Below are 72,089 nucleotides of genomic sequence, written 5' to 3' on the forward strand. Positions count from 1 at the left end.
CGAGAGGGAGCCCCGGGGACGCGGCAGACAAGGTAAGTGTTTTAAAAAGCTTTTTATCCATTTATTTATGTATTTAGGGAGGGCGGGAGGGAGGCGGGTGGCGGCCGGCTACGCTCCGTCTGTGGAGCGCGCGTAGTGCCGCCTGGCTACGCCGCCTACGCAAAATGCGTAGGAGGCGGCACTCCGTGCACTCCGTGCACGGAGCGTAGCTGGCCGCCCAGGCTTACTCTCAACGCGGGGAGGTCAGGTTTCTCATTGCGAGTGGTCGTGCATGCTCGCGACCGCTCACGATGAGAAACTACCAGTTCGCGTTGAGAAAGCTGCCGCTCGAGTAAAAATCTACTCGAGCGCCAGAAAACTACAGCTCGCACTGTGCAAGATGCCGTTTTCAATGATTGCACAGTGCCGGATGCTTGTTCGCACTGTGCAATCATTGAAAATGCATCTTGCACAGTGCGAACATGCTAGTCCGCAGCTCGCGTAGTGCTACGTGAGGTTCGCTTAGTGCGAAATGCACTTTGCGTAGCTTCGCGTAGCGCTACTTCGCGAACTACGCCCACCAATAGTGAGGTCATGTTTAGGGAGTTATCAAAGGGTGGAGGAGGCAAAAATGAGGTCACGTTCAGGGAGTGATCAGAGGGTGGAGAAGGGGATAATGAGCTTAGATTTTAGTTCAATGGGTGGAGAAGGGGACAGTGGGGTCACCTTCAGCGGGTAATCAAAGGGGCGGAGTCAGCGGAGGGAAACCAATGGCTTTAGAAGAAGGAGGTTGTCATGGGCAGGGTGGGCAGGCGGTTGGTGCTGAAGAGGTGGTGAACAAAAAACATGGGAATAAAACAGACCCCTGGAAGAGAAGAGGTCAGGTGACTGAGAGCCTGTCCAGGACGAAGTCCAGCTCCCCGCTTAAATACTCCACTATTGGACCATAAGCAGGGCCACTGGAATTATGCGGCAGGGGAGGGTCACATTTTGTTGCAGGGTTGAGTAAATTATGCAGCAAGAAAAGGCAAATTATGCGGCAAAATTATGCAGATTTTGCGATAGTATTACTTCATTATTTTTAAGCTTGTTAACATTGTCTGGGCATTGTTAGTACCTGTTTGACCAAATATAGCAATATGGTACAGAAAGATGACCCGTCAACCTTTGCAGATTCCTTCCGCTGTGAGGCAACACCTGTTGCTGTGTTTTTACTAACTTTTGAACCTTTTGAGCTACAATTTTTGTTAAAATCTGCAGATTATGCGGCAGATGATGGATTATGTGGCAAATGCGACAAACCTACAATTATGCAAAAATCACTGCACAATCGCATAATTCCAGTGGCCCTGCCCATACGGTCTGATGTGGAGCTGGGTGGTGCAGAAAATCCACACTTTTCTGAAGGGAATGCTAAATCTGAAGGCGAATTAACCCACTGGTAGAGTCCACTTCCTCTTGTGATCCCTGTGGTGGAGGATGACAGAGATGCATGTTCTCAGACATTCTTCACTTCATCCTCTAAAAGGAACATTTCCCATTAATGCCCAACTCCAAATCAGGCCCCTTGTGTGTTAGCGAGGGATGTATGACGTTACAACGCATACTTTTACAACGCATACATTTACAACGCATTTTTTACAGCGCAACATCCATTACAACGCATTCCAAAACAACGTATGCCAATACAACAAATTTCGAAAAACTAACTTTACAACGCATTCCATTACAACGCATACTACATTTACAACGCATTCCATTACAACGCATAACATTACATTGCATGTATGGTAAGTATTGGATAGTGTAGGGGTAAAAATGACTATTCTAACTCCAGGGGGTGCAACAGTAGGGTAAGTGTTGGATAGTGTAGGGGTAAAAATTACTATTCTAACTCGAGGGGGGTGCAACAGTAGGGTAAGTGTAGGGGTAAAAATTACTATTCTAACTCCAGGGGGTGCAACAGTAGGGTAAGTGTTGGATAGTGTAGGGGTAAAAAATACTATTCTAACTCCAGAGGGTGCGACAGTAGGGTAAGTGTTGGATAGTGTAGGGGTAAAAATTACTATTCTAACTCCAGGGGGTGCAACAGTAGGGTAAATATTGGATAGTGTAGGGGTAAAAATTACTATTCTAACTCCAGGGGGTGCAACAGTAGGGTAAGTGTTGGATAGTGTAGGGGTAAAAATTACTATTCCCACTCCAGTGAGTGCAACAGTAGGGTAAGTGTTGGATAGTGTAGGGGTAAAAATTACTATTCTAACTCCAGGGGGTGCAACAGTAGGGTAAGTGTTGGATGGTAATGGTATGCGTTGTAATGGTATGCGTTGTAATGACTGCGTTGTAATGACATGCATTGTAGTGTCATGCGTTGTAATGATTGCGTTGTAATGGCATGCTATGTAATGGATGTTGCGTTGTAAAAGTTTTATTGTAATGGTAGTGCGTTGTAAAAGTTGCGTTGTAAAGGTTGTTTCCAGCCCTCTAGTACCCTGCTTTCCCTTACGTGTGCATGTGTGTAGTTTTATCGATGCAGATAATAGCTTTTGACCTACACATGCGAGATGAGCCGTGAAAGTAAAGAAGGGGGCGTGTTGCAATTTTGGGGTGTTGTGGGTATTGGCAACGCCCTGAGGACACATGTATGCACCTCTGGTCCCTGTATGTGGCGTGTAAGGGGGCTTTTTCTTTTTTTTTCAAATGGAGTTGGGTGCTTAGACTTTTTCCGGACCCTTCAGGCTATGTGGGCTACTTTTGGGCTCTTCCAGCAAATAATTGGGCATTTGTTTGCCTAAGGACTCATGCAGTGTTGTGTCTATTGGGGCCTACCGGAGGGACTGAGAAGCTGCTCCCTGGTAGGGTGACCAGACGTCCCCGTTTTCCCAGGACGGTCCCCGTTTTAGAGAAGTGTCCCCGTGTCCGACACTTGTCTCAAAGTGACTCAAATGTCCCTGTTTTCAAACAGTGTCCCGGTTAAACACAGAAATGTCCCTGTTCTTGGCTACCCTTTGGCAATTTAGCATTCCGCAGTTTACCTCCCATGCTTTTCTGTTAAGAGCACCTAAGCAACATTAGTGAGTTGTACATTACATGGTGCTGACGCGCAGCTATAGAAACGAGCATTGATAAAGCTAGTAAATCTGGCGTTTGCTAACCTGTGATGTTTTATTGATTTTTGGCAAATATATGCTATAGTCCTTAAAAGTGTAAATGTAATAAAAAGTACTAATGCTGCTGTGTTATGGAGAGGGGTGCCAATTAAAGACCTCACATTTGTTGTCTGTAATGCTTAATCTCGGTCTGTGGAAGGAGCTGTCAATATAGTCCTTTTTCAATGTCTACGACAGCTGTCAAATAGTCCTACTTTTATGTCGATGGTTACTGCAAACCGTAGTCCTACTTCTATGTCAATGACCTGTCCCCATTTTTTGTTTTGAGAATCTGGTCACCCTACTCCCTGGCCCTGTGTGATTCGGATGTAGGAACAACAGAGGTCAGGTCTGCTGTTCCCTATGAGGATGTCTGTGGGGCCCTGCGTTATTTGCGTCGACAAGCTGGGTATGATGGTGAACATTTCACTGCACCTTGTGTGGGGGCTGTGATGGTCATTTACAGAACCCCTTTCCCTCCAGCGCCCCCCTCTCCCTCAGATCCAGGGGGTTTTGGGTCTGTGGGAATCAGATATGCTACTCTCATGAGGGCATATTACCAACAACTAGCGATATTTATCGCTAAATGTGCTTAGCGACTTTTTTTTTGTATCCCTGGATATTTTAGCGGAGAAAACATGCTATTAGCAACGTTTTTCTCCATAGCGCTAAAATATCCAGCGATAGCGGCGTAATGCGAGAATATCGCTGAGAATATAGCGATATTCACGCATTAGCGACGAAATGCTCTTAGCCATGTTATCCACCTCCCGTTGGATAACATGGCTAAGAACTGGTCAGAGCAGGCGTTAGTTTTTGGCGTTAGCGGGAATATTTCCATCGCTACGCCAGCCTTGAGAATAGGCGACAGCGACGTTATCGACTGCTTTCAGTCGCTAACGGGTTGGGTACGCCCACTTTGCATGTCATTAGGGGTAAATATCGCTGACATGCAAAGCGGGCCCCAAACCGCTCGCTATCGCCTTCAAGCTGTTGCTAACCGCTGTTAGCGACAGCTTGATAATAGGGCGATATAATTTTCGCCGCTTAGCGTCCGATAACGGCCGCTAAACCGGCGAAAAGTGCCTATCGCCACCCTTGATAATATGCCCCATTGTTTTTAAGGGACATGATCAATTGAGAAAACTCTGGACGTTTGGGGAGAGCAGTAGGAAAAATGTATTGTCTACAACGGGGGTCAGGTGCGTGGTGGAGACTTGTTGCGCTGAGGGTAACGAATTGGGACAGCTGATTGTCCGGGTGAACTTCCCTTCTGACCTGGTGCCAATTTGTCATTTATTTGTGACGGGGCATCTCAACATCCCAAGTGCATGGAAAACCTGGTTTCTGGCACTGGACCGTCGCCTCTTTTTGGAGCTAAAAGCGGGCTCCACCAGCTGGAAGCCTAGAAATGTTGGAGAACGGGGTCATTTCGATCTGGGGTGACGTGGCTGAAAGGACCTGGTTGCCTGCGTTTATGATCCGGTCGGGCCACCGTGCCCCCTCGTTAGATTGACCCCCATCCCCTGGGGCGTGGCCAACCAACCCCGCACTGGGGGACCAGCTGCATAAGAATGCCTAGGCCTCTGCAAGCATCCAAAAAAGCACCCAGAAATGCGCATGCGCGGGCGGCCGCGAATGCGCATTTGGATGGAAGAAGTCGGCGCGAAAAAGAAGAGGGAGCCCCGGGACGCCGCGTCCCAGGTAAGTGCCTTTAATTTACTTTTAAAGTATTTTTTAAAACAAATTAGGTATGTAGAAGAGGGCGGGAGGGAGGCGGGTGGTGCGTAGTGGTGCTACGCGAAGTATGTGGGTGGGCGCAGCTTCCTGCCCACTTCACGAAGCTTCGCGTAGCCCCACTACGCATACTACGCCCACCCTTATTCTGAAGTTGGGGATTTTGCCTGGACTGGCCCAGCCCTATCAATCTTTGCTCCTGGGAGGCCTTCAGGTGACAATGTTCAAGTAGGTGGCCCAATCTGAGGTGGTAGAAATATTCTCTATGATCTGGCGGCCACCAGCCATCCTGACCTCTGCCATCATAACCTGGCTAGTACCCTCTGGGGTACTGCAGTGGAGCCCCTCTCAACACTGGTGCCATTGGCATGCTTGCAGCCAACGTGGCCCGCTTGGGGGTGGTTTTACTCAGTTTGTAGGAGCCTGGCTTAGTGGAGTTTCTGCGGACTTGATTCTGGTTTTGCCCTCGCCTAAAGGGCCCTCGTGTGGGGGAGCATGTGGTGGCCTGTCGCCCTCCGGCTCTAGGATGCTCTCCATGTAGCCAGTCGGGGCACTTCCTCTGGGTAGTGTGTCATTTGCTGCATGTGCCGAGTACCCTCCAAAGTCCACTCACTTGTGCACAATATTCTGCAGTAGGTAGGGGGCTTTGGGTGCAGGGGATGCTCCGCTTAGTGTCGGTCAACATGGTCTGTGCCACTTCCTCACCCAGGGAGGTGCCAGAGTGGCTACAGAGGCTGACCTTGGTAATCCCGGGGGGTGTGCGGTCTGTTTGTCACAGCCATTGCCCCTATGTGCCTTGGCCCGGTTCCCCACCTAGCTTCGGGGGACTCAGTAGGCATGCACAAGTTGAGGTCCTGGATCTCTTGCTCCTTGTGTACCTCACTGACTAACAAAGTTTTTGTCCATCTGGCGGTCTCCAATAAGTGACGGTGTGTTCAGCATTCCCACTGCAGGAGAAGTGTGGCTCACTGGTTAAAGGAGGCAGACCCTGAAGCAGAGGTCAGACCCGGGACCAGGGTTCAATTCGCGGCAGGGTCTTGAGCCCAAATGTCCACGGACTCGATAATTCTCGCTTCGGTGCCTACTCGAATCACGGGTTCACACTCTGCAACTCTGGGCAATAGCTTGTTTAATCTCCACTACGCCCCCCCTGCAGCAGGATGCCTGGCCTCCACCTTGGGGATGCCCAGTAAGGGGTTATCTCACAGGGAAAAGCCAGGACGGGTTCCCAAAGCAAGCGCCTTGACACCTTGCGGTGATAAGGCGCTATATAAGAACCTTTGACATTGACATTTGACATTTGACATTGGCATTGACTGCAGAGCTAACTCACATAGCTCAAAGAAATGTTCTGTATATTCCAGGACTGCCCCAGCGAAAGGGATCAGTCTGGCCGGAGCCACCCTGGCTGGCGTCCACTTGGAATGGGAGTGTCTCGCTGGTTGGGGCTCTGAGGAGGGAGCTCCAGGGAAGGAGCAGGCTATGATCCCATTCTCCGCAACCTGGATGGACATTTTCAGTTTGGTCATTAGGTCTCGTCCTAAGATATTAGTCGGGGATGAGGGAGAGTACAACTGTTCCTTCAATCTACTCACCTCTAGCTCGAGGGGTTGTATGACATTGCAACGCGGGCTTTTACCCCGCATGCCATTACAACGCGGGGATTACAACGAAAGTCGTTACAACAACTTTCGCTGGAGGGCGCTGGATAGTGGAATAGTTTAATTTTCTATTCCAACTCCAGCCCACGTTGACAGTAGGGAAGGTGTTGGATAGAACATTAAACTATTCCCTATCCAACAGCGCCCTCCAGTGAAAGTCGTTGTAACAACTTTCGTTGTAATCCCTGCGTTGTAATGGCAGTGCGGGGTAATCCCCACATTGTAATGGCTGTTCACCGCTCGAGGGGTTTGGTGAAGGGGATCCCGGCAACCGTGCCCCAGCCCCCTTTTAGGATTGCAGTGCTGTTTGATAGGGGACGGTTCTCTCCCATACGTATGGTGTCTCGGTTATTAGCATTGTGACAATGGGATCCTCCTCAGATCAGCCTGGATCACACAGCAGTATGTGTGTGTCTTTGGATGTCCTGTTGGCCACTGGAGTATGTTCCCTACTTCTCGTTTTAGTTTGTGGGACCGGTCCTGCCCTCTCAAGCATCGCTGTTAGATCCTGGGGCGCTGGAGTCCTCTCCCTCACTATCGCTAGTTGTATTCTCGTTTGGATCTGCTATGGAATTCTCTGTTGCCCTTCTCGCCAGGACAGGAGAGGATGTATGTTTTCTGCGTAACTGGGACTGATCGTGGAACGGAGGGTTGAGCTTCAGGGAACCTAGGGGCATATTACCAAGAATAAGCGATAATTATCGCTAAGCTTGGTTAGAGGCAATAATTTTATCGCCGTGCTTCGCCTATTTTTATCGCTTAGAAACCTTGCAATTATCAAGGTTTATCTCCTAAGCGATAAAAATCGGCCGAAATGCATGAATATCGCTGTAAAGTCAGCAATATTCATGCATTACCGAGCAAATGCTCTTAGCCATGTTATACACCTACCATTGGGTAACATGGCTAAGAACTGCTATGGGCAGGCATTAGCTTTTGGAGATAATCGCGCTTGGCGTGATTATTTCCAAAAGTAGGTAATAGGAGATAGCGATGTTAGCGACTGTTTCCAGTCGCTAACATCTTGGCACGCCCACTTTGCATGTCATTAGCGATAATTATCGCTGACATGCAAAGTGGGCCCTAGATGATCGCTATCTCCTACTAGCTGTCGCTAACTGGTGTTAGCGACAGCTAGGTAATAGGGCGATGAAATTATCGACGCTTTAGCGGGAAAAATTCCCGCTAAAGCGGCGATAAAGCCCTTGGTAATATGCCCCCTTGTGCCGAACTGGGATGGATATATATATAATATATATATATATATAAGATATCTCTTGCTCCTTGTGTACCTCACTGACTAACAAAGTTTTTGTCCATCTGGCGGTCTCCAATAAGTGACGGTGTGTTCAGCATTCCCACTGCAGGAGAAGTGTGGCTCACTGGTTAAAGTTTATTTTTATATATATATATATATATATATATATATAAATATATATAATATAACAAGCCTAGACCTAGTGGCTTTCTGCCGGGTAGGAAGACCTCCCGTATAGCCTGGTGCAGGAACGGCTGGGTTGGCTGACCTCCAAGAGAGCACCTCTGTGCCTGTGTATGGTGGGGTAGGGGTAAATGCCATGCTTACTGATTCTGGGACTAAATTGTTGGGTGGGGTTACCTCGAAGATGGCCCATAGTTCTAATAATGCCTCTTTTTAGTCCTTTTCTGTCCTACATTTTTGGTCTGAATGTGCGTCCTCGTGTGTTTGATTATATTGAGTCAAGGGTTCCACCCTCGGAACAGGGGAAAGCATGTCTCTTAGTGTGGGTGTGCCACTCACAGTAAAATGTATCTAGCTTGTGTGGGGAACCTAGTTTGCATTTGGTTTAAAGACAAATCCATGACAGGTTGGGAACTTTTTAAGGGCTCGAACACTTCTAACGTAACAAGTTTTTTAAACATACTTGAATACTACTCTGATCGTGGGGAAAATACGTACACCGGGTTATGCTGGATATAATTACTTTACAATGAGCTCAGCTTAGGACAAAGATGCATCAAACATCTATGGTTAATTAAAAACATTAGGAATTGTTTTTAGCAGCGGGACAGAAAAGATGAACAAATTACAACTTTTCCGCATGCACATAGAAACGTTAATGAGACATAACATTCAACATGAAAACACAGTTGCAATAATCCACAGGCACCACAACATCAAAAAAATTGCATCAATTGAAAACCACAATGAAAACAAAAGTAAAAGAGAAAGACGGCAGAAAAGAAAAATGCTGACTTTGCCAATAAGCATTAGCTCACTCCTAGCGCGTGTCGCTCAATGGAGAGGACAGGTTCTGCGTGGTACACGGAACTAAGTGAGCCCGATAGTCTCCCATATTGGAAAGTCCAATTGGTCGCACACTGCTTGTCCTACCAGCGTGTTACCCCAAAGCATTGTGGTGCATGAAGTAAGCATCAGCGGGTGCGCCTCTGCCGGAGTCTTGAGTAAAAATCACTGTCGCGTTGGCCATCCCTGGACACGTGTTTTGAGGTTGTTACCTCTCGTCAGCAGGGAATAGGCATGTATGTAGGGGTGCTGCGTAGGCTGCCAAAAAATATTCTCAGGTCCAGTACCGCTCGTGGCACACAGGTGCGAAACCCGGGCTCGTCAGCCCCACTAGCTCAAGAGAGCCTGAATATAAAAGAAAGTCCAATTGGTCGCAAACTGCTTGTCCTACCAGCGTGTTACCCCAAAGCATTGTGGTCCATGAAGTAAGCATCAGCGGGTGCGCGTCTGCCGGAGTCTTGAGTAAAAATCACTGTCGCGTTGGCCATCCCTGGACACGTGTTTCGAGGTTGTTACCTCTCGTCAGCAGGGAATAGGCATGTATGTAGGGGTGCTGCGTAGGGTGCCAAAAAATATTCTCAGGTCCAGTACCGCTCGTGGCACGCAGGTGCGTAACCCGGGCTCGTCAGCCCATATTGGCTCGGGGACAGACAGTGACAATTTACGTGGATAACAAGGAATAACTCGACCAATCCAGGCCCTCCTCGGCCAAGCACAGCTACACCTCATTCTCCAAGAAGACCAATTTTTGTTTTTCCTAATGTATGAATTGCACCCTGTTTCCCACCCAGATGCTTAGCGTACCCTCCGTGTCATGCCCAGCAGAACTAGCGTATAACACCTCTCACTACTTTCCGTTACCACTATTGTTTAAGAGACTGGAGATACTGAGGAAACATCTTTAGAATAAAAAATAAAATCGAGTTGTTGACTCTATATCACACCCCGAGCCTATGCGTCTCGCCCAGTGATCCAATCGGGCCATGCATCACACCCAGAGACAAGCGTACCCTCTGTGTCATGCCCATTGGTCCGAGTGACAAACAATCTTCACCTTTCCTTGCGTGCTGACTAAAGAAGAAAGGTGACCTCTGCTGGATTCTCTCCGAGGCCGCCTTGCGACCACTCAACTGGGACACACAAATTAGGCAATATTTCAGATTTCTGTTAGTGGCAGGGCACTCAGGTTAGATTTTTACGCTTCTTCCTAGTTTGCCATATGCCAAATGCTGGGACTGAGGCTCAGATGTAGTCTCTTACCCACTGACAGTGGCTTCAGGACGGGCCTCAGCCCCACGGATTCAGCAGAACTTTCCATCAATTGCGGCATCTGCTTACCGTTCTTGGTGCACAGATGCAAATCCGTACGGGCGGATCCTGTTCCTTCTGCTGCAGTTGGGCTCTAAGAACCAATCTATCCTATCTAGCTCACAAAACTGTTGCTTTAACGTGGATGTACCTTAAAAAATAAAAGACAAGAGATGTTTGGTGAAACAGGAACAGTTGGTTTAATTAGCCAGAAGCACAGGCAACAGAGTTGGGGTTTGAAGACACATCAGATTCAACCATCATTTTATAAATTAAATGAAGAATCATAAATTCATTTGTGCATTCCTTTGGAGATGTAAATCTGGGCATAGTCACAGAGCCAGTAATCCGTTTGTTTGATAAGCAGCGCAGGTGGGTCTCGACCTTGTGTGGACACAATGCGGGGCCAGTGGGTACGTGTCCAGAGGGAAACAACCTTCACAACGCCACTTTTACAACGCACTACCATTACAACAAAACTTTTACAACGCAACATCCATTACATCGCATGCCATTACAACGCAACCATTACAACGCATGACACTACAACGCATACCACTAGAATTAGAATAGTAATTTTTACTACTACACTATCCAACACTTAACATACATGCATTGTAATGTTACGCGTTGTAAAGGTAGTATGCATTGTAATGGAATGCGTTGTAAAGGTAGTTTTCAAAAACTCGTTGTAATGGCATGCGTTGTAATGGAATGCGTTGTAATGGATGTTGCGTTGTAAAGGTATGCATTATAAAAGTATGCGTTGTAACGTCATACATCCATGTCCAGGTGTCCGGCTTGGGAAGCATGTAATCGCTGCGTATAGTGTGCATGCTGTGTTCTGATTGCCCGAGTTTTCCTAACTTAGAGTGGCATCTAACTTTATGGTGTTCCGGGGAATGTGCGCCCCTCCAGCCAAACTTGTTTTATTGGGACCAGTCTCCTGAAACCATTATGATGTCGCTGCCTATCTGTGGGGTCGATCTGCGTGTTACTGTTTGCAAGTTTGTCTAAGGGTTACGTGTCCCCCCACCTGTGATCTGTCAATCAATCGACGTAGGTCTAGGGCCTGCCTGACCTCGTACATCTGACTCAGGGTTGAGGGGGAGGTCATATCGGGTGAATTCAACAGCAGTGATTTGAGTTTGTTACTATACGTACATGTATCATGGTGTACGTCACCATCGTAGTTTTCAATATTTACACCATGGTGCAAGGGTGCCTGCATTGGTGCTAGGCTGCTGAAATGGAGCCAATGCAGTGGCAACGGACAGGAATGCATCACATTACATAAATACGCCGCATTCCGCCCTTTCCCTGTGACGCAGAGCACCAAGGTTACTTGCTGCGCTGGCAGCTCCACTATTCTGGTCAATATGTCCCTGAATGTCTAAGTTGCATAATATTTAAAAATCTGGGGGCCTCATTTACGAGTTTTTAACGCAGGGCAAAATAGCAAGTCACCTTGCTGCGTTGTCCTATGTCAAAAAGAATGGGTACGAATGCACCGTATTAGTGAAATACAGTGCATCCCTGTCCTTTCAGCCGCCGCACAATAGAAAGGGGAAACTAGGAAAAAACGCGCACGAGCAGCGTGGAATTCCTAGGTACATTTTGAGAAGCCCTCAGAAAAGGACTCTGGGCTACGCCCACTGCTGACGCAGTGGCTAGGCCCAAGACCTAAAAACGAGGAGTAATAAATGTATTTCTCCTCGTTACGGCTGCTCTGGGGAGGCATAAGGTTTTGGCACTACTCCAGTTTTATATGATTTTGTCAATCTAGGGCAGTGCCAAAATAAATGGGTGTTGAGTGGGAACACTCATCGCAACGTCTATGGAATGCCTCCTTGGCACAGAGTCAGGCAACGCAGAACTTTGCGCTGCCTGGCCTTACTCTGTATCTATGTAGTCATTCCAAGCCATGCAGAGTAGCTTTGCATCACCTCATAGATTTGATTGAGAGGCCTACACCGCCAGAGCGTCAAAAAAGTGATGCTCCAGTGGCGCGGGCTGCATGTAAATAAGCCCCTGGGTCTTTATTAATCCAAATTTCATTTCCATGGGGAAACAACCTTTACAACGCAACTTTTACAACGGACTACCATTACAACGAAACTTTTACAACGCAACATCCATTACATCGCATGCCATTACAACGCATACCATTACAACACATACCATTACCATCCAACACTTACCCTACTGTTGCACCCCCTGGAGTTAGAATAGTAATTTTTACCCCTACACTATCCAACACTTACCCTACTGTTGCACCCCCTGGAGTCAGAATAGTAATTTTTACCCCTACACTATCCAATACTTACCATACATGCAATGTAATGGTATGCGTTGTAATGGAATGCGTTGTAATGGTCGTTTTTAAAAATTCGTTGTAATGGCATGCGTTGTAATGGAATGCATTGTAATGGATGTTGTGTTGTAAAAAATGCGTTGTAAAGGTATGCGTTGTAAAAGTATGCGTTGTAACATCATACAACCTTTCCTAGCCTTCGTTGGCCTTTGTATCTCAGTGAGCCCTTACGTGGCTCACCTTGCATATCCAAATTCTGTCCCATTAAAGTGATGAAAAGTTATTGGGCACTGGGACCGATGTCAAAGCTAAGATGTTATCAGGATCAGGTTGCATGGTAACCTAATAGAATATGTGGCCATGGAACTTGAGGGGGTGCCTTCTAAATTTGGAGTTCAACAGACTTCCACGTCAGGGTCATTATGCTCCACCCGACTCACCAAATAGCAGGATATAATATAATCCACATTTGTAAAGTGCGAGCAATCACCCGTAAGGGTCTCTAGGCACTGGGGGCCGTCGGGAAGATTAAGCAAGCTATTGCCCAGAGTCACATGGTGCTGGGCTAATTTGCCGCCGGTGCTGGGGATCGAACTGTGATCCCCAGATTCCAACGTCAGCCGCCCTGGCCGTGGCGCCACACCTCTCCCCTATCATCACTGTTATTTAGACCATTTGGTATGCTTTGGATGATGAGACAAACGTCTTCCTAACAAATTTGTCTTTTAGTGAGTTTACCAATGCCTTGAAATATCCTAGAAAACATATTTTCAACCTCTACTCCACCAGAGACATTTCCTCTGGCTATCAATTGACAGAGAAGTTGGGGGAAGGCCACAATTTTACTGCTGATCTGAAACTTAGAAGCCACCAAGTCTTGCTCACTGCTTTAACCACTTAAACATCAAATTCAGCTGACTTGGGGTCATGAGTAAGTACAGGTGGAAAACAGCCCAGGTACTTCAGAGGTTTCTTTCAACCATATTCCCAAATACATACATTCTCTGGAATCAGAGGTGGGCCATCACGTAGATTAAGGGGGGAACATCGTTTACCACGAAACTTTTACAACGTGGTACCATTACCACGCAGGTTTTACAACGAAAGTCGTTACAACGACTTTCGCTGGAGGGTGCTCTAGGATAGGGAGTAATTTCATTTACTATCCAACACCTTCCCTACTATCCACGGGGACTGGAGTTGGAAAAGTAAATTAAACTATTCACTATCCAGCGCCCCCCAACGCAAGTCGTTGTAACGACTTGCGTTGTAAAACCTGCGTTGTAACGGTACGCGTGGTAATACCACGCGGTGTAGCGTCATACATCCAGATTAGGGTTCTCCAAAGTCAATCCTGGAGGGCCAGATCCATGACAGATTTTTAGCATATCGCCATTTAGATAAATATAGTTACCTTAAGAATCGGGCATGGAAGTGGTCCGCCAAGACATACTTTGGAGAACCCTGAGGTTGATGCTTCAGTCATACCAATCATTAATGGTGGTGTTGGCCTCTACCAGGAAGAAACGTTTGCCCCTTTTACATCAATATTGAGTGGGACCTCTGAGAGTTGATCATCGTCATTGATACGTCCACGAATGGAGAAGACTTTTGCGTTTCTACACCTTGATCTCGAACTGACGAGTGCAACACAACTTTTTCATCACAGCAATCTCCAGGACCCGCTGTCGTGATCTTAGGGTGTGTTTGAACTTATCTGAGTGGCGGTTGGAAGGCGTGGATAGTGAGTAGGCCTTGAAGATGTTCATTCTAGCCACATCTGCAGCTCTTGCTTACAGCTGGTGGGCAGGTGCAGAGCGCGGAAGGCGGTATTCACAGCAGTAGCACATGTGCTTGAAGGTCTGGTCATCAATCTTCATCGCTTTGATGCAACATACACATTCATCGATTTCAGCTTGTCTCTGTCCTCGACTTCAGCCTCGAATGCTGCTGTGTAGGCGCCCACGCTACGGATGTCCGCCGGCTTGGTGGAAAGACCCGACTCGCGCAGAGGATGAGTTGGGAACTCAACGTCTCTTCATGGTTGTTATAATGATCAAACTCACAGTGCTGGAAAGTTCCTGCTGTGTTGTGACAAATTAACCAATAGTCTCATTTGGTTCTTGCACCCTAGAAGGAAAAATGGACCCTTCGTATTTAACGTACTTTTTGGCGAAAAGTAAGACATAACGGATTTCTTAAATTTTGATATATGTCCGCCTCGCCCTCCTCGAATTGATGATGTGTTTGCATGACACGCCCTACGCAGTGGATCAGTGAGGCAAATCAGACTCATTCTCACCTTCAAGCAAACCCATATACATAAATAAATATTTCTGAAATCCTTTGTCCGCGCACCCTGTGGCTCCTAGATTGATGGGATCACCCAGGCTGAAGTGCAGAGGTTCACCCAGGACCAAGAACTCAGCAGGTAAAGCAAGAGGGAGAAGGTTCATAGCAGACGTACAAACACCAACCTCAGGTTTTAATTCATGTTCATCCTTCAAAGTTGATCAATCAATTGATCAATCAATCAATCAGGGGTTTATAGAGCACGCTACTCACCCGTGAGGGTCTCAAGGCACTATTGACTATAAGTCAATGACTTGAGTCCGAGCCCTGAGTGAGGTGATGATGACGCAAGCGGTGACATGGGGAACATCCTTTACCACAAATCTTTTACAACGAGGTACCGTTACCACGCAGGTTTTACAACGAAAGTCGTTACAACGACTTGCACTGGAGGGCGCTGTAGGATAGGGAATAGTTTAACTTACTATCCAACACCTTCCCTACTATCCATGGGGACTGGAGTTGGAATAGTAAATTAAACTATTCCACTATCCAGCGCCCCCCAACGCATGTCGTTGTAACGACTTGCGTTGTAAAACCTGCGTTGAAACGGTACGCGTGGTAATGCCACAAGTTGTAACGACATACATCTGGTGACACACCAGCACGTTTGTTTCGGCCCAGGTCTCCTCACTGCCAGAGCAGAGCTGGAAGTATGAGGCATGCCCTGGAAGAGAAGGGTGTATTGTATGGGTAGACAGCGCCATGCCTACTGAGATGTACCTGGCTTTATCTAGAACATTTCAGAATATGGCAGTGAGAGAGCAGAATGTCGGACCAGGGTCACCTGGCCTTGATTCCATGAAGGCGGTGTTGGATGCGTCCTTCCTGTAATGGAGTCTCCTTTCCTCTCTCAGGGCACAGGCATTTTTCTTCCCTGGTCCATGAAACACACGGAGGAAGTATGTCACTTTCGAGCTGGGAGAAACACAGAGACGGGTTAGTGTCGGACCACGGGCCCCGCGCAGGACGAGCTGTATAAAGAACCATACGCCACCATGGTTTACGCACTGCACGTGCAACTGCTCCTCGCAGGCGTGCACCTGGGGCCTCATTTATGAGGCTGTGCGTCACTTTTACGCCACTGGTGCGTCACTTTTTGTGACGCACCAGTGGCATAAAAAATGCGCCTTGTTGCACCATATTTACAAAGTGACGCTTCTAGGTAGATGTGTCACTTTGCAAACCCCTGCGCCACATTATACCTGCGCCAGGTATAATGTATGCAAGGGGGGCGTTTTGACGCAAGAAAGGGTTGTAGAAGTGACGCAGTGAAATCTATGAGATTTCACTGCGCCACTTCTAGGACACAAATGCGTCAATTTCTTACGCCTGCCTCACAGCAGGTGTAAGACTGACGCAGGTCCTTAAGGATACATTGCTGGAGTTGCGTCAATTTTGTGACACACTCCAGCAATGTGCCACTTTTGCGCCATACAGATACGTCAGAAATACTGACGTATCTGTAACTCCTTGCGCAATGATGCGTCATACTGTAAATATGACGCATCATTGGTGTCGCAAGGAGGGCGCAGTGAAAAGTGACGCATCGCTGTTTTCACGCAGCGATGCGTCACTTTTCATAAATGAGGCCCCGTGTATTTATGCACAGGAATATACCATATGTGCGGGGGGAGAAGCATGGGCTATTCTAAAATATTGGAACCATAACATTCCTCTCACTCTGAGATGCCATACCCTAGCTGCCAAGCAACTGGTAAGCATGAAACCTCCCCAGAATAAACCAAAGGCTACTACAAATAAATTAAGATGGTCCAACTTGAATACAGTGATGACAGAGTCTTTTAACAACCATACTACAACAAGTCAATAAAGCACATGGGGCCACATGTACAAAGCTTTTTTCAGCTTGCAAATGGCCTGATTTTCTGCACCGGACCATGTGAGACCGGAAAAAAAGCCTTTTACTATGTACCAAACGGATGTATGACGGTACAACGCGTGCTTTTACAACGCGTACCGTTACGACGCAGGATTTACAACGCAAGTCGTTACAACGACTTGCGTTGGGGGGCGCTGGATAGTGAATAGTTTAATTTACTATTCCAACTCCAGTCCCCGTGGATAGTCGGGAAGGTGTTGGATAGTAAATTAAACTATTCCCTATCCTAGAGCGCCCTCCAGCGAAAGTCGTTGTAAAAGCTGTGTGGTAATGGTACCGCGTTGTAAAACTTTCTTTGTAAAGGATGTTTCCTGTACCAAACCCTATTATGCGATTCGGTAACCTATTACCGAATGTCAAAATGTGTTAATGATTCAGTATTAGGAAGGGTAGTGTTAAGAGTGTTCCGTTCCTTCCTAATAGCATCTCGGACGTGGTATGTGTGAATGTTTTGCAACCGAAATACAGTGGCAAAACATTCACATTTTACTACCAACTTCAAGTTGGTGGTAACCTAGTTGCAAACTGGAAGGGGTCCCCAAGAAGACCCCTTCAGCTTTGTGAATGTATGCAAAAGCCTTTTTTTAGACAGGGTAATTGTCCCACAGAACACTGCCTACTCTTAAAAAATGAAAAGAAAACTTCCAATTTTTTCTTTTTGATGTACATCCCGTTTTCCTTTAAGGCAAACAGGCTGCATTAAAAAAATTGCTTTATTTAAAAGCAAACAAAGACATGGTAGTCCGCTGTCCCCAGCAGACCACCATCCCTGTGCTTTTAGCGCTTACCAATGGGTCTCAATTTGCCAATTACCTCATGAATAATAATGAGGTAGGTCAATTGCGGCCCACTGGGATTCGCAAACAGTGTAAAATACACTGTTGTAAGTAGCTGTTTGCGATTTCCTGATAGCGAATCACAAACATTCCCACTGCTTTTCATAGATGGTCTGAGCAGCAACATTTCTGCTGTAGGGGTTCCTGATTGGGCATCGTTACAACCTCAGAAAAGTCTCTTCTTGAGGGGTGGGAGGCTCTCCGAAAGGTATGTGGGTGTGTGTAGTGGACTGGCCCCACGCATGCAGGAGGCACAAGTAGACGCTGTAGACGTGACCAGGTAGAAGTAGATGAAGTTGATTAAGTTCTATAAGTAGTTACAGCAAGCCCCACCGGGAGCAGCCTCCTAGCTGCTCAGCCCATCTCCCAGCTGACAACACTCACCAGGCACCCAAGCATTCCACTCACACTAACATTCTACACAGAAGACTCACACTGGCTGAGTAGCTAGGTACGGAGAACATAATGACGTGACCTGAGGATACTACATATCCTATGCCTTTTATACTGAAAAATAAAAAGAACCAAACTAAAATGAAAACAACTATACACAATAATGAACAAGAGATGAAAATAGTCCATAAACCAAGGGATGCGTGATGGACCACACAGCGAGAGGGAAAACAGACACACAAGGGAGAAAAGAAGGATGATAGGATAGAAAAACACACTAACACTATCCTCTTCCTTTAATAGTGAACAAAGAAAATGTAAGTAGTGAAAGAAGAGCTCACATACAACAAGTGAGCAAGACACACCTGACAGAAGTAAGGGGAAAACGTAACCCCAGACTAGAATACAATGAGTGGAGCAGCACCCAAGGAAGTACTCCTCATGTGAAGAGAAAGTGGCAAAGGAACAGAACGCCACCCCTCGTGTGAGGGACACTGACCTACGACAGAAACAGCGTATCACGTAATGCCGCAAGGGACTAACACCCAAGTGAAACAGGAAACATTGGATGGGACTGACACCCAAATGTACAGGTTATGTCGCATGGGACAAACTCCCAAGGACTTGTGCAGCATGATAATACAGGTGCAGTACAGTGTGGCACACACACACATAACATCAAGGTGAAGCACAGGGTGACTTACACACACAAGACGACGTAAGAGTATAAGGTGATGCGCGAGGCGGCTTACACACAAGACAACGTGATGCGCAGGGCGACTTACACACACACACACACACGAGAAATCGTGAGGCGCAGGGCGACTTACACATGACAAAGAAAAGTGAGGCGCAGTGCGGCTTACACACTACACACTACAGGGTGAAGCGCTGGGCGACTTACACACATATGACGTACAATGAAGTGGTGAGACTAACACCCAACACACCCCAAAAAAAATCACAGTGTCCACCCCACGTAGAAAGGGGAAATTCACCCCATGACCCAAGCATCAGGGTTAACAGCAAAGAAGCGTGGTGAAATGACCTTGAAATGGGGCTAACACCCATCCCAAACTTGACAAGGGAACAACCCTGTCGCAGGGTAGGGGGGTTGACTAGGCTGGGGTCGGTTTCCACCGGGATTGCTAAGGGGGAGGACGTCAAGTGAGAGGCCGAATCTTTCAGTAGAGATTTTAACGAAGGCTTCATTTTGATATAACAACGTCTTTGCCGACTGGTGATTCTTTCTCGGACAAACGCTGTGGGGGTCAAAGGGCGTCTTCCGCGATGAATCCAGCTTCCTTCAGGGTGGACTCCTTTCAGGGTTTGTCTCTGGTCCTCTCCGACTCCAGGGCGTTTTGAAAGAGGAAGAGAGAGAGACCGTGTCAGATCACAGAATGAGACCATACAAGTCGGCGGGACCGGGGGTGAGGGAAACCGGTGAAGTAGTGCAGTATGTACACGCCGTGAGGGAGGTGCTCGTGTAGGGAGGGGGTTTTAGGTTGGGAGCTGTACACAGGGCTATACAATCACTCAGGAGGCTGGACTCGGCGTCCCACCCAACCTGCCACTCGGCCCCGTTCCTGTTGGAGCCACGCCCCTCCTGTGGGAGCGTGGCGGGGCGAAGCGTGAAACCGGTGGCCTCCTGGCTTCGGGTCAGCTTCTCCTTCTCCGCTCTCCGTCTCTCTTCTCAGTTCTCCTTCTCCCGACTCCTCTCCGTACTCCGCGCTCACTTCACCTTTCTCCGCCTGGGAAACGCCGTCCGCTACTTCCGGGGCTGATCTCCCTTTTGAAGTTCCCTCCTGTCTGTAGATGGGCGGGGCTATGTCGGCCCATGCCTCATAGTTAAAGGGTCCGCCGCACACAGTCTCGCTCGGCCAGCATGGTTCCGGCTCCTCGTTCCAAGGGGGGTCAGGCGGCTGTTGGGAAGCAAAAGAAGTGGGTAACAGGGGAGTGGTGGACCACCAGTCAGTGTTTAGTTCTTCTCCAGGCATACTCGCCCCGTCACAAACCCCTTGACCCAAACTGTGAAAGAGAGGACATGGGACTAAGACCCACTCCCATCCTTTAGCAGTGGCGTCACTAGGGGGTTGCGGGGGGTGGGGACCGCACCGGGTGACACCCTCACATGGGGTGACACCATCTGGTTACGCTGTGTATGTAACACAGCTCTGCAGCTTAAATAATTCAATGTGTAATGATTGAGATTATTTTTCATATGCAAAATAGTCCCTTGTGCACGGCAATGCAAGCACTCATGGGAGGCAGAAGGATAAGCCAACCATTAGCATGATGAATAATTCCCTCAATGTATATCTTTAAGAATTGATAACAATATATTTGTATATGACTGCACTGTCAAGCCAGATCCAATATTCACCTCTCCTTCCTATCACACTTCCGTTGACAATCCAGATGGCTGTGCTTGCCTATTTCTTCTCTCGGACTTGCCTCTGCTCTGCCTTGCTTTATCATGGCCAGCCCCCCCCCCCCACCCTCCCCGTCCCTGCTGCGCTCCAAGGTGAGGGCGAGTGTGTCTTCTGTGTCTATTTAAATGTATCCTCAGTGGCGCACGCACAAATTCAAAGCACATTTCATGTGTTTATTCCAGTCACTTTGAGGAAAGCCGAGAACTGTAAGGACGAAACCATGGGGGGGAGATTGAGAAGGCGATGAAGAAAGGGTTAAAAGAGCAGCAGGCGGGTTGAGGGGGTGCAGGCAGAGGGGGAGGGATGGTGCAGGCAGAGAGGGAGATGGTGCAGGCAGAGGGTGAGATGGTGCAGGCGGAGGGGAGATGGTGCAGGCAGAGGGGAGATGGTGCAGGCAGAGAGGGAGATGGTGCAGGCGGAGGGGAGATGGTGCAGGCGGAGGGGAGATGGTGCAGGCGGAGGGGAGATGGTGCAGGCAGAGGGGAGATGGTGCAGGCGGAGGGGAGATGGTGCAGGCAGAGGGGAGATGGTGCAGGCAGAGGGGAGATGGTGCAGGCGGAGGGGAGATGGTGCAGGCGGAGGGGAGATGGTGCAGGCAGAGGGGAGATGGTGCAGGCAGAGGGGAGATGGTGCAGGCGGAGGGGAGATGGTGCAGGCGGAGGGGAGATGGTGCAGGCGGAGGGGAGATGGTGCAGGCAGAGGGGAGATGGTGCAGGCAGAGGGGAGATGGTGCAGGCGGAGGGGAGATGGTGCAGGCGGAGGTGAGATGGTGCAGGCATGGTGCAGGCAGAGGGGAGATGGTGCAGGCGGAGGGGAGATGGTGCAGGCAGAGGGGAGATGGTGCAGGCAGAGGGGAGATGGTGCAGGCGGAGGGGAGATGGTGCAGGCGGAGGGGAGATGGTGCAGGCAGAGGGGAGATGGTGCAGGCAGAGGGGAGATGGTGCAGGCAGAGGGGAGATGGTGCAGGCGGAGGGGAGATGGTGCAGGCGGAGGGGAGATGGTGCAGGCAGAGAGAATGATGGTGCAGGCGGAGGGGAGATGGTGCAGGCAGAGAGAATGATGGTGCAGGCAGAGGGGAGAGATGGTGCAAGCAGAGGGGAGATGGTGCAGGCAGAGGGGAGAGATGGTGCAGGCAGAGGGTGAGTTGGTCCATCCGGTAGGTCATGAGGGGGTGACACCATGAGTTACCCGCACCGGGTGACACCAACCCTAGTGACGCCACTGTCCTTTAGGCAGGGATACAACACATGAAAAGAGAACATGCGTGAAGAAGAGACATCGGACTAGGACCAACTCCCATCCCTTAGAAAGGGATAAAGTATCTGCAATGAGACATTTGGACACACACGTTATGGATGTAATCCACTCCGGTGAGCAAAGTCTCACCCTAGAGGACAACCAAGGAACATTGTGGTCAGAAAACCGCTAGATACGACGTCGGATGAAAATGTTCCTTTCCAGATAGGCAGCGCTTGAGCGCAAGAGTGACTCACCCATCTGTCGAAGATACAGTACATTGGAGAGTACCTGTACTCACCATCAACCGTTGTAGAGGGTCAGCAGGGAACGAAGACGCCATGAATGGCTTTGGAGCGGATCAGCGCGGCACAGTCACAAATGAGCCTTACTGACAACGGAAGCACTGCACTTCACATTGGAGGCAAAAACACAGATAGCCAGTGGTTACCTTAGTTCATGAGGCACTGTAGATATTTTCTGAGGCACTGTTGACGTTTGTAGGTGCAGCGTAGGCTTTTGTTGTGGCTTTGTAGACCTTAGTAGAGGCAAAGACGTAGGCAGCTTTGATGACTTATTACCAGGTGATGAAAGTACACGGATGTAAGCACAGCACGCCTGGGCTGGGGCTGTCCGGTGTAGTGGACACTGGTGCGGGCAGTCAGGCGTGCTTGACCAGTTTCTTATACTTGAGTTGCTTGTTACATGTTTCAAAGTCATTGCTTCTTGGTCCCATCAGCTTTATCTTAACTCCTGTTACTTGGCACGTTGAGTAGAAGAAAAATCCAATGAAGATCATGGCCAAAATGTAGTGGGCTGGCCCAACGCGTGCAGGAGGCACAAGTAGACGCTGGAGACGTGGCCAGGTAGAAGTAGATGAAGTTTATTAAGTTCTTACAAGTAGTTACAGCAAGCCCCACCAGGGGCAGCCTCCTAGCTGCTCATCCCATCTCCCAACTGACAACACTCACACCAGGCACCCAAGCCTTCCACTCACACTGACATTCTAACCGGAACACTCACACTGACTAAGCAGGTAGGTACAGAGAACAGAATGACGTGACCTGAGGATACTACAGTGTTGAGGTTCCGTAAAAATTATTACGGCGTTCTGGGCATTACCGAATATGGACGAGTTTGGTATCTACGAACCGTAAATGGCGAGCTCGGCAAGAGTGTGTATTTTCGCTACACTACCTGCCAGGGTTCGTCTAATATTACGGGTTCTTCATCTGAACCCTTGGGTTCCATTTTAGATACGGCATCCATTTTGTTTCTTGCCCTCACGTAGTCAGCGAGCAGGTAACTGTTCGCCCCCTGACCCTCTAGTTCCCAAGCCTTGCGGAAGACGCATATTCCTTTCATGCATCTTTATGGCCGGAGGAATGACACAGCGAAGGCAGATGGCCCAGCTTGAGGGTGATCTGGTTGTACCGGTCTATTGTGACAGCCGTGCAGGCGATGGATCCAGCTCTTTGATCCTACGATCATGCTTCCGATATTACCCTCACCTTTTTTTCTCTACACGTGTCTGACTTCCTTGCAGCTGCCCTTGGCTTTTCTTCTTTGTCATTTACAACTCTCATGGGTGTGCCTAGTGGTGGGAAGATGTACTTTTACAGTTGGGAACCGACATTGCTACTGTAATTATGTTCCGGGATTCTGAACACATGAAAGCGACCCTTTTGAAGTTTTACTGTGGGAACTGAATTGTAACCTTTTGTTCACATGTTGTGCAATGGCAACATTTTGTATAAAAGAGAGCGACCTACATATGCAATTCGAAGCAGACTCGCAGAACCTACATGCCTATGTACTTCTAATGACTCTTGTTTCCCTGCAGTAATAAACGCTGATCTTTGACGCCGAAGGAAGTGTCCCGTGTCTCTGTAGTTGTGCGCCGAAACAGGTATCCCATGAAGGTTATAGGTGTTGTTCCCTGGCACCGCTGGTTCTGTTAAAAGTCCAGTCCTTCAGTGTGACCATCAAATCTGAGCGTAGCATTTCTGCCAGTTTTTTAATATACACCGTAGTGTGCAGTTTCATCATTGGCAGCGATCACGAGTTCCATAAAAAACTTAATTGGAGCTGTGAGGGTCCCGCATGGTCAATCAGGTCAATAACTCATCCAGGTCCACGTGGCAACACCATCACTCACGTATCACAGAAAAAACACAGACCTGAGGGCGAAAAGGATTCAAGTCTGACAATAACTGTGAGTTTTCAATGCCGCAGACAGACAGTTTTGCCAGGCTGAGGGTAATTGCAATCCAGAGTAGGGGTGGGAGTGGGGGGGGTCAACTGGTGGTAGGGACATTGCAACCGGGGCAATCTGTGCAAAGTAGAAATGGGTTCAAGATTTGATGTAACTGGATAGAAGTTATCTGTGGCCCAGCAGGGGGCACTCCTATGAGATCAAAGGTAGGGGCAGGAGTCAATGGCAAGAGAAGGCAACTGAGGCCCAGCAGTAAGCAATGCTAGGAGGAGGCATCTGTGACCCAGCAGGGGGCAATCCTATGAGAACAAACATAGGGGCAGGAGGCAATGTCAAGAGAAAGCAACTGAGGCCCAGCAGTAGGCAATACTAAAAGAATGAACCTGTGGCCCAGCCGGGGGCACTACATAGAGATTACACCTGGGTCCCTGCAGGGCACAATACTGAGAGAAGTCATCTGGAGCCCAACAAGCACTATGCTAATATGGAGCATCAGGGGCCCAGCAGGGGACACTGCTAAAAGATGACACCTGGGGTCCTAGCAGGGGGGAATGGCCAAAAAAGACATCTGGGTGCAACGGGCAATGCTAAGAGAAAGCATCTGGGTGCAGAGGGAATGGAGAGGTTAGTTCTGGAACCTAAGAAGGGGCAGGAAACGTACATAAATCAGCTAAGATTACAGGCACAAAGAGGGGACTTATGTGGCACATGCCTAGGGACACCTAAATGTGCAATTAGTTTTAAGGTGGCACAGACATCTGGGGAAAGGGATAAGTCACACACTGGGACCAACAGTGGTCACAGAGCAAGGGAAGTCTGAGGGTGCAGAAAAGGAACACTTCATGGGGTGGCACATTTCATGGGGAAACATCCATAACAACGCGGGCATTACCCCGCACTGCTATTACGATGCTGCTATTACCACGCAAGTCGTTACAACGACTTTCGCTGGAGGCGCTGTAGGATAGGGAATAGTTTAATTTTCTATCCAACACCTTCCCTACTGTCAACGTGGGCTGGAGTTGGAATAGAAAATTAAACTATTCCACTATCCAGTGCCCCCCAACGCAAGTCGGTGTAACGACTTGCGCTGTAAAAACTGCGTTGTAATGGCATGCGGTGTAAAAGCCCGCGTTGTAATGCCGTACAACCATTTCATGCAGCTCTTGCATTGGGCAGTTGAGGTGGGAAGCGTTAGTGGAAAGTGGTGGACAGTGAAAGAGCAACATGGTCGGGCGCTAACAGATGCATTAGAGAAGGCACATTGGTTTTGGGGCTCAATGTCGGTGACAACTGGGGCTGAAGCTACAGGGAGAAGTGCACTGCGGAAACAGGGCCACTGGGGGCAACAGAATAGAAGCATTTAAACACAGCGGGAAAGGTGCAACGGAGTATACGTTTTTGGGGGCAGAAGGCCCATTACATTAACTAGGGTGATACAGAGTGTTGGGTAGACTGGATACACTGAGAGGTACACTAGAGGAGGTAAACAGGAACTAGAGGAAATGGGCATTTGGGAGCACTTGCAGGGGCTGATGCACTCAACAGCGTATATCACATACTACCTAAACAGCACATTCGAGTGGCGTAGAGTGAAGTGCCGTAGAGTGGAGTGGTGTTGAGTGGAGTGGCGTAGAGTGAAATGGAGTGGAGTGACACAGAATGGAGTAGGGTGTCGATAAAGTGGAGTGGAGAAGAGTGCCTTGGAGTGGACTAGAGTGGAGTAAAGTAGTGTGGACTGGCATAGAACGTAGTTGCGTAGAGTGGAGTGTTGTAGAGTGGAGAGTCACTGAGTGGAGTGGCATAGAGTGGAGTGGCGTACAGTGAAGTGGTGCAGTGTGGATTGGTGTAGAGTGAAGTGGCTTGGAGAGGCGTAGAGTAGAGTCAAGTGTTGCCGAGTGAAGTAGCATAGAGAGTCGTACAATGTAGTGGCGTAGAGTGGAGTAAAGTGTCATAGAGTGAAGTGCCATATAGTGGATTAAAGTGGGGTGAGACAAATGGAGTGGAGTGGCATATACTGGAGTGGTGTAGCGTGCCCTGAAATGCCATAAAGTAGAGTAGCATAGAGTGTTGTACAATGGAATGGCGTAGAGTGCACTGTCGTTGAGTGGAGTGACGTAGAGTGTTTGTAAACGTAAGCAGAGTGTTATGGAATGGTGTAAAGTGGAATAAAGTGTCATAGAGTGGAGTATCGTGGATTGTCCCAGAGTAGCATAGAGTGGAGTAGAGTGGATTGGCCTAGAGTAGCATAGAGTGGAGTTCCGTAGAGTAGCATAGAGCAGAGTAGCATAGAATGGAAAGCGTAGACTGGAGCACCGTGTCAAAGAGTGGAGTGACGTAGAATGGTGTGGCGTAGAGTGGAGTTTCATAGATAGGATAAACGTGTTGTGGAACGTAGTAACATAGTCGTGTAGGGTCGTAAAGTGGAATGCCGTAGATTGGAGTGTCGTGAGTGGAGTGGCATAGAGAGGCATGGAGTAGAGTGGTTTGGAGTTGATTAGAGTGATGCAGAGTAGAGTGTCATAGAGTGGAGTGGCATAGAGTGTTGTAGAGTGCCGTGGAGGGACGCAGAGAGAAGTAGAGTGTCGTACTGTGGGGTGGTGTAGAGTGGCACAGAGTGGTGTTGAGTGGCGCAGAGTAAGTGAAGCGCAGTGTCGGGGAGTGGAGTTGCATAGAGTGGAGTATTCATGGTGTGGTAGCGTACTGCCATTACTGAAAACACATTTTCAAATGAAATGAACAATGCATTTGCACAGACATACAGTTATAAAACTATGCAATGCACAAAACAAAAAAGTGTGGAAAAAGGCTTCACCTGGTGTATTGATTTCTATTGATCTTATTAAAATACTTGTTTCCACCACACTTCAGAATTACAAAAAAGTGCTTAATTTGTGCTTTTCTAATTATGATATATTCTGAAATATTTGCACAGTTCATTTACAGCCATTTACATTTTGTTAAGTGCTAGAAAACAATAATAGCCTTTTCACATTCCTGCACCCAGCAACACTGTAACATAAATCCTCACGCTTTACAGTCGGAGAAAGAAAAGTAAACACCAAGCTTCCTGTAAAACAGAGCCTAACATTTGATCCTTGTCTTTGAATACATAGCAGATGTGTGAAGATAAAAATGAAAATGTAAAAGCTTGTTTATTGCTCATTCACTTCTGAACGACAGCATAGTTATTTGGGGTATTTCAGCACCCACCTCCCCACTCCCCTACTTCCAGCGGCTATGGCATGGGCGTGAAATTGAGGAAGAGAGGGGCATATTACCAACAAGTAGCGATAATTATCGCTAAATAGGCTTAGCGACGATTTTTTTATCGCTGCCTATCGCTGGATATGTTAGCGGAGAAAACATGCTATTAGCAACGTTTTTCTCCATAGCGCTAAAATATCCAGCGATAGCAGCGAAATGCGTGAATAGAACATCGCTGAGAATACAGCGATATTCACGCATTAGCGACGACATGCTCTTAGCCATGTTATCCACCTCCCATTGGATAACATGGCTAAGAACTGGTCTGAGCAGGCGTTGGTTTTTGGCGATAGTGGGAATATTTCCATCACTACGCCTGCCTTGCTAATAGGCGATAGCGACGTTAGCGACTGCTTTCAGTCGCTAACAGGTTGGGTACGCCCACTTTGCATGTCGTTAGCGAAAAATATCGCTGAAATGCAAAGCGGGCCCCAAACCGCTCGCTATCGCCTAAAAGCTGTCGCTAACATCAGTTAGCGACAGCTTGCTAATAGAGAGATAGAATTATCGCCGCTTAGCGGCCGAAAACGGCCGCTAAACCGGCGATAATTGCCTATCGCCACCCTTGGTAATATGCCCCAGAATTGTTTAAGTTATGCTGTTATTGAAGAGCACCAACCAAAATAAACAAACTCATAGACAGACCGTTGTTCCTCACAGGCATGCAAGATTGATGATCAAAGTGGCAAGGATAAGTGAAATCACTCAGGCAAAATGATAGGATGCAGGAAACCTTTTTAGAATAACACAGCACATTTACTGTTTCCTAAACTAGCATACAAGGGAGACTGAAAACACATGCTCTCTTGTGGATTGCCTCATGAAAAAGAAAAAAAGAGTTCCCATACAGCAAGCACTCGTAGAAGGATACAAGAAGCCAGTCAGAGAGGCGGTAAACAGGCTATGCTCCATGGGATCGACAAAGAAGTGCTGAACAGCCTAAAACAAATACAGCCAGCAAAACAAATGCAAGTAACTGAGTTACAAAACACAAAGCAACGGTAAGCAAAATGCTTTCCCTGGGAAGCTTTCAGAATGTCCACAAGAAGCCTTTTGCATCCAGATAGCTGTGCTGTCTGGCAGGCTTCGACCTAAAAAGTGTCGTTTTGCACAGGGGCGGCCGGCACCGCTCGAGGAAGGGGGCGTGAAGGGGGCAGGCACGCAGAGCGCACTGGGTGGTACAGGCTGCCTTTAAAAAATAATAAATAAAAACACTCACCTTGTCGCCGCTGGGTCCCGCGTCTTCTCTCCTGCTGGCCTCTAGGTCGGAACAGGAAGTAAGCAGTCAGGCTCCCATCCCTAAGCCAACCACAACGCTTCAATGCAGCATTGTGATTGCTCTGAGCGCCATGACATGGCGCTCAGCCAGGGTCTGGGGGGATGGGCATATTCTCCATGCAGGTTGTAACGCCGCCTGCATGGGGAACAGGGAAGTGTGCATGACTGCTTTGGGCAGCCCAAGAGGGCCGACCAAACAGTCATTGCACACTTAGGAGAGTTATACCCTCCTTCCCTGCACTGCAGCCCTGTCCCGCCCCCTCACGTACGCTGCCGCAGCAGAAAGACACAATAAAGTGATAATAACATTCCGTTATTATCATTTTATTTTTACCTTTCTTTTGCTGGCAGTGGGGCGAAGCTCCTCCGCCTTAGCGGAGGAGCCGCCACTTATTTTGCATGATAATTCTCCCACAAAACATTTTTAGCAGGAAATGTTATCTACAGGTGAATTTGTGGAAGCTAACAAAATACTCACGTTTAACAAATTGGGAAAGCTGAAATCACAGGTCAGCCCAACAGTAGAAACCCCTATAATTACCCCGCAGCCCGTAAAACAGTGGAGAATCCTTGCGGATGAGCTGTCTGTGCAGCACAAATCTGAATTCTATGCGCCTGTCTGGTGACAGTACGGCATTGAATTTTTCATTGTAGCAGGTACCCATGCTATAGTTGCATTACTTTGCTTTTCGCCTGGAAGCCAGCTATTTAAGCACATCATATCCACTACTTAGCCTACTGTCAAGTGGGAAACATCCTTTACAATGCAACTTTTACCACGCAGTGCCTTTACGACCAACTTTTACAACGCAAACCATTACAATGCATTGCGCTGAGGGGCGCTGAGGGGCGCTCTAGGATAGGGAATACGTTTAATTTACTATCCAACACCTTCCCTAGTGTCCACGGGGACTGGAGTTGGAATAGTAAATTAAACTATTCACTATCCAGCACCCCAAAGCGCTATGCGTTGTAAAGGTTTGCGTTGTAAACACCGCGTTGTAAAGGCATGCGTGATAAAAGCATGCATTGTAATGTCATACATCCCTGTCAAGTATATAGTGGCGTTTCCATGCTATATATTCGTCCTGGTAATCTGGTATTCAGCCGACTGCTGAAATAGTGAGCAAAGTTTCTTTCTTCCTTGGCCACCATTAGCCATATTCTTCAATATTGAGGCAGTGGCCAACTAAACACCAGAGAAATATCAATAGTTATCTGGTGACCAGACAGATAGCCGCTACCTTAACAGGTATTGGCAAACCCATGGACTCTTGTGGAGTGCTTAAAAAAAAGAAAAAAGTAACACTTGAAAAATGAGCACCTGAAGGACACAGGTGTGAGTCCATGCTCCAGGGGCGGGCCAAACACAGGAACAGGAAGGAAGGCCCACAAATGCTAATAAATAAGAACCAGGCCAGTGAGAGTGACAAAGTAGCCAGCCAATGATAAGCAATGTGCAGTCTCTAAGGCCATTGTAACCTAAGAGTACGCCTCTCAATAGACAGCGCTGTCTAAAATAAAACACCTAACAAGCATTAGCAAAGCAAATTGATTTTGCCTTTCAAACCTATTGGCTCTGACAATGGGTTTTAACCATGCTGCACAGCACCCCTGACTCTGAGCAGGATGGCTACATATTTTTTTTTTACTGTGGATGCAGATAATCATGTCATTTTGTAGGAGAGCGCACCACGCATGCTTGTGCCTACATAATTACACAAGTTTTTTTGAAAAGAATTTTTAGTTACCGATCCAAGTTGGATCAGGAACTAAAAAGAAAAGAAAGTGTGGGGGACGGGCTGGAAGAGAAATGTGTAACACAGAAGGTGGGGGTGAAAAAGATGGGATGGAAACAACACGGGAGGGGTAGAGAAGCTTATGACAAGACAAAGTAACATGGGCGGGGCACAGAAGCACGGGGAGACAGAGCATACAGAGATGAAGGAGCACAAAATCACACAGCAAGGCAAAGCAACACACTTTACCTCTCATAAAGTGCTTAACTAAAAAGAAAAAAGTATCACCAAAGAAATGAGCAGTGTAACGACACAAATGTGTCCATGCTCCAGGGGAGGTACAAACCCATAACAAGGAAGTAAAGCCCACACAAGCCATCAAATAAGAAGCAAGCAAATGAGAGTGACAATGAGGCCAGCCAATGGTAAACAAGGGGTTGGCCCTAAGCCCGCTGTAGGTTTACAAAATGTCTCGCAGCAGACAGCGCATGCGCTGTCTTAGGCATGACTTGCAAATTGTCCTGAGAGAACTATGCTTCTTCTAGGGTGAGGTGTAGCACGCCCACGCTGGGCAGGCACAATATTATCTTGCAACATTTGAAACCGCCAAAGCAGATTTAGAGAGAGGGGTGACTTCAGCAGAGGGAGAATCTGTTAAATTAGAAATTAAACAGATCTGATAATTGGCCGCTCTGCGGCTGGCCTTCTGATGGATTAAGACACAGGGCTGCACAGTCTCTCGCCCACGTGCCTGAGAGCGAGCTGCATGAAAGGTGACGAAAAACAGAAACAAGGCACATTGGACGAGCACACACAGGCAACCAGGACTGGCCATACTGGGCACTGGGCATTTTCCCAGTGGGTAGGCAGGGTAGAGGACTTCTGGTGGCGGCTGGTTTTGTTGCTTGGGGTTCTTACCTGCAGTGCTCCAGCACTTTACAAACAGTGCATAACAAATTGATTTAGACCAGGCTCACTTCAGAACCAAGGGCCAGATGTAGGACACCAAATACCGGTCGGTAACCGCCGATTTCGGCCGTTACCAACCGGTATTTGGTTTTTGATATGTAGGGGGCCTAAAATTTACAGAATCTGTAAATTTATTGATTCGGTAAATTTACAGATTCGGTAAAATACCGAATCGGTAAATTTACCGAATCAGTAAATCTAGATGTAGGTGGCACTGAAAAAAGTGCCACAGGCCCTTAAGAATTCGTTATTTACCACCAAATACTATTTTGTGGTAAATAACAATACATGCCTTAAGGGCATGTATGTGTGTCACATGGCACACAAGCAAGAATCAGGGGTGCAACAGGGTGTCAAAGTGACACCCTGTCCCCTTTGACAATTCGGTAATTTCAAGGCCCATAGGAATCAATGGGAATTACCGAATCGGTAAATACCGATTTGGTAATTACCGAATCATACCGATTCGGTAAAAATTACCGAATTATTTCCTACATCTCATTTACCGAATCTAGAATACTGAATCGGTAAAATTCGGTATTCTAGAGTCGGTAAATGAGATTTACCCACATCGGGCCCCAAATGTTTTTGCATTTGGTTGGTTCCTGTTTCCTGCAGGATCACAAGCAGGGCTGACCCTCAGGATGAAGGGTAGGTGAGGGGTCTGCTGCTGCTGAGCTCAGAGATAAGAACTCTTCAAAATTCAAAACAGCCTACTTCTTTATTATGTGACTGTTGCAACACATTTCACTTTAGTAAATTAAATTATACCATTGCGATGAGTGATAATTGTTAGCAGAGATTATAATCCTGGATTTAGAAACATTTATGCCTCCACAACCACTGCCCTGACAATGATGCTATTAGTTAACCAAATCAGTGAGTTGTCTTTTGCCATCTAGACATGGCCCAGGGTGTGACTATAGATTGAGTAACAATATAGTCTTTTGGTTTTGGGCAGCAAACACCCTGAGCTGATATATTTCAAGGAGCTCTCATGTGATGAAGAAGGAAAAAGAGATACAAAAGGGGATGATGGACGGAGCGTTTGAGCAAATCAAACACTCACCCCCAGTCAACTGATCTGGGTTTAATCCATCACCATTCTTTAGCCCACTCAGCCACCCCATTTCAGACATGGCTATATGCAAATCAGTCTGACCCTGTGCCTCATGGGAACAGTCCAGCCCGAACTGCCAAGCCATGTCTTCCATGGACCGGAAACAAGCATCCTGGGACCGGTTTCGGATTCATAATCCTCATCAGCCAGGCTATCTTGAATCCAGTGGCCAAGTGAGCAAGGGACTCACGTCTGAGCATACCCTGCCACACTTAGGGCGAACAAAGTGATACAAAAGGGGATGATGGACGGAGCGTTTGAGCAAATCAAACACTCACCCCCAGTCAACTGATCTGGGTTTAATCCATCACCATTCTTTAGCCCACTCAGCCACCCCATTTCAGACATGGCTATATGCAAATCAGTCTGACCCTGTGCCTCATGGGAACAGTCCAGCCCGAACTGCCAAGCCATGTCTTCCATGGACCGGAAACAAGCATCCTGGGACCGGTTTCGGATTCATAATCCTCATCAGCCAGGCTATCTTGAATCCAGTGGCCAAGTGAGCAAGGGACTCACGTCTGAGCATACCCTGCCACACTTAGGGCGAACAAAGTGATACAAAAGGGGATGATGGACGGAGCGTTTGAGCAAATCAAACACTCACCCCCAGTCAACTGATCTGGGTTTAATCCATCACCATTCTTTAGCCCACTCAGCCACCCCATTTCAGACATGGCTATATGCAAATCAGTCTGACCCTGTGCCTCATGGGAACAGTCCAGCCCGAACTGCCAAGCCATGTCTTCCATGGACCGGAAACAAGCATCCTGGGACCGGTTTCGGATTCATAATCCTCATCAGCCAGGCTATCTTGAATCCAGTGGCCAAGTGAGCAAGGGACTCACGTCTGAGCATACCCTGCCACACTTAGGGCGAACAAAGTGATACAAAAGGGGATGATGGACGGAGCGTTTGAGCAAATCAAACACTCACCCCCAGTCAACTGATCTGGGTTTAATCCATCACCATTCTTTAGCCCACTCAGCCACCCCATTTCAGACATGGCTATATGCAAATCAGTCTGACCCTGTGCCTCATGGGAACAGTCCAGCCCGAACTGCCAAGCCATGTCTTCCATGGACCGGAAACAAGCATCCTGGGACCGGTTTCGGATTCATAATCCTCATCAGCCAGGCTATCTTGAATCCAGTGGCCAAGTGAGCAAGGGACTCACGTCTGAGCATACCCTGCCACACTTAGGGCGAACAAAGTGATACAAAAGGGGATGATGGACGGAGCGTTTGAGCAAATCAAACACTCACCCCCAGTCAACTGATCTGGGTTTAATCCATCACCATTCTTTAGCCCACTCAGCCACCCCATTTCAGACATGGCTATATGCAAATCAGTCTGACCCTGTGCCTCATGGGAACAGTCCAGCCCGAACTGCCAAGCCATGTCTTCCATGGACCGGAAACAAGCATCCTGGGACCGGTTTCGGATTCATAATCCTCATCAGCCAGGCTATCTTGAATCCAGTGGAGTCAAGCTAGCCGGGCTGATGAGAGGTGTTACCTCGAAACCGGTCCGGTCCTCGGATGCTTGATTCCGTTCTCGGAAGGACATGGCTTTTGTAGTTCGGACTGGACTGTTCCCATGGGGCACAGGGTCAGCGCTGATTTGCATATCGCCATTGTCTAACCCAGGGTGGTGTGGAGTGGAAAAACGATGGATTTGGGCCCAGATCTTTGGACTGGGGTGAATGTGTGACATTGATCCACATTCTGTCCATCACTGTTGTGTTTGCAATTACCGCTCTAAGTGTACTGGGGATGCTCAGACGTGAGTCCCAGGCACTCCACACCACTGGAGTCAAGCTAGCCGGGCTGATGAGAGGTGTTACCTCGAAACCGGTCCGGTCCTCGGATGCTTGATTCCGTTCTCGGAAGGACATGGCTTTTGTAGTTCGGACTGGACTGTTCCCATGGGGCACAGGGTCAGCGCTGATTTGCATATCGCCATTGTCTAACCCAGGGTGGTGTGGAGTGGAAAAACGATGGATTTGGGCCCAGATCTTTGGACTGGGGTGAATGTGTGACATTGATCCACATTCTGTCCATCACTGTTGTGTTTGCAATTACCGCTCTAAGTGTACTGGGGATGCTCAGACGTGAGTCCCAGGCACTCCACACCACTGGAGTCAAGCTAGCCGGGCTGATGAGAGGTGTTACCTCGAAACCGGTCCGGTCCTCGGATGCTTGATTCCGTTCTCGGAAGGACATGGCTTTTGTAGTTCGGACTGGACTGTTCCCATGGGGCACAGGGTCAGCGCTGATTTGCATATCGCCATTGTCTAACCCAGGGTGGTGTGGAGTGGAAAAACGATGGATTTGGGCCCAGATCTTTGGACTGGGGTGAATGTGTGACATTGATCCACATTCTGTCCATCACTGTTGTGTTTGCAATTACCGCTCTAAGTGTACTGGGGATGCTCAGACGTGAGTCCCAGGCACTCCACACCACTGGAGTCAAGCTAGCCGGGCTGATGAGAGGTGTTACCTCGAAACCGGTCCGGTCCTCGGATGCTTGATTCCGTTCTCGGAAGGACATGGCTTTTGTAGTTCGGACTGGACTGTTCCCATGGGGCACAGGGTCAGCGCTGATTTGCATATCGCCATTGTCTAACCCAGGGTGGTGTGGAGTGGAAAAACGATGGATTTGGGCCCAGATCTTTGGACTGGGGTGAATGTGTGACATTGATCCACATTCTGTCCATCACTGTTGTGTTTGCAATTACCGCTCTAAGTGTACTGGGGATGCTCAGACGTGAGTCCCAGGCACTCCACACCACTGGAGTCAAGCTAGCCGGGCTGATGAGAGGTGTTACCTCGAAACCGGTCCGGTCCTCGGATGCTTGATTCCGTTCTCGGAAGGACATGGCTTTTGTAGTTCGGACTGGACTGTTCCCATGGGGCACAGGGTCAGCGCTGATTTGCATATCGCCATTGTCTAACCCAGGGTGGTGTGGAGTGGAAAAACGATGGATTTGGGCCCAGATCTTTGGACTGGGGTGAATGTGTGACATTGATCCACATTCTGTCCATCACTGTTGTGTTTGCAATTACCGCTCTAAGTGTACTGGGGATGCTCAGACGTGAGTCCCAGGCACTCCACACCACTGGAGTCAAGCTAGCCGGGCTGATGAGAGGTGTTACCTCGAAACCGGTCCGGTCCTCGGATGCTTGATTCCGTTCTCGGAAGGACATGGCTTTTGTAGTTCGGACTGGACTGTTCCCATGGGGCACAGGGTCAGCGCTGATTTGCATATCGCCATTGTCTAACCCAGGGTGGTGTGGAGTGGAAAAACGATGGATTTGGGCCCAGATCTTTGGACTGGGGTGAATGTGTGACATTGATCCACATTCTGTCCATCACTGTTGTGTTTGCAATTACCGCTCTAAGTGTACTGGGGATGCTCAGACGTGAGTCCCAGGCACTCCACACCACTGGAGTCAAGCTAGCCGGGCTGATGAGAGGTGTTACCTCGAAACCGGTCCGGTCCTCGGATGCTTGATTCCGTTCTCGGAAGGACATGGCTTTTGTAGTTCGGACTGGACTGTTCCCATGGGGCACAGGGTCAGCGCTGATTTGCATATCGCCATTGTCTAACCCAGGGTGGTGTGGAGTGGAAAAACGATGGATTTGGGCCCAGATCTTTGGACTGGGGTGAATGTGTGACATTGATCCACATTCTGTCCATCACTGTTGTGTTTGCAATTACCGCTCTAAGTGTACTGGGGATGCTCAGACGTGAGTCCCAGGCACTCCACACCACTGGAGTCAAGCTAGCCGGGCTGATGAGAGGTGTTACCTCGAAACCGGTCCGGTCCTCGGATGCTTGATTCCGTTCTCGGAAGGACATGGCTTTTGTAGTTCGGACTGGACTGTTCCCATGGGGCACAGGGTCAGCGCTGATTTGCATATCGCCATTGTCTAACCCAGGGTGGTGTGGAGTGGAAAAACGATGGATTTGGGCCCAGATCTTTGGACTGGGGTGAATGTGTGACATTGATCCACATTCTGTCCATCACTGTTGTGTTTGCAATTACCGCTCTAAGTGTACTGGGGATGCTCAGACGTGAGTCCCAGGCACTCCACACCACTGGAGTCAAGCTAGCCGGGCTGATGAGAGGTGTTACCTCGAAACCGGTCCGGTCCTCGGATGCTTGATTCCGTTCTCGGAAGGACATGGCTTTTGTAGTTCGGACTGGACTGTTCCCATGGGGCACAGGGTCAGCGCTGATTTGCATATCGCCATTGTCTAACCCAGGGTGGTGTGGAGTGGAAAAACGATGGATTTGGGCCCAGATCTTTGGACTGGGGTGAATGTGTGACATTGATCCACATTCTGTCCATCACTGTTGTGTTTGCAATTACCGCTCTAAGTGTACTGGGGATGCTCAGACGTGAGTCCCAGGCACTCCACACCACTGGAGTCAAGCTAGCCGGGCTGATGAGAGGTGTTACCTCGAAACCGGTCCGGTCCTCGGATGCTTGATTCCGTTCTCGGAAGGACATGGCTTTTGTAGTTCGGACTGGACTGTTCCCATGGGGCACAGGGTCAGCGCTGATTTGCATATCGCCATTGTCTAACCCAGGGTGGTGTGGAGTGGAAAAACGATGGATTTGGGCCCAGATCTTTGGACTGGGGTGAATGTGTGACATTGATCCACATTCTGTCCATCACTGTTGTGTTTGCAATTACCGCTCTAAGTGTACTGGGGATGCTCAGACGTGAGTCCCAGGCACTCCACACCACTGGAGTCAAGCTAGCCGGGCTGATGAGAGGTGTTACCTCGAAACCGGTCCGGTCCTCGGATGCTTGATTCCGTTCTCGGAAGGACATGGCTTTTGTAGTTCGGACTGGACTGTTCCCATGGGGCACAGGGTCAGCGCTGATTTGCATATCGCCATTGTCTAACCCAGGGTGGTGTGGAGTGGAAAAACGATGGATTTGGGCCCAGATCTTTGGACTGGGGTGAATGTGTGACATTGATCCACATTCTGTCCATCACTGTTGTGTTTGCAATTACCGCTCTAAGTGTACTGGGGATGCTCAGACGTGAGTCCCAGGCACTCCACACCACTGGAGTCAAGCTAGCCGGGCTGATGAGAGGTGTTACCTCGAAACCGGTCCGGTCCTCGGATGCTTGATTCCGTTCTCGGAAGGACATGGCTTTTGTAGTTCGGACTGGACTGTTCCCATGGGGCACAGGGTCAGCGCTGATTTGCATATCGCCATTGTCTAACCCAGGGTGGTGTGGAGTGGAAAAACGATGGATTTGGGCCCAGATCTTTGGACTGGGGTGAATGTGTGACATTGATCCACATTCTGTCCATCACTGTTGTGTTTGCAATTACCGCTCTAAGTGTACTGGGGATGCTCAGACGTGAGTCCCAGGCACTCCACACCACTGGAGTCAAGCTAGCCGGGCTGATGAGAGGTGTTACCTCGAAACCGGTCCGGTCCTCGGATGCTTGATTCCGTTCTCGGAAGGACATGGCTTTTGTAGTTCGGACTGGACTGTTCCCATGGGGCACAGGGTCAGCGCTGATTTGCATATCGCCATTGTCTAACCCAGGGTGGTGTGGAGTGGAAAAACGATGGATTTGGGCCCAGATCTTTGGACTGGGGTGAATGTGTGACATTGATCCACATTCTGTCCATCACTGTTGTGTTTGCAATTACCGCTCTAAGTGTACTGGGGATGCTCAGACGTGAGTCCCAGGCACTCCACACCACTGGAGTCAAGCTAGCCGGGCTGATGAGAGGTGTTACCTCGAAACCGGTCCGGTCCTCGGATGCTTGATTCCGTTCTCGGAAGGACATGGCTTTTGTAGTTCGGACTGGACTGTTCCCATGGGGCACAGGGTCAGCGCTGATTTGCATATCGCCATTGTCTAACCCAGGGTGGTGTGGAGTGGAAAAACGATGGATTTGGGCCCAGATCTTTGGACTGGGGTGAATGTGTGACATTGATCCACATTCTGTCCATCACTGTTGTGTTTGCAATTACCGCTCTAAGTGTACTGGGGATGCTCAGACGTGAGTCCCAGGCACTCCACACCACTGGAGTCAAGCTAGCCGGGCTGATGAGAGGTGTTACCTCGAAACCGGTCCGGTCCTCGGATGCTTGATTCCGTTCTCGGAAGGACATGGCTTTTGTAGTTCGGACTGGACTGTTCCCATGGGGCACAGGGTCAGCGCTGATTTGCATATCGCCATTGTCTAACCCAGGGTGGTGTGGAGTGGAAAAACGATGGATTTGGGCCCAGATCTTTGGACTGGGGTGAATGTGTGACATTGATCCACATTCTGTCCATCACTGTTGTGTTTGCAATTACCGCTCTAAGTGTACTGGGGATGCTCAGACGTGAGTCCCAGGCACTCCACACCACTGGAGTCAAGCTAGCCGGGCTGATGAGAGGTGTTACCTCGAAACCGGTCCGGTCCTCGGATGCTTGATTCCGTTCTCGGAAGGACATGGCTTTTGTAGTTCGGACTGGACTGTTCCCATGGGGCACAGGGTCAGCGCTGATTTGCATATCGCCATTGTCTAACCCAGGGTGGTGTGGAGTGGAAAAACGATGGATTTGGGCCCAGATCTTTGGACTGGGGTGAATGTGTGACATTGATCCACATTCTGTCCATCACTGTTGTGTTTGCAATTACCGCTCTAAGTGTACTGGGGATGCTCAGACGTGAGTCCCAGGCACTCCACACCACTGGAGTCAAGCTAGCCGGGCTGATGAGAGGTGTTACCTCGAAACCGGTCCGGTCCTCGGATGCTTGATTCCGTTCTCGGAAGGACATGGCTTTTGTAGTTCGGACTGGACTGTTCCCATGGGGCACAGGGTCAGCGCTGATTTGCATATCGCCATTGTCTAACCCAGGGTGGTGTGGAGTGGAAAAACGATGGATTTGGGCCCAGATCTTTGGACTGGGGTGAATGTGTGACATTGATCCACATTCTGTCCATCACTGTTGTGTTTGCAATTACCGCTCTAAGTGTACTGGGGATGCTCAGACGTGAGTCCCAGGCACTCCACACCACTGGAGTCAAGCTAGCCGGGCTGATGAGAGGTGTTACCTCGAAACCGGTCCGGTCCTCGGATGCTTGATTCCGTTCTCGGAAGGACATGGCTTTTGTAGTTCGGACTGGACTGTTCCCATGGGGCACAGGGTCAGCGCTGATTTGCATATCGCCATTGTCTAACCCAGGGTGGTGTGGAGTGGAAAAACGATGGATTTGGGCCCAGATCTTTGGACTGGGGTGAATGTGTGACATTGATCCACATTCTGTCCATCACTGTTGTGTTTGCAATTACCGCTCTAAGTGTACTGGGGATGCTCAGACGTGAGTCCCAGGCACTCCACACCACTGGAGTCAAGCTAGCCGGGCTGATGAGAGGTGTTACCTCGAAACCGGTCCGGTCCTCGGATGCTTGATTCCGTTCTCGGAAGGACATGGCTTTTGTAGTTCGGACTGGACTGTTCCCATGGGGCACAGGGTCAGCGCTGATTTGCATATCGCCATTGTCTAACCCAGGGTGGTGTGGAGTGGAAAAACGATGGATTTGGGCCCAGATCTTTGGACTGGGGTGAATGTGTGACATTGATCCACATTCTGTCCATCACTGTTGTGTTTGCAATTACCGAAGAAGGAAAAAGAGGCACTGTGAAAAAGCACCTAGGATCACACAAGGGGTGAAGTGGAAGCCGGGATTGGTGGACGCTGTGCAATTTGGCCACTACATGGTTCTCTCTTTCTTTCTCCCATTTGAAGCCAAAGTCTAATGCTTTGTGTTTAGTTCTTCGAGGCGCTAAATCAGAGCAGTGTGTTAGATACATCCAGATTTTGCATGTTTCACACGGATTGATGATAGTAATGTTTGGGGAGGGTGGTGTTTTAATGTGGAGGCTAAAATCAAAATGAGAGCACCCCCCCCCCGCGGTCAGTGTATTAAGACCATTTGCTCCCCGTAGCCAAAAGTCTTTGGGGCATATTATCAAGGGGGGGGCGATAGGCACTTTTCGCCGGTTTAGCGGCCGTTTTTGGCCGCTAAGCAGCGAAAATTCGATCGCCCTATTATCAAGCTATCGCTAACAGCAGTTAGCGACAGCTTGAAGGTGATAGCGAGCGGTTTGGAGCCCGCTTGCAAGCAGTCGCTAACACAGCTATCGCCTATTCACAAGGCCGGCGTAGCGATGGAAATATTCCCGCTTTCGCCAAAAATTAACTCCTGCTCAGACCAGTTCTTAGCCACGTTATCCAATGGGAGGTGGATAACATGGCTAAGAGCATTTTGTCGCTAATGCGAGAATATCGCTATATTCTCAGCGATATTCTCGCATTTCGCCGCTATCGCTGGATATTTTAGCGCTCTGGAGAAAAACGTTGCTAATAGCATGTTTTCTCCGCTAAAATATCCAGCGATAGCCAGCGATAAAAAAAAGTCGCTAAGCACATTTGGCGATAAATATCGCTAGTTGTTGGTAATATGCCCCTTTATTCATTGTCATCCATTCTTGAATTAGTTCAGCCATCAATCTATTCATTCATTCTTTGAGCCTCAGCCCTTTCTCTAATCTCCACCCATCCATACAATGGTGGGAGAAAGTTCCATAATGAAAACACAACACACCATGGGGCAGATTTACAAGAAAGAGACGCATCTGTATAGATGCGTCACTTTCCCTGCACCACCATTAGAAACCTTGCGCCACTATGGATGCACCGTATTTACAATACAATGCACCATGGCGCAAGGATTGACAGATGCGTCAGAAATTTAGACGCATCTGTTGATGCAAAAGTCACGCATTGCTGGAGTTGTGTCGCAAGCACGACACAACTCCGGCAATGCAGGGGGAGGCCTATCCTCATTGTGCTGCGTCACTCCTTCCGCCTTCTTCAAGCAGGCGTGAGAATTTGACGCAGTGGCGTCCTAGAAGTGGCGCAGTGAAATCTTGTAGATTTCACTGCGTCACTTCTACAAGGTTTTTTGCACTCAAACGCCCACCCTGCATACATTATACCCGACGCAGGTATAATGTGACGCAGGGCTTTACAACGTGACGCATCCCCCTAGCTGCGTCATGTTGTAAATGGGCCGCATTTTTATGCAGCTGCTGCGTCACAAAAAGTGACGCAATAGCGGCGCAAAAATGACGCAAGGGGCTTGTAAATCTGCCCCCATATTTGTAATTTACATACAAAAAATATATTGGGGGTAGAATCCCCACCCCAAACCCCTTTTCAGGGGTCAGGCTAGCACGCTACGTGCAGTATGATGACTGGTCTGACAGCATTTGCCAGGGCTGCTTTTAGTACCCAGCCCAGCCCTGCACACAGGCAGGCAGTTTGGTTTTTGATTCAGCGCCAAAACCCTCTACAGACGGATTTCCTTTAAGGCAGATCCAAGCTGCAGGAAAATAAAAATAGGAAAGCACTTAAAAAAGCATCTGAGGTTTTCCCTGATACTGGCACAGCTGCATAGTGTTGTAAATTTTTTACAAAAATATGGACACTGGTTGTTAAAACGCCTGTGAAACGACAGAAAAACAGCGCAGGCATGCTGTGGTTTTTTCCAAACTCAGATATGTCTTATGCGAAGAGCGCGCGGCTGCTCCTCCCAGAGTGCACCCTGATCTGCGCCTGCGCAGGGCGAACATCTGCCTGCCACATGGTGCAGTCTACAAGAAGCAGAGTGCTTGGAGAGGGCTTGTGGGGAAGTGTGGCTCAATGGTTAGAGTGGCAGACCCTGATGCAGAGGTCTAGCCCGGGACCGGGGTTCAATTCCCACCTCGGCGGGTCTTGGGCTCAATTTCCCCGGACCTGATAATTCTCGCCTCGGTGCCTATTCCAATCATGGGTCCCACTCTGCGACTCTGGGCAATAGCTTGCTTAATCTCCACAACGGCCCCAACAGCGCTGGGATGCCTGGCTTCACCTTGGGGGTGCCCAGGAGTGGACACCTCACAGGGAAAGCCAGGATGGGTTCCACAGCGGTATGAATACAGCGCTACGAGGCTGCCGGGTAGAAGTGCGATATATAAATACAATACATTTACATTTGGGCCTGGGGTCTCTGCCCTGCTGAGGACTTCCACCAGCTGGCACCTAAAGTGTCCGTGAGGGGCAGTGCCAGCCTTTGAGGCATGCAAGTGGGCAACAACCGGAAGGCAAAACACATGGGCGACAGGCAGTCTATACCTCTGAGTCTTTATAGTGAGTAGAGTGTCTGTTGTCTCTCTGACTCGTAGAAAGAGCTGTCGCCCCATATAACTGGCCCAGGACACACAAACGCACTGCGCATCCATGCCACTGTGTCAAGCCCGAGGCCACCATGGCACATAGTCTATCTGACCACATCTGGGTGTGCTGATTGATGTGTGCACTGCATTCCTTGCTGGGCTTCATGGCTCTATCCTAGATATCATTGGCGATGAGTGAATCAGGGGTGATTTTGCTGGCCACCTTGCATTGGTGGTCCAGTCAGAGCCATATCAAATGGCACAGATTATCCCACTCCTATTGTTTGACCCACATGTAGCACCCTCCTTCATTAAGCTACAGTGGAAGTTGCAGACAGCCATGATGCCGCAGTGGAAGTTGCAGACAGCCATGATGCTGCAGTGGAAGTTGCAGACAGCCATGATGCTGCAGTGGAAGTTGCAGACAGCCATGATGCCGCAGTGGAAGTTGCAGACAGCCATGATGCCGCAGTGGAAGTTGCAGACAGCCATGATGCTGCAGTGGAAGTTGCAGACAGCCATGATGCTGCAGTGGAAGTTGCAGACAGCCATGATGCCGCAGTGGAAGTTGCAGACAGCCATGATGCCGCAGTGGAAGTTGCAGACAGCCATGATGCTACAGTGGAAGTTGTGGACAGCCATGATGCTGCAGTGGAAGTTGCAGACAGCCATGATGCCGCAGTGGAAGTTGCAGACAGCCATGTTGCCGCAGTGGAAGTTGCAGACAGCCATGATGCCGCAGTGGAAGTTGTGGACCGCCATGATGCTACAGTGGAAGTTGCAGACAGCCATGATGCCGCAGTGGAAGTTGCAGACAGCCATGATGCTACAGTGGAAGTTGTGGACCGCCATGGTGCTACAGTGGAAGTTGTGGACAGCCATGATGCTGCAGTGGAAGTTGCAGGCAGCCATGATGCCGCAGTGGAAGTTGTGGACAGCCATGATGCTACAGTGGAAGTTGTGGACCCCCATGATGCTACAGTGGAAGTTGAGGATGGCCATTATGCTGCAGTGGAAGTTGAGGATGGCCATGATGCTGCAGTGGAAGTTGTGGACCGCCATGGTGCTACAGTGGAAGTTGTGGACAGCCATGATGCTGCAGTGGAAGTTGCAGGCAGCCATGACGCCGCAGTGGAAGTTGTGGACAGCCATGATGCTACAGTGGAAGTTGTGGACCCCCATGATGCTACAGTGGAAGTTGAGGATGGCCATTATGCTGCAGTGGAAGTTGAGGATGGCCATGATGCTGCAGTGGAAGTTGAGGATGGCCCTGATGCTGCAGTAGAAGTTGAGGATGGCCATGATGCTGCAGTAGAAGTTGTGGACAGCCATGATGCAGCAGTGGAAGTTGTGGACAGCCATGATGTGCAGTGGAAGTTGCAGGCATCCATGATGCCGCAGTGGAAGTTGTGGACAGCCATGATGCTACAGTGGAAGTTGTGGACCCCCATGATGCTACAGTGGAAGTTGTGGACAGCCATGATGCAGCAGTGGAAGTTGTGGACAGCCATGATGCCGCAGTGGAAGTTGTGGACAGCCATGATGCCGCAGTGGAAGTTGTGGACAGCCATGATGCAGCAGTGGAAGTTGTGGACGGCCATGATGCAGCAGTGGAAGTTGTGGACGGCCATGATGCAGCAGTGGAAGTTGTGGACGGCCATGATGCAGCAGTGGAAGTTGTTAACGGCCATGATGCTGCAGTGGAAGTTGAGGATGGCCATGATGCTGCAGTGGAAGTTGAGGATGGCCATGATGCTGCAGTAGAAGTTGAGGATGGGCATGATGCTGCAGTAGAAGTTGAGGATGGCCATGATGCTGCAGTAGAAGTTGAGGATGGGCATGATGCTGCAGTAGAAGTTGAGGATGGCCATGATGCTGCAGTGGAAGTTGTGGACAGCCATGATGCAGCAGTGGAAGTTGTGGACAGCCATGATGCAGCAGTGGAAGTGTGGACAGCCATGATGCAGCAGTGGAAGTTATGGACAGCCATGATGCAGCAGTGGAAGTTGTGGACAGCCATGATGCAGCAGTGGAAGTTGTGGACAGCCATGATGCTGCAGTGGAAGTTGCAGACAGCCATGATGCCGCAGTGGAAGTTGCGGACAGCCATGATGCCGCAGTGGAAGTTGTGGGCAGCCATGATGCAGCAGTGGAAGTTGTGGACAGCCATGATGCTGCAGTGGAAGTTGAGGACAGCCATGATGCAGCAGTGGAAGTTGAGGATGGCTATCATGGTTATGATGCTACAGTGGACGTTGTAGAGGGCCATAGTGTGCAAATCAGATATTGTCAGCAGTGTAGTAAGTATCAGTGGCTAACCATGTGTGCTCCTGGGCCTGCCACTTTTTGCCTTTCTGCCAGTAGTAACATATAATCCTAAATTTGACCTCACCTCCTTTTTCAAGGGTGGAGACATGTAAATATACACTTTTGAGTAATTTAGGCTTGAATTTTGTGAATAGCTAAGTATAGTAAAGTTACTCAGAAGGTTAAGTGTAAACTCACACATGTAAATTACTCACAAGTGGAAGTTACTTTTGTGATGAGTCCTGAAGATGTTCAGGTTGAAACTCTAAAATAGTCACTCCTTGGCGGGAACCCCTCCGCATACAAAGGTAATTCAAGTGCATTGGCTTAAAGGGATAAGCAACCTATGAGCAGGACATGCATCCAGTAAGCACCACATCAGTTGGACAAGTCATCTCACATTGCTCCACGGCGCCCCCTGCTTCCACCGGGGCATGCGCGCAATAGAGACCAAAGATGGACGACATAAAGGGGTGGAGGTAACAGGCAGGCCTGCAGAGATTATGATCTAAACATATGTTCGCCATGGGTTGGCAGGGTATGCTCAGACGTGAGTCCCTTGCTCACTTTGCCACTGGATTCAAGCAAGCCGGGCCGAAGACGGCTGTAATGCCAGAAACCGGTCCTCGGAAGCTTGAATTCGGTCCAGGGAAGGCATGGCTTGGCAGTTCGGGCTGGACTGTTCCCATGAGGCACAGGGTCAGATTGATTTGCATATGGCCATGTCTGAACTGGGGTGGCAGAGTGGGCTAAAGAACGGTGATGGATCAAACCCAGATCTTTTGATTGGGTGTGAGTGTTTGATTGGTTCAGATGCTCCGTCCATCACCACCCCCTTTTGTACCGCTTTTGGCCACCATAAGTGTGTCAGGGTATGCTCAGACGTGAGTCACTTGCTCACTTTGCCACTGGATTCAAGCAAGCCCGGCTGAAGACGGCTGTAATGCCAGAAACCGGTCCTGGGAAGCTTGTTTCCGGTCCAGGGAAGGCATGGCTTGGCAGTTCCGGCTGGACTGTTCCCATGAGGCACAGGGTCAGACTGATTTGCATATGGACATGTCTGAACTGGGGTGGCAGACTGGGCTAAAGAACGGTGATGGATTACACCCAGATCTGCTGACTGGGTGTGAGTGTTTGATTGGTTCAGATGCTCCGTCCATCACCGCCCCCTTTTGTACCGCTAAACATAAGGCAAGCAGGCTCAGGCACCTGACTTGAACAAAGCTCAGATGTTGAAGGAGTCTCTCCAGCTGCCAAACCAGACATGCACAAACACCTGCAAAGCATTACAATGATAGGGCTAATGTAATGTTGAAATGAAAGCCACTGGAATAATGCGGAACATTACCTGAATTTGGCTGTGACAAAGAGCAGCTTCTTACTGTCTTTCATCTCCTTTCTCGAGGCGTTCTCTTTATGAACTAAGAACCGACACACACAATTACCTTCAGCAAATTACTGTCTTTTTGGGCCAGATGCTTACCACATAGTGTAGGTGTAGCCCACATAAATACAGTCTCATGGCAGTAGAAATCTTTACATTTCTCCAAAACTGTTCAATAACAGAGACAAATCACCACAGGTATCTTCAAACTCTCATTGATCTCTGGCACATTTCCTTCTGGGGAGGACCTCGAGCTGAAACCATTGCCAACTCAGCATTTTGGAAATTACGTAAGGCCTGATTACGACTACGGCAATCCATTGGACCGCCATGGTGGCAGTGCAGACACCGTTGCACTGGCGGTCCGATTGCTTGCTGTATTACGATAAAGGCAGGCGGACCACATTTGGACAGGTACGACCACCGGAGATCCTTAAATGCCTTAGCGGCGGCATGGCGGTCTGAGGCTGAAATATGCTGGAAGTGTCGCTGCGGGCAAGCATATTACGAGTTTCCTCCCAGCCCGCCTTTTCATGGCGGTGAGCCCGCCATGAACAGGGTGGTGGTGAGGAAACTAAGGGGGCCATGAAGGGGCCCCGTTTGCCTCCGGGCAATGGTTTGTATGCCCCCTCTCTGTATGAACCCCCTGTTCCTGCATGACATGGACTGCACGGGGAACATCCTTTACGACGCAGTAATGACACCGCAGTGCCATTACAACGCAGGTTTCACAACGCAAGTTGTTACCACGACTTGCGCTGGAGGGCGCTCTAGGACAAGGAATAGTATAATTTACTATCCAACACCTTCCCTACTGTACGTAGACTGGAGTTGGAATAGTAAATTATACTACTCCTAAGTCCAGCGCCCTCCAAAGCAAGTCGTTGTAACGACTTGTGTTGTAAAACCTGCGTTGTGATGGTCTGCAATGTTTTATACCGCGTTGTACCGTCATACATCCGACTGCACAGTCCATGAAACACAGGAACGTGCTTTGGCGCTCCAACGGCGGTGTCTTTCTAGGGCTTAGAGACCGCTCGCCAGACCAAGATGAAACTCTTAATCTGACGGGTGGTGTGTAGACGGCGTTGGGATCTTGCAGCCGGGCGCTAGGCTGGAAACCTGCTGCAAGACCACCAAATTCGTAATCGTCCCTTAGGCTGCTGGACATCGAGGAGAGGGTATCTTTACTCTTGACATCCAAAGTCCATGGAACATGGATAGTGTAGCAGTGTCAGCTTTGCAGAAATAGCCATTTGCACTTGTATGTGACAATTGTAAGCTGCTCTAACTTGTTTGTCTCTTCCTGTATTATCTCTCAATTCCTTTCCACATTCTAACTCCACATTCTCTTTATGTACCTCGTGTACTGTCCACTGTCACTGAACTAGAAATTCCAATTCAGTTCCTGTGGCAGTGTCAGGACTGTGTCAATAAAGAACTTGTTGCCTGCTTAACATGGTGTTATTATTTACTAGTAGTAGTAAGTAACTTTATTGTGTCAATTAATAAAAATGAGTACAATGAACAGCAGAATACAACGTAATTTCATACGCAATATCCAAATGATTTAAAAGTACCAGCATTAAAAGGTTAAAATTTAAAACCATGGTATTTTTGGCAGCGAAAGAGACTCAAAAAATCCCCTCTTGCCTGGATTAGATCTTTTCTAAGCGGTCGTACCCAACTGGTCTACCTTCAACCTTTTGTCTCAGAGAAAAAAACACTTAGTTGTGGTGTCCCTCAGGGCTCTGCCCAGAGTCCACTGTTTTTTAATGTCTATCTAATGCCACTGTAGTATGAAAATGGGGACCCCCTCTCAGTTTACTTATAGCCAGGGAAAAGAGGGGAAAATATCAATACACCAAATATAACAGTTTCCCTTGTGGCTTTCATATTTTATCCATTGTATCCTAGTTCACATAAATTGTTACAAGTCCTTCAAGATATGCCAACAACAAGTGTTCATGTATTTATCAGATTTTATTTCTTTTTTTTTAAAAGACTAAGTGTATATATATCACAAAACTTTTATACTTTTTCCATATAACATCACTACCTTTTCTTACAAATTAATTGTACTCATTATAGGCAAATAGGACAGATAAAAATATACTTCGTCATCATGATACCTTTTTTCAATTTTTTTATACTATACAAAAATAGCTTTATAAAACTACCCTGATACCCATACCTAGATCGCATTCACCAGTCAGTCATACATACACTTGCATACAATTCATTTAGCAACCAACTACTCCTTCTGTACATGAGGTTTAACAGAAAACAACTCTGACTGAGTAGCAACCACAGAGTGTTATGTGGGATTACACGCCAGGTAGACGTGCGTTTCGGTGGGCTTGTGCCACCTTCCTCAGGACCTCGACAGAATCACTTGCAACTTATTGGGTGGATATAGGATATCCTTCAGTTAATGTGACTATGCACCACGTGGTCTGTCCCAGGAAACCTCATTTTAAATTAGGCTCCACATATTGTAGCCGTGGTCTTTAATCCAAGCTATTTTCAGAGCGACCTCACTTTTTCAGTTTTTAACCAACTTTCCTCTCCAACATGTATTTCTTTTATTTTATGTTAATTTAGACTCTGCATGTATCTCTCTCTTCGTAGTTCACTTCATTCGGTTAGCCTTAGTCTGGAAAGGCTTTATATGGAGGAATACACCTTTTCAGTTTTACCATATATTTTCCGGGAGGGGTTGATTGTTTCGGTACGCTCGAAAAAACGGCCCAAGCAAAGGGCAGGCGCGGCACCAAAACGCAGGAATAAATGAGGAAATCTGGAGACCGTACACGCACGAAATGTACACAACCTCCCAAAATAGGAAGATAACCCAGGAGACAAAAGGCCCGATTCACAGAACTAACTTAAGACAAAACCTTAAACTTACTACCATTTTGGTATTCACAGAAGACACTTACTCATTTCGGTATTCACAGAAGTTAGGAGATAACTTTACTACTCCTAAACTGAGAAAAATCCTAACTTTAAGACTTTCGGTATTCACAGAAGGCATTTAGGAGTCCTAAAGTTAGGAGTCCTAACTTCGGTGAATACCAAAATAGTAGTAAGTTTAGGATTTTGTCTTAAGTTAGTTCTGTGAATCGGGCCCAAAGAGATAAAGGGACCCCTCCCCAGGAAACCTGAACTCTGAACAAATACAAAGCCAGCAAAAAAAAAAAGACTCACTATAGGTAGCACCAGAAGGAATGCAACGCAACGCAACATTAAGCAATCAATTCCAGGACAATGTTGTTGCAAAAATGGAATCCTCAGAAGATTCAACCACGTTCACAATAAAAAACAACACACTCCATAACAGACATAAAACAACAGGTAGGGATCATAAAAAAGTTAAAGTCAGGGGGAGTGGCCGGCCCAAACGGCATCCCCAACGCATTATTTAAGCAAGATGCAGATTTCTGGGCTGGGAATTTGACACCTCTTTTTAATCACATTTATCAACAGACTATCACACCAGACTCATGGAAAGGGAACACCTTTTACCCAATATATGAAAACGGAAGCTACACCTCGCCGGAAAATGATAGGCTGATAGCATTGATAGGGTGGAAGCAAATTTTTATGCTTCTTGTATCCTGTCGTATTTACAAGCAGGGGTGGAGGAGAAAGGTTTGATTCCAAAAACACAAACAGGGTTCCGGCCAGGTGTGAGAAAAATAACAAACTTGGCAGTATTGAAAATCTAAACTGAAAAAAAAGGATGTATGACATTACAACGCATACTTTTACAATGCATACCTTTACAACGCATTTTTTACAACGCAACATCCATTACAACGCAACATCCATTACAATGCATCCCATTACAACGCATGCCCTTACTACTAATTTTTAAAAACTACCTTTACAACGCATTCCATTACAACGCATACTACCTTTACAACGCATACCATTACAACGCATACCATTACATTGCATGTATGGTAAGTATTGGATAGTGTAGGGGTCAAAATTACTATTCTAACTCCAGGGGGTGCAACAGTAGGGTAAGTGTTGGATAGTGTAGGGGTAAAAATTACTATTCTAACTCCAGGGGGTGAAACAGTAGGGTAAGTGTTGGATAGTGTAAGGGTATTATGCGTTGTGATGGTATGTGTTGTAAAGGTATGCGTTGTAATGACTGCGTTGTAATGACATGCGTTGTAGTGATATGCGTTGTAGTGTCATGCGTTGTAATGGTTGCGTTGTAATGGCATGCGATGTAAAGGATGTTGCATTGTAAAAGTTTCGTTGTAATGGTAGTGCGTTGTAAAAGTTGCATTGTAAAGGTTGTTTCCCAAAAAAAAGCAATCAGGAGGAAAGCCAGGCTATTTGCATGTTTCACAGATCTAAAATCGGCATTCGATCGAGTGCCAAGAGATTGTCTCTGGATCAAACTGAAAGCAGGGGGGCTGCCACAAAATATTGCTGAACGCAATAATAGCACTATGCAGAAACTCGTGGGCCCAGGTGCGCCTTAGAGACAGCAGCAGAGTGTCTGCAAAAATAAATATCCATAAAGGCCTGAGACAAGGCTGCGTGTTGGCTCCGAACTTATTTAACCCCTTGGCCGCGGCGGTAAATCCGCCGCGGCACTGGGGGGGAGGGGGACGCGTGGCGCCACCATGCTTGTGACGGAACCACTCCGTCACGAGCCACGGGCGCGCTGTGCTCATGAGGGAGTGGTTCCATCATGGCCCTACCCGCTCATCAATTCAGCCACGCAGGCACGGAAATGATGCAGCGTGGGCGAAGTGGCGTGACGGAACCACTGCGTCTTTAGCACAGCGCGCCCGTGGCTTGTGACGGAGGGGTTCCGTCACGAGCACGGACCGGGTTAACCTGTACTTGGCTGACATGAACAGCCACGTGGAAACAATAGAGTTCCATCAGCCTAACTTGACAAACGAGTCCATCAACTGCCTGCCATATGCAGATGATATAGTTGTGTTGAGCCAAAGCCCCATTGGCCTGCCAAGAGCGATAAACGCGTTGGCTGGCTACATTGACTCATAAGGCCGGGAGCGGAACCTGAGAACAACCAAGGTGCTACGTCTTGTGGACACCCAGTACAAGACATATAAATGGTACATCAAAGGCGGTCAGGTCAAGGCGACCAGCACGTACAAATATCTGGACATAAATCTGGGAAGCCACACGTCTTCTAACAACCATCTTACAACAGTGCAAACAAAAACTAAGGGCCCGATGTAGGCGACTCATTACCGGTCGGTAAACCCGAAATTCAGTAAATTTCAGGCTTACCGACTGGTATTGACCCATTTCCATTGTAGGTGATGATTCAGTAAATACAGAATCTGTATTTACCGATTCTGTATTTACCGAATCATTATTTACTGAATCAGGTATGTAGGAAGCACATTTAAGAGTGCTTATGAGCTTTAAGGTTTCTTTATTTGCCACCAACTACAAGTTGCTGGTAAATATCGAAAACCTTTGAAAAAGCAATTTTGTGCTTTTTTAACAGTGCCATGTGGCAGACATACATGCCCTTAGGGCATGTATGTGCGCCACATGTGCACACATGCACGATTCAGGGGTGCAACAGGGTGTCAATGTGACACCCTGCCACCCTTGAATGTGTTTCCCCTATTACCGATTCTGTTTTTTACCGAATCGGTAAGAGTGAATGGCTTCCTATTCATTCCTATGGGCCTCCAGGCCGATAGGAACGAATGGGAATTACCGAATCGGTAAATAACGATTCGGTAATACCGAATATTACCGAATCGGTAATATTTACCGAATTTTTTGCTACATACCATTTACTGATTCTGAAAGACCGAATCGGTAAAATTCGGTATTTTAGAATCTGTAAATAGTAATTACCTACATATGGCCCTCAATCATTAACTTTTGCCTTAAAACTCTTCAAAATGAAACGGAGTTTCCCCTCTTATAGCCATCTGATGACGGTGATGGTGGTTCATCTCCAACCTTCATTGACACATGGCATGGAAATATGCAACAAACAAAGGTATGTCAAACAGTGCCCTGCCTCCCCAATGCAGGCTCCCAGCAAAGGTGCGCCTGGAGTTTGGTCTTCAAAATCAAAAATTGCAAAGAATCAACTCCTTTGTAAAACTGTGCTGGAAACCCTGCACTTCAGAGAGTGGATCACTGAATAACCTTTGCTGGTTGGAGATCAAGACCCAGTTGGAGAAAAAGCACCCCAATTCCTGGGGGACGTACCTCCCTACACTGGTTGCCCATTAGGGAGAGAGTTCTGTTCAAGGCTCTGTGCGTCAGCCATCGGATCATACAAAGGAAGGGCCCCTCCTACCTGCATGACCTATTAACTCCCTAGTCACCGACCCAGCAACTAAGATCAGGGGGGACGGGTCAGGTGTGTGTTCCCACCATCAAGAGAGCAAGGATGGGTGGCCGCTCCTTCCGCTATTTGGCAGCGCAGCAGTGGAACAAACTCCCTCAAAGCCTCCGGCAGGAAGGCTAGGAGATCACTTTCCGAAAAAAGACTGAACACATACCTCTTCCCCTCTGTGTAGTCCCCCCTTGCTATCTTAAGCTTTAGCTCCCCTTTTTTAGATGCTGAGCGCAGTTTGTACCGCAGCGTGGGGACACACTAGCCTAGTGTAACCAGGCGCTTTATAAATGTGATTATTATTATAAAGTGCACATAAAAAAATTATTACACTAAGAAACACAGTCGCATTTAATGAGGGATTTCTACTTAATGCAATGTGTAGAGTAGTGTGAGGTCAGATTCTGGAGCACATTTACAAATATGGGTTTTAAAATGTGCAGCGTTAGTTCTTGTCCTGAAACTTGTGTTTGCGTCAGAATTCCAATTTCTGCAAAAATGTCATGGGCGGATTTTGCGGATTGGCAATCCGCGTATTTGCGTATTTGCGTATTTGGAAAATACGCAAAATACGCGGATCCTAGCGTATTTTTTTTTGTGTTCGCACGGGTTTCTGCAAGTTCGCGGGGGTTTTATTGTACAAAACGCTCGCGAATGTGCAGAAGCCCGTGCGAACACAATGTGCCTACTCATGGCCAAACGGACGGGGCTTCCATGCGAGTGCACATGCCTCTTGTGTGTTTAAAAGGTCAGAGGCCGATCAGAGCAGCAGATGAAGATACAGAGACTCCTGGTCACAGGAACAGCACAGGGATTGTGCTCGTGAAAGTCAAGGATGCAAAGGCCTCTATCCAGCATCACAGCTGACTTTCGACGGTAGATTTATTGGTAAAGAAGGCACATTGCCCAGCCTCGACGACGCTCTCGATTGTTTCTGGGCTGATGAATGAGTCACTGCATTTGAGCTTCAACTAGTTCCAGCGACCATGTGTGTGTTACTATGCAATCGCGCCGAAGGGCGCAGGGTTCTCTTGAGTGTATTTTACAATGGCGCCAGCAAGCTGCCAGCGCCGTTGTAAAATAGTTACAAAGTTAGCTTGCACAGGAAGCACTTAGATAAAATAAAGCAGCACCTGCTTCGTTTTATCTAGTGGTTCCTGTGCAAGCTAACTTTGTAACTATTTTACAACGGCGCTGGCAGCTTGCTGGCGCCATTGTAAAATAGTTACATGAGTGGGGGTTCAACTTTTGAACCCGTTACATCCGCGGATTTTTTTTCTTCGGATTTTGTGAAAAATACGTAAAATACGCGGATTGAGTATTCACTAAAAATCCGAAAAATCCGCGGACCTAACGGATTTAACGCTCGTGCTTACACTTTTCCCAGCACAAAGTTTGTCAGTGAAAACCTCTCAGAATGTTTAAGACAAAATACAGCAAATGTTCTGAGTTTTGCAGCTCAGACGAGGGTTAACGTGTTGTAATATGGTATTCCTCATTTGGATGCATAGAACTCGGACTAGGTGGATAATACCGGACCAGGTAAGTGTTCGCACCGCAGGGGGGTTTACTGGGTGCTGTATTACCTCTTCGCACTGTGGGTCTCATTCTGAACCTCGCTGTGTCTCAGGGGAATATTACCAACAAGTAGCGATATTTATCGCTAAATGCGCTTAGCGACTTTTTTTTATCGCTGCCTATCAATGGATATTTTAGCGGAGAAAACATGCTCTTAGTAACGTTTTTCTCCATAGCGCTAAAATATCCAGTGATAGCGGCGTAATGCGAGAATATCGCTCAGAATAAAGCGATATTCTCGCATTAGCGACGAAATGTTCTTAGCCATGTTATCCACCTCCCATTGGATAACATGGCTTAGAACTGGTCTGAGCAGGCGTTAGTTTTTGGAGATAGCGGGAATATTACCATCGCTACGCCAGCCTTGTGAATAGGTGATGGCGATAGCGACGTTAGCGACAGCTTTCAGTCGCTAACAGGTTGGGTACGCCCACGTTGCATGTCATTAGCGATAAATATCGCTGGAATGCAAAGCGGGCCCAAAACCGCTCGCTATCGCCTTCAAGCTGTCGCTAACTGCTGTTAGCGACAGCTTGATAATAGGGCGATAGAATTTTCGCCGCTTAGCGGCCGAAAACTGCCGCCAAACCGGCGACAAGTGCCTATCGCCGCCCTTGATAATATGCCCCTCAATTCTTCTAATATTGTTGAAGCATCTGCAAAGTGTAGTTGGTAAGCCAAGCATATGTTTCCACTCACATGTGCACCATAACACATTAACATACTGACGCGCTTCCTCGCACACTGACAGCAAGTGTCAGGAACGCCTCAGCTTGGACTCAGAGAACGGAAAGTACACGCTCTGTTAAAAGAATGGTCAGCAGCTGCCCAGGAGCACACATCTGACATGTGAGGCTCTGCCTTTGAAAACACTTTACATGTTGCAAGCAGGCGTGCTGGAACAACACTCAGAGCGTGGGCGCTGCCATCAATGTTACATCACTGAAGTCAGAGGGATTTGGAAACATCCAAGCGTCACACAAAGAACAAGGGCAGCAAATGTGCTCAGCTGGAGACTGCTGCGGCTGTAGGGCCTCATTTACAAAGAACTGGTGTGGTGCAGCGCTGCAAGTCATTTTGCTGCGCCGCCCTACGCCAATTTGAAAGGGAAGGTATGCCCTGCATTTACAAGACACGGTGAGTTCCTGTCCTGTCAGCCAGCGCCGGTGCACAATTTGCAGCCGAGCATCTACACACAGCAGCGGTCGGTGGTGGGAGTAGCTGCCGGGCGGTGACGTGGGGAGGGGGAGGGGCAGGGTGGGGGGTATTAGTCTATGGATTACGGAGGATTGCAAGTAAGTAAAACGAACTTCGTTGCATGCGCTGCATCGCATTTCGGGATGCAGTGCGCACAACACAATTTGTTTTATTTATTTATATGTTTACTTACCTGCAATCCTCCGTAATCCATAGATTACTATCCCCCAGCCTGGCCCTCCCCCTCCCCACGTCACCACCTGACAGCTACTCCCCCCACCGACCGCTACTGCCTACACACGCACTCTAGCACCATGCTGCAAGGGTGTCTGTGTTGTTGGCATGGTTGTATGACGTTACAATGCATACTTTTACAACGCACACCTTTACAACGCATTTTTTACAACGCAACATCCATTACAACGCATTTCATTAACACACATTTTTTAAAACTACCTTTACAACGCATTCCATTACAACGCATACTACCTTTACAATGCATACCATTACAACGCATAACATTACATTGAATGTATGGTAAGTATTGGATAGTGTAGGGGTAAAAATTACTATTCTAACTCCAGGGGGTCCAACAGTAGGGTAAGTGTTGGATAGTGTAGGGGTAAAAATTACTATTCTAATTCCAGGGGGGTGCAACAGTAGGGTAAGTGTTGGATAGTGTAAGGGTACTATGCGTTGTAATGTTATGCGTTGTAATGACTGCGTTGTAATGACATGCATTGTAATGGTATGCGTTGTAGTGCCATGCGTTGTAATGGTTGCGTTGTAATGGCATGCGATGTAATGGACGTTGCGTTGTAAAAGTTTTGTTGTAATGGTAGTGCGTTGTAAAAGTTGCGTTGTAAAGGTTGTTTCCCGTTGGCATGATTGTTTTTGCTCAGGAAGGGGAATTTTCCTGCACAAAACGCAATCCATGGAGGTGTTTACCTCGTTCTACGTGGGCTGCAGAGGGCAGCACACATGGAAAAAGAAAAAAACGAGGAGAAACGAAAAAAAATCTCATTGTTACGCCTGCTCTACGCAGGCGTAAGGTTTTTGCCACTACCCCAGGTTTACACGAGCTTGTAAATCTGGGACAATGTCATAATCCACGGGTGTTGAGAGGGAACACCCACAGCAACGCACACTGAACGCTTCCTTGACGCAGAGTAAGGCAACGCAGCGACTTGCGCTGCCCTGCCGGACTCTATATCTATGAGGCGACGTAAAGCCACGCAGAGGGGCTTCACGTTGCCTCATCGGTGACCTGCAGCACCAGAGAATCACTAAAAGATTAGCTCCAGTGACCCAGCCCTCTTGTAAATAACTCCTGTAGTATGGAACTGGTGCTGTATTTTGGCGCACACTGTTGGAACTATGATACTAAAGCCTGATGTGGTAGTGCATTGTCATTTACAAACAGTACACTATAGCCTTATAGCCCGCCGTAGAGGGCTATACCGGCTATTAAAAGCCCTCTCCAGCGTTGAAGGCCCGAGCCGACGGCGAGGGCCTTTAACAAGGGAGAGGGACTTTAATAGCCGGTATAGCCCAGCTACGAAGGGCTGTAAGGCTATTAGAACATTCTGCCACTAGAGGGCAGAATGTTCTAACAAAGAAGAACAAAGCCTTATGGGAGCGTGAGGGGATTGGAATCCCCTCAGGCTCCCTGAAGCCTTTGTTTACAGCCAGAGCTGTGAGCAAAGAAACATTGGAATGTTGGGGCTCCAGGCTTCTACCAGCCATTATAAGCCCGGAGCACTCCATTGTTTTCAATGGAGCTCCCAACATTCCAATGTTCTAATTTCCATTAAATAGTGTCTAAACTTGCACAGATGCACTGTTTGACTCATAAAACGATATAGATGCACAAACAGTGCGTGGAGCTCGAATATTTATGATTGGTGCATCACCAAATAAATTGTCTTGATTTATTTTGAGCCCATTAAAATCTTTCAGAATGAATACATTGCTTCTTTTGTGCTTTCCTATATTCTGAAATATTTGTACAGTTCATTTGCAGGTATTTACATGTTGCTGTGTGTTAGAAGAGAAACCTGACAGCCTTTCATTTCACACTCCCTGTACCCAGCACCATTGCCAGATAGGGCACTTTACAAAATCCTCTCTCCTGGCATTCAGAGAAAGAAAAGTAAACACCATTCTCTGGAAAGAAATAAGCAACAATTAGTAGGGGGGCATCATCTGACATCTGACCTCTGCCCTTGAAAGCACAGAAAATGTGGCAAGATGTAAACAAAGTTGAAAGACATTTTATTGCTCAGGGAGGTGTGTGATTTACAGTGCAGTGAGGTCAGGCTTCTAGGCGCTGCCATCACCAGGTCAACAAGTTTGTTTGCAGTTTGCTATTTTGTGCCTCAGCGTTAAGCACAACAGGCGGGTCTCGGCTGCGGGCCTTTCATACCTGCTCCAGTGGGCATCCATCCTTTCCTCACCTCCTCTTCACAGGTGAGGTCAGACACCTGACGTCAAGGGTGTGGCTTAACGGCTAGAACGGTCGACTATGCCCCCGGGGACCAGGTTCGAGGCGGGCGGGAGGCTCAAGCACCCTATGATTCTGGACAAATCGCTTAACCTCTCCGTGCCGAAAAATGTACGTGTGCGTCTGTAATGCAACGGGTGCTTGTGTAAAGCGCTCGCATATCTTCGGGACGACTTCGCTCCTATAAGTCTGCAAAACAGAAACCTTCTACCTGCCCGTTCCTCTATGGAACTTCCATCCATTTTACTTTATTTATTTGAGGGGCATATTATCAAGGAACGGCATTAAAATTATCGCCGCTTTAAAGCAGGAAACTGCAGCTAAAACGGCGATAAGGGGTTTGATAATATACCATAGAGAATTCGAATGAAGCGCATGTTTACACCAGAACATGGGCTTCTATTGGAATTCTCAAGGGCATATTAACAATCCCATTATCGCCGTTTTAGTGGTAGTTTCGTGCCCTAAAGCGTATGCCCCTCAGATTTTTCTGGTGGCTGCAGCGGCCACTGTATGTGGTGCGGTTTTGCGCTCGCGTTTTTTGTCAACGTTTAATTTAACCTGTTTTAAATAGACATTTAATTCGAGGCAAGGCGCTGGCGCGGGTTCAAGTTCCGCTTGGCTTGGAAGTATTGTCAGATTGTGTGTCTGCTGACACAGGGCCGGTGCCAGCACGAAAACAAACATGAGGGCAGAGGGGGGAGCGGGGGGCCGGTGGCACTCACTGGAGAGCATTTCTGCTGCTTGAAATAAATTACTGTGGGCGAGTTTAAGAGTCGGCCCGCTGTGTCACTGTGGGCGTGAGTCCTTTAAAAAAATATAAATGTAGTTTTATTCTTTTTTCTCGCGTTTGGAGGAAATGCACGGGTTTTTAGACTTCTAAATGCATGTGACATTCAAAGCCTTACAAGAGTACTCAGGGCCATATTATCAATGGGGTTTATCTCCGCTTTTTTGGCTTTAAAAGCCAAGAAAGCGGAGATAAAATTTTCTCCCTATTACCTAGCTGTCGCTAACACCAGTTAGCGACAGCTAGTAGGAGATAGCGACCATCTTGGGCCCCAGTTTGCATGTCAGTGATATTTATCAGTGGGCGTGCCAAGATGTTAGCGACTGGAAACAGTCGCTAACATCGCTATCTCCTATTACCAACTTTTGGAGATATTCGCGCTAAGCGCGAATATCTCCAAAAGCTAACACCTGCCCTGAGCAGTTCTTAGCCATGTTATCCAATGGGAGGTGGATAACATGGCTAAGAGCATTAGCTCGGTAATGTATGAATATCGCTGACTTTTCAGCAATATTCATGCATTGCGGCCGATTTTTATCGCATTTGCGATAAACCTTGGTAATACCAAGGTTTATCTGCGATAAAAATCGCCGCAGCTCAGCGGTAAATTTTTGTCTCTAACCAAGCAATAGAGATAATTATCGCTATTGCTTGGTAATATGCCCCTTATTTTTTAAAGCATTTAGGGGCATATTACCAACGATTAGCGATATATATCGCTAACGATGCTTAGCAACACCTTGGAATACAAATTTACAGAGGTGCAAAGGACATGATAGACGGCAACTTAGGGAGGGCGATTAGGGCGCTGAAGTCCCAGGTGCAATTCTGGACGGCGCTGCCATTGTCCGTGTCGGGCAGGGTGACCATCTCTAAAATGGTGGTCCTGCTGCCCCGACTCCTTTATTATTTTACAAACATGCCGTTTCTGATTCCTGCATCGATGTTTACCACACTGAACACACTACTAACGGACCTAGTATGGGGTGCCGGAAGGAGACGGATTAGCCTAGCTAAGCTGCAACTCCCCACGTCGGCTGGCGGTATGGGTGTGCCAGACCTGCGGGCATACAATTTCGCTTGCCAACTGCAATGGATGGCTTATTGGGTGGAAGGGAGGAACCTGCATGAAATCAATGTCTCTGAAGCGGAATGCAACAGGGGGGAAATACACGCTTTGTTGTCAAATGGAGCTGAGATACCTCGACAGGCACCTCCGCTGCTTTGTCTTGCGGTCCTATACTGGAGACAGGCAGTGAGGTATACCTCCAGAACGTCCTCCTACGCCCCCACGATACCACTGCTGGGACTGCCGGTGGGTCTGAGGCCACTTTCGAGTGTGCAACTGGCGGGTTGGCATGAGGCGGGCGTGACGACGGCGGGGGATTTTTTTACTGACGGCAGGGTAATGTCGTTTGAGGACTCCCGCACAATGCATCACGCACCTGGAGGGTCGTTCCTGTTACATGCTGGGGTGCGACACTACATCACACGGGTGTGGGCAACAGATGGATAGGAGCCCCCCACGAACCCCTTGATTACAATGCTACACCTGATGGGTTCTGGGAGTCACCTAACAAAATGGCTGACGCATGGCATACGAGAGGGTAGAGCATTCCCGTTGCACTCAACACGGGACAAATGGGAGCGAGACTTGGGGAGACCCATTAGAGATGCGGAATGGAACAAGATTTTAGCGTTCCCCAAAAAGGTGTCCCGGAACCCGAAATTCAAATTTATACAACTCATGTTACTACACAGGGCATACCTAACCCCGCGCCGCATACATGCAATGTTCCCCACCGCACCGGACACATGCCCTCGATGTGGTGCGGCAGGAGCGACCCTGATCCATATGCTTTGGGAATGTCCAAAACTGGGATACTACTGGACGACTGTCCATGCTGACCTGGCCAGGCTGGTTCCTTCTAAACCATATACCACTCCAGAATACACATTGCTGGGACTGGGTCCTGTAGAAAGGAAGAAAAGTGTAGGTACACGCTTTACTGACCTGGCTCTGCTGCTAGCGAAACGAACCCTGACAATGAAATGGAAGTCGCCGAAACCGCCGGACCCAGAGATATGGAGGGCGGAAATGCTAAGGTGGGGTAAGGCGGAAGATATGACACTACAAAGGGAAGAGCGTAGGGGGCTCAGAAAAAACCCTATCTCACTAGACTGGAACACACTGATGGGGTCCTTTGAGGGAGGAGGAAGTGACGCATCTGACACCTCTATGGAAGGGAGCGGATAGTTTATTGAGATTGGCGCGCCTTACTGCACTCTGCTATGCAAGTGCCTGAGTACAAGACCGGAGACGGTATTGGTTAGTGGGATTCTTAGGTGTACACACAGCGGCCCTGCGCTAGAGGCGACACACATAATGAGTTCGCGTGAAAGAGGCTGCGTACTATGATGCTAGACATGTACCTAACAGTGCCAAAGGGGGAGGGACTGGGAGGGGGGAGTTGGGAACGGGTTGTTTACGAAATAAAAATAAAATGTTTGAAACAGCGCAGGTACTGGGTTGGAATATCACTGTGTATGACGCATGACGTAAATGTAATAACTGTACCGTATATTGATATTACTGTGCTTCAATAAAAATTATTTTTAAAAAAAACGATGCTTAGCAACAAATTTTTTAACGCTAAGCATCGCCGGAAATTATCGTAGAGATAACTTGCTATTAGCAAGGTTTATGTCAGAAGTGATCAAAATCCTCGCGCTAACTGCCAAATGAGAGATTATCGCTGGAAAACAAACGATAATCTCTCGAAGTTTGGCGTTAGCTTGATGATAGGGGCTCACAAACTTAGGCAGCATGATATCCACCTTCCATAGGATATCATGGCTAAGTCAGGAAAATACCAGGTGTAAAAAAAGCAGCGCTAACCGCGGCTAGTGCTGCTTTTTTATCACTAACAGGGTTAGCGAAATCCTTGATAAAAGGAGAAATGTCGCTTAACAACATTTCTCCTATTATTTTTCTCTGGAACGCCCCCTTTGCATCTCATTAGAGATGCACGGGGAAGCGTAGAGAAAAAGGGTGCTAACATGCAAATTTGCGTGTTAGCACCCTGTGGCTGATAGGGAGATAAAATTATCTCCGCTTTCTTGGCTTTTAAAGCCAAAAAAGTGGAGATAAATCCCTTGATAATATGCCCCTCACACCTGCAGCTGGTGGGTAAACGGCTTTCTGAATCTGGTGTCTATTGTTTTCGAGGGGTGCAATATTACACACACAGAGGCGGAAAGAATCCGAAGCAGGCACCCTTCCAGGAGAAATGTCTTCTGCACGTGGACGGAGGATGTCTCTCTCAAACTCCTACTGCAGCTCATTAGAAGAGTGAACCTACTCCAGCGGTGAATCTGTCACACACCCACTGCTTAACTTGTAAGATATTAAATGCCGGGGCTCAAGATGTGCTCACGAGCCCGTGGTTGGCGCTATCGGATGCCGGAGTGCTTAATGCACCTTCCTGCACATAAGCAATCATGCATGGTGTTTTACTGTTTCAATGTGTGCTGCACAATGCAGCAAACTCAGCTACAACAAGGAGAAATAAAGCATTTTGCACCATACCATGTTGAGGGAATGATTGTTTATGTGCAGAAATGTGTTGTCCTGCACATTAATAATCAGTAATGGCGATGTGCAACTTCTATGTGTGCTGCTTTGTGCAGCACACAGAGAAGTTGCAATCCTATAATTTTTAAAATGATTGTTTGTGTGCAGGAAGAGACACCTTCCTGCACACAAACAATCATACCAGGGGCCTCATTTATGAAAAGTGACGCATCTCTGCGTGAAAACAGCGATGCGTCACTTTTCACTGCACCCTCCTTGCGACACCAATGATGCGTCATATTTACAGTGTGATGCATCATGGCGCAAGGAGTTACAGATACGTCAGTATTTCTGACGTATCTGCATGGCGCAAAAGTGACGCATTGCTGGAGTGTGTCACAAAAGTGACGCAACTCCAGCAATGTGTCCGTTCACATGGGCCAAGCCCCATGTGAAAGGGCCTGCGTCAGTCTTACGCCTGCTGTGAGGCAGGCATAAGAAATTTGCGTCCTAGAAGTGGCGCAGTGAAATCTTATAGATTTCACTGCGTCACTTCTATGAGCCTTTCTTGTGTCAGAACGCCCCCCCTTGCATACGTTATACCTGGCGCAGGTATAATGTGGCGCAGGGGGTTACAAACTGACGCATCTACCTAGATGCGTCACTTTGTAAATATGGCGCAACAAGGTGCATTTTTTATGCTGCTGGTGCGTCACACAAAGTGACGCACCAGCGGCGTAAAAGTGACGCACAGTCTCATAAATTAGGCCCATGGTGTTTTGCTGTTTCTATGTGTTCTGCACAATGCAGCGAATACAGAAACAGTTAAAACGAGGAGAAATAAAGCATTTCTCCTTGTTGAGCCATCTTAAGACCAGGCTTTCCCGGGTCTTAATTTTGCAGCTGCCTCCTATTTACCCCACCTTTGTATAGGCGGCAGCGTGACAATCCATGGGTGTTGCGGCGGAACGCCCACTGCAACACCCATTGCCCACCCCTTCTGCACCCTTCTGTCTCTTCCTCCCCCTTTTCTCTCTTACTCACGCCTATCCCCGGTAAAACGGTACGACTGCAGAATCATATAATTCCATTGGCCCTGACTACATAATCCATTTCTGTCTATTCATGTGACAAACCTAGATAATTTGTTGGGAGAGAATAAATGCACATTTACCGGTGCCCCAGACGGAGAGTAGATAAAGCAGTGGGAGCATGTGTTGCCAGTGCTGTCATGGAATTCCTACCAGTGCTTTTTTTGCATATTAGACACTTCCCATTCTGTATTTGTTTTGGATTAGTGAAATGTAACCAGTCTTTTCACTTAAGAGTCAATGGGGCATATGTAGGTAAAAACGGATTTGCGATTCTGAAAATGCGGTTTTCTGCAAATTGCATTTTCAGAATTGCAAATCCCGATGTAGGTCAAATATTGCTAAGCGATTACTCAAATCGCTATTAAGCAATCACAATTCCGGGAAACAGCAATTCAGGTGCAGAATGATGACATCACAACCACTAAGTGTGACTACCCATGCCCATAGTGGAGAAGTGTGGCTCAATGGTTAGAGCGGCAGACCCTGTTGCAGAGGTCTAGCCCGGGACCAGGGTTCAATTCCCCGCCTCGGCGGGTCTTGAGCTCAAAAATTCCACGGACCTGATAATTCTCGCCTCGGTGCCTATTCTAATCATGGGTCCCACTCTGCAACTCTGGGCAATAGCTTGCTTAATCTCCACAACGGCCCCAACAGCGCTGGGATGCCTGGCCTCCACCTTGGGGGTGCCCAGGAGTGGACACCTCACAGGGAAAGCCAGGATGGGTTCCAAAGCGGTATTCGTACAAGCGCCTTGAGACCCTTGCGGGTGAGTAGTGCGCTATACAAGTATCAATTTACATGCTGAACCTGATTGCCAGCACCTGTGTCAGAGTCAGAAGCAGCCTGAGAGCCTGTGAGGAGGGTTGGAGGTTTTTGCTCAGCAACTGCAGGGAGGAGAAATGGAGTACCAAGGGAGTGGGAAGCAGCAAGAAGAAAATCCAAGAAAAAGAAAACAAAAAATGAGTGTGATGGAGCTTGAGGTCCTCACGAAGGAAATAGTAAGGCAACATGACCTCCTTTTTGGCAAAAATTCACTTGTGTGCCAGAGGCAAGGAAAAGGAAAATTTGGAGTGTCATCCAGGAAAAAGTGAACGCAATTGGCGACACACACCGCACAGTCGAAGACCTAAGAAAAAGGTGGTACGATTGGAAGAGGCCAAACAGACCGGAGGTGGGACGTCGACAGCACCAGAGCCAACGCCCCTGGAGGAGCTAGTGGAGGGCACCCTTATGCCTGAAAGTGTAAGTGGCGTGGCTGACCTCGACCGCTCCGAACATACTGACACCAGACAAGGTAAGATGCATGCCAAAACCACCAAGACATAACCAGCCCACTCACAGCCCCAAACACCCGAACTGAGTGCAACTCCAGTACATGTCCACAAGCACAGAATTGCAATATGGGCGATGTAGTCACATGCACTGATACCTGGCCCAGTGAGACATAGCAAGGGGGAATAGGGATGACTCATTCAGGAAATGTGTAAAACAGACAAATAGTAGTAATGTGATTAGAACATTGCAAACTTTAATGCATAATAAAAGCTACACATGACACACAATTAATGTGTGCATTTAAATTCACAGCACCACCGACAACACAGGAAACCGTGGCAGAAGGGGTGGACATACCAGCAAATGTGGACGAGGAAGGGCCGGAGGAGCAGGGTGTAGCATGACAGGCAGACCCTGCGCCAGGCAGACGGCGCAACATAGGGTCGCCACTACCACTGATGGAGGCAGAGTCCACAGATACAGCTGAAGAGGCACGGCCAGTCCCAAGGCAGCGTGCAAGCAGCACACACCACAGTCCAACCTAGAGATGGGAGTGGGTCAAGACGCAGGGTCCGGCCCTCCACCAGCAATTCTCCTTCCGATGAAGACATTGTGTTCTCTGGCTTTGAGGGCAACATGTTGAAAGCACAGCGCATGCAAGTGAAAGGCAACTTGCAGCACACAATCACAACATGGCAGTGTTGCGGCTTGGTGTAATGGCCATGACATTGGAAGGCCTGTGCAGGGAGATAAGGAGAGCCAGGGCAGCCAGGCGCAGGGAGAAACACTGTCTACACACCCGACTGGACCTGTACACAAGAGCTGTGAACCACCAGTCAACCGCCACATCCCTGCTGGCCCGAAGATGTGTTAGTATGCAGCATGAAATGACCCACTGCTGCCAGGATGTGGGTAGGGGCCTGGTGCAGTTGACACATGCCGTCGACCAGATGCGTGCAGCTGCCACAGCTGGCATAGGGACACTTGGCACATTGGATACGGACAAACAGTCCAGCAGAAGCAGCATAACTCCACCACTTCCAGCAGATAAACGCCGGAGTGGGCACCAGCCGAGAGTGGGGGATGACTCCAGTGAGGTCAGTGTGCAGCCTGAGCGAGGGGCAACGGGGCGTGCACGTAGGAGGTGAAGAGGCAGCATGGACTCGTGGCTATGTGTGAAGCAACACATTCCTTATGGACTGAGTGACTTATGGCAATTGTAGCAATGTGGCCTAAACATGTGCAAGCAGTCACGCTGTGTGACCGATGTGCTCCTGCAGTTAAGAAATAAACATCATAGTTAAGCACCATTATTTGGAATTGTGTCCTCATTTCTCACCTAGAAGTAGTTCTGTGTGATGTCATCACGTCTCAGGCACCCGGCAGCCGCCCCGGCACCACCTGCCGGTCTGCGTTGTGCAGCTGGTTCCTCCTCATCTGATGTGTCTGCATCTGTCAGATCCACTGGGGTGCTCTTCTTGGTAGCGATGTTGTTTTGCATTGCACAGGCAACCACGATTTTGCAACACATCTCAGGGCTGTACTGTAGTGCACCTCCACTCTTATGGAGGCCACGGAAACGGCTTTTAAGGATTCCAAAGGTCCTCTCAACGGTGCAGTGTGTGGCTCTGTGGGCGCTGTTGTACCTCCGCTCAGCTGCTGTGGCTGGATTCAGGTACGGTGTGAGGATGTAGTCACGTACAGCATACGCACTGTCACCTGCAGGGCAAACGTAGATTGATGTTAAGTACTGTCCTGCCATTTCAAACCTTCACTGGTTGTGTGTTTGTGAGCCATGCAATTACCTAGCAGGTAGTCCTCTCCAAACTCGCCACTTGTGAGTCTGCGATGTAATCCACAGTGGCGAAAAATTAATGAGTTGCGTGTGCTTCCTGGGAATTTTGCCACAATATCTGTGATAGTATGTTTAGCATTGCACACTACCTGTATGTTCAGGGAATGATATGACTTTCTGTTTCTGAAAACATGCTCATTCTGTGATGGGGGTGACAGTGCGACATGGGTCCCATCTACGCAGCCAATGATGTGGGGAAATTAAGCTATTTGGTAAAATTCCTGCTTGGTCTGACGGTGCCTGCTGTGTGCTGGAAAATTGGATGTGGTGATGCAGCCTCTGAACCATTGCATCAAGGAAAGCGTGGAAAAAGCACAATAGTGCACTCTGAGAGACCCCGCCGGCTATCACCCCCTGAAAACTCCCTGATGCCAGGAGGTGCAGTGAGCACAAAACCTGTATATGGGTGGGAATGGTGTGTGCCCTGTGTGTGGGGCGTTCAAGTATGGGTGTCAGCTCCTCTATCAACTCCAGGATGCTGTCTGGGTGCAGCCTGCAGTGCACATGGATGTCCTCCTGGGTCCGCTGGAAGAGGGTGATGCGTGCTCTGTAGATCCTTTCCTGGCGTCTCCTTCTCTGTGCAGCAACTCTGATACGCAGCCTCCTGGCTATCACATACAGGCCAGACATGGTGGGAAGCCCCAGTGGCGTTGTGGGCCTGTTTAAATAGGTAGCTCCTGCTTACCACCTGCTCAGAGTTGGTGGTAATTGAGAAGTGCAAAATCACGTTTTTTCGTGAAATCGCAATATGCAAATTTTTGCTACATCTCAGTTTGTGAATTCGCATTTTGCGGGAACGGTATTTGCGATTTTGCAATATTTGCAATATTTGCAATATTATTTGCAGATTCCTTGTTACGCAAAAATGGTAAATTAGCGATTCCCATTTTTGCGATGCGGGAAGCTTTCCTACATCGGAACAGTCTGTTTTGCGATCGCATACACCCTGAATTCTGCGATTCACAGTGTTTGCGATCGCAAAACATGTTCCTACATAAGGCACAAAATGTTGCCATCGTCTGTGTTGTTTGCTAAATGTAATCCTATAAACAGGGCCACTGGAATTATACGATTCTGCGACTACATCGTATTTTATATAATTATGGTTTTACTACATTTGTCATATAATACATCTGCTGCATCAATTACAAGTCCAACAAATCAAAAAAGTCACTAAAACGCAGTGACACATGTTGCAAAGGTCCTTCCACTGTGCAGTTGCCTATTGCTGTATTTTAGTTTTAAACGAGTATGAGGTGTAATCTTTGCCAAGATAGTGTTAATATACAAAAATTTGAAAATAATGATGTAATACTAACACAAATTGTGCCGCATCGCGCAACATAATTTGCCTTTTCATGCCACATAATTTTGTCAACTCTGTGGTGTAAGTTGGTTTTCCCTACCTGCATAATTTCAGTGGCTCCAACTATAAATTAGGTAAAGCATCACAGTAGAAAGAAAGTAAATCCAACCACAGCTAAGATATATACCCTGATTCATTGCACCTTTTCACTTACTTTTCTTTCAATAGCAAAATCCTTCACTCTCTTTCTGCCATAAAACTGTTGTCTTCTCTTAATTGTGGGGGTGTCTCAGATGCCCCTTCTGTTTGCACGTGCACAGTAACAGCAACCACCCCCCCGTGACCTCACCCCTGTCTCCGGGGGGGCTTAAAGTAGACCAGGGCATTGGCATATTATATGAAAGTTACGGATGTATGACGTTACAACGCATACTTTTACAACGCCTACCTTTACATCGCAAGTTTTATAACGCATACCATTACAACGCATAATGCTTTTGGGCGCTGGATAGTGAATAGTTTAATTTACTATTCCAACTCCAGTCCCCGTGGACACTAGGGAAGGTTATTGGATAGTAAATTAACCTATTCCCTATCCTAGAGCGCCCCCAAGCGCTATGCGTTGTAATAGTTTGCGTTGTAAAAGTTGCGTCATAATGGTAGTGCGTTGTAAAAGTTTCATTGTAAAGGATGTTTCCCGAAAGTTACACAATTGGGCTTTGATAGTGTGTGATCTTTTCATTAGGTAAAAGATCAAAAGATGGCCTCTACTTGTGTATGGGAATTGGGTGGGAAACATCCTTTACAACGCAACTTTTACTCCGCACTACCATTACGACGCAACTATTACAACGCAAGTCCTTCCAACGACTTGCGCTGGAGGGCGCTCTAGGATAGGGAATAGTTTAATTTACTATCCAAAATCTTCCCAACTATCCACGGGGACTGGAGTTGGAATAGCAAATTAAACTATTCACTATCCAGCGTCCCCCAACGCAAGTCGTAGTAATGACTTGTGTTGTGAAAGTTGCGTCGTAATGGCATGCGGAGTGAAAGCATGCGTTGTAATGACATACATCCAATTGGGTGGGTCACAGGGCTATACTAGGAGGGCCACCGCCTAGATCCTGGCCTGGCTACAAAGCACCTCCTTAAGAAAATATGGCGGTAAGTCCAGTGGCGTAGGAAGGGGGGTGCGGTGGGTGCGGGCCGCCCCGAGTGTCATCACTGAGGGGGGGTGACAAAACGGCAAAAATATGTGTTGTAAACACATATTTTTGTCCTTTGTCAAGCCGGGTTGACAAGAAATGTTTCGCACCAGGTTCCACCTGACCTTGCTTTGCCACTAGTAGTCTTCTGACACTATTTACGAGATACTGGTAATTCCTGTCCCTTCCTCCTCCGCCAGCGCACAGTTTGGTGCCTAGTGCCAACGCAGGCACCCTTGCATCATGGTGCAAGGGTGCCTGCGTTGTTGGCGGGATTGTTTTTGAGCAAGGAAACTCCATTGTCCTGCACAAAAACAATCGATGGAGGCACTTTCTCATTCTATGTGTGTTGCAGAACGCGGCACACGTGGAAAGAGGAATACAAGAGGAGAAATGAAAACAATTATCCTCGTTATGCTGGAGAGGTATAAGGCATAAAGTTTTCCCGCTGCCCCAGATGGGAAACAACCTAACTCCATATGTATGAGGCTATGCAAAGCTCCGCAGGCTGGCTTTGCGTCGCCTCATAGATATGACTATGGGCCATATGTATCAAGCAAATTAGCATTCGCAAAGGCCGAAATTCGCAGAATTTCGGCCTTTGCGAATGCTAAGTTGCTAAATGGTATGTATGAAACATTTTGCCTGCAAAATAAGGAAGCGCCAAATGTGCCATTCCTTATTTTGCGATTGCACTTAAGGAATCGCAAATTTTGTGATTCCTTAAATGCAATGTATCAAAGAAAAATGAATTCCAAAATGCCCTTAAGGAATCGCAAATTACCACCAACGTCTAGTTGATGGTAAGTTGCGAATTCTTTTAAAAAAGCATTTTTTTTTAAATCCAAAGGTGCCATGTGACGCTCATACATGCCCTTAGGGCATGTATGTGCGCCATATGCCCACACATGTCATTTTCAGGGGTGCAGCAGGGTGTTCTTGAGACACCCCTTGCACCCTTGAAAATATTCCTAAATTGCGATTAGCAAATTGCGATTCGCAAATTTCCCCTTCATTCCTATGGGCCTCCTGGCCCATAGAAATGAGATGGAAATTTGCGATTAGCAATTTGCTAATCGCAATTTAGGAATGTTAAGGAATCGCTAAAAAGAAGCGATTTCCTACATACATAACATTTAGCGATTTCTAAATAGTGATTCCTTAAAAATCGCTATTTAGGAATCGCAAAAAGGAATGTTGATACATATGGCCCTAAGAGGCTTACAGCGCCGAAGCGTCACACAAAGGGACGCTCCGGCAGCGCAGCCTCTTGTAAATAAGCCCCTTGGACTACAAACTAAAACCGATGGCAGAGCAAGGGACTGTTTATTTCCATTAGCCAATGAGCTTCTGAAACATCATCAGCCAGTGGACATTCAAGGATCTCTTGCAGTTCCTTCCCAGATATCTATGATATATATATTTTTGGAATCACAGTACACTGCACACAGAAGACAAGGGCTTGCTCATATGCCATTCTGTTCAACCCTCCCAAAGGTCCATTAGCCAAATGTAGGATCATTTTTGAATGTACAAACAGGTTTGAAAACCCGTTTGCACATGCAAAAATAGCATGGGGAATGTACAAACCCGATTTTGCAAGTCGCAAAAAAATAAAAAACTCTCTTCAAGAGGGTGGAAATGCACTCGCAGAGGGGGAGGGGTCCCCAGGGGATCGCAATTTGCTATTTTGGGCATCGTACATCTGGCCCCTAACCCCTTGTAGTCCATGCATCATTTAATTAAGTTTTATCATTTTTGTTGGAATGCTTTTTGCAGACTAAGTATAGAGCTGAAATGTCAAATCAAAATGAGGTTTCCCTCTGGATCAACTGCAGCAGAACCTCTTTTGTTGTGGCCTGGTCTTCAGACCCATATCTGTCATCAACTAACCCCTGCTCAACAAGAAACAGAACAGAAACTGCCCTGTACCTCTGACTACTCAAGATGGAGCTGGCAGGATGGCTCAGCGAGTTGAACGGTTGCCTTGAAACATGCAGTGATAGTCAATAATGAGCTCAGGGCACAGTGTGGCTGATTTATCCCCCCATCCTTCCAGGTCCTGTCAGGGTAATTATCTTCTGCTCGGCCTGGCACATGAAATCTAATTAGGCCTCTGTCCACCATGGCCTGAGGCTGGATTCTGCTGCTCACACCCCCAGAAACAAACACAGCCAGGACAGACAAAAGACAGGCTTGAAAAGAAACTCCACATTTCTACTACAATCAAACACATGAACTGTTCTTCCTAGGGCTCTGATGTTCTAATTTAAACACAAACAAGAGAAACTAAAAACTACTCTAGTGGGACTTTGGGCCATATGTATCAAGCAAATTCGCATTCGCCTTGCGAATGCGAATTTGCTAAATGGTATGTATTAAGCAAAATGTGGTGCAAAATAAGGAATCGCAAAATTTGTGATTCCTTATTTTGCAATTGCATTTAAGGAATTGCACGTTTTGCGATTCCTTAAATGCAATGTATGAAGCAAAACAAATTAGCAAAATGTCCTTAAAGTATCGCAGATTACCACCAACTTCTAGTTGGTGGTAAGTTGCGAATTCCTTTTGCATTTTTCAAAGTGCCATGTGACGCACATACATTCCCTTAGGGCATGTATGTGTGCCACATGTGCACCCATGCATATTTCAGGGGTGCAACAGGGTGTCCTTTGGACACCCCTGCACCCTTAAAATTATTCTCAATTTGCGATTAGCAAATTGCGAATCGCAAATTGAGAATAACTTCCCATTCATTCCTATGGGCCTCCTGGCCCATTGAAATGAATGGGAAAGTATTCCTTAATTGCGATTCGCAATTTGCGAATCGCAATTAAGGAATTTTAAGAAATCGCATAAAAATGCGATTTTGTACATACATACCTACTTGCGATTCTCAAATAGCGATTTCTTCAAAATCGCTATTTCAGAATCGCAAATGGGTATTTTGATACATATGACCCTTAGTCCTAAAATATAGTTAAAATGCCTATCGATTTGTTTCCAATATCCAACCACATTAGGTTCCAAACAATGCATTTATCAATAATAGTGCCCACAACTATCCACAGTTGCACATTCACTGTTGAAACTAGAGTTTGTCAAATCACAACATGGTGACTCCTGAATGCAAGCCATTGACTTACGGCAAATGGAGAACAGAGATTAAAACATGTAAATAACATAAACACTTTCCCTTGATAAAAATAGGTCAC

The sequence above is a fragment of the Lissotriton helveticus genome, chromosome 6 (genome assembly GCF_964261635.1).
Source record: "Lissotriton helveticus chromosome 6, aLisHel1.1, whole genome shotgun sequence".
Lineage (NCBI taxonomy): Eukaryota > Metazoa > Chordata > Amphibia > Caudata > Salamandridae > Lissotriton > Lissotriton helveticus.